This window comes from Alexandromys fortis, unplaced genomic scaffold (assembly GCF_014885135.2).
Source record: "Alexandromys fortis isolate MF-2015 unplaced genomic scaffold, M_Fortis_MF-2015_v1.1 scaffold_291, whole genome shotgun sequence".
NCBI lineage: Eukaryota > Metazoa > Chordata > Mammalia > Rodentia > Cricetidae > Alexandromys > Alexandromys fortis.
In genome coordinates this window covers 193,772-263,630 of record NW_026068163.1, presented here as the reverse complement: position 1 = coordinate 263,630, position 69,859 = coordinate 193,772, and the positions used below count along the sequence as shown (strand labels likewise).

The 69,859-nt window shown below is 50.5% G+C and overlaps 3 protein-coding genes and 1 long non-coding RNA gene across 11 annotated transcripts in view; 3 read left to right on the top strand and 1 right to left on the bottom strand.

Moving 5' to 3' along the window:
• The window catches only part of Sh2b2 (SH2B adaptor protein 2), a 40,549-nt gene extending 33,075 nt beyond the window's left edge, over nt 1-7,474 (top strand). For 7 of the 8 annotated variants that reach the window (XM_050127913.1, XM_050127912.1, XM_050127906.1 and 4 more), the window contains 6 exons: nt 1,312-1,403; nt 2,558-2,649; nt 2,747-2,917; nt 4,124-4,332; nt 5,869-6,040; nt 6,526-7,474. In XM_050127913.1, coding sequence (XP_049983870.1) covers nt 1,312-1,403; nt 2,558-2,649; nt 2,747-2,917; nt 4,124-4,332; nt 5,869-6,040; nt 6,526-6,848 — 1,059 coding nt within the window. In that variant the 3' untranslated portion in view covers nt 6,849-7,474. The remainder of the gene's footprint in view (nt 1-1,311; nt 1,404-2,557; nt 2,650-2,746; nt 2,918-4,123; nt 4,333-5,868; nt 6,041-6,525) is intronic. The other variant, XM_050127909.1, reaches the window with a different exon arrangement.
• Nucleotides 7,475-24,666: 17,192 nt separating this feature from the next.
• On the top strand, nt 24,667-39,045 carry Prkrip1 (PRKR interacting protein 1). The gene is made up of 6 exons (XM_050127902.1): nt 24,667-24,851; nt 25,747-25,825; nt 27,621-27,721; nt 28,091-28,176; nt 30,212-30,279; nt 38,641-39,045. The coding sequence occupies exons 1-6, from the start codon at nt 24,726-24,728 to the stop codon at nt 38,745-38,747; spliced, it is 567 nt and encodes a 188-aa protein (XP_049983859.1). The 5' UTR covers nt 24,667-24,725; the 3' UTR covers nt 38,748-39,045.
• LOC126491925 (uncharacterized) lies at nt 35,641-38,632 on the bottom strand. Its single transcript, XR_007589495.1, has 2 exons — nt 36,328-38,632; nt 35,641-36,293 (listed from the first exon to the last, which is right to left on the bottom strand). It is a non-coding gene; the product is annotated as an uncharacterized lncRNA (long non-coding RNA).
• A 9,698-nt stretch (nt 39,046-48,743) lies between the features above and the next one.
• Nucleotides 48,744-69,213, top strand: Orai2 (ORAI calcium release-activated calcium modulator 2). The gene is given in 5 exon segments (XM_050127901.1): nt 48,744-48,841; nt 48,843-48,917; nt 48,919-48,939; nt 59,846-60,083; nt 65,286-69,213. Coding segments are annotated over 5 exon segments (945 nt in total). The 5' UTR covers nt 48,744-48,758; the 3' UTR covers nt 65,814-69,213.
• Nucleotides 69,214-69,859: the final 646 nt, after the last annotated feature.

Here is a 69,859-nt window from a genome sequence, read left to right as displayed (position 1 = left end):
CAACTTTCAGGGGTCAAGTACAAGAACTGTCCCCTTCTGCCAGTGGACTCCTCCCGTGGGAATCAAACCCAGCTTGTCAAGCCTGGCGACAGGCACCTTCACCCACCGAACCATCTCACCAGCCCAGCCCTGTTCGCCATTCCTTCCTGGGTCTGAGTAAATGTCATTGAGTTTCCTTCCTCTCCCCCGCCTCTGGAGCCAGACACACCCACCTCAGGGCTACCGGTGACCAGCTTGTTGAAGTTATGCAAATGTCCACAGGCAGAAGGAAGTGGAGTGTGGGAACCAGCCCTAGTCCCTGCAGAGAGCACACAGACAGGAGGGTGGGTGGGAGGCACCCCAGTGGGTCTGGGAGCCGCCTGCTCTTTCTCCCGGCCTGCAGCACTGGAATGGCCTGCGGGAGCTGCTGAGGACATGGGTCCAGGCTGCTAGAGCTGTGGTCAGGGCTTCCTGGAAGGAGTTAGACTATTAAACGAAGTCCCTCCGGGAGGCCGGTTCCTTCCCTTGAAGCTGCGCAGAGCGCCCACCCTCTCTGGCAAGCTCCCATTGAGCTTGTGTTTATACCAGCCATGGATTCTTTTATTCATTGGGTAGATGTGTGCTAACTCCATGTCCTGAGTTGTCCCCTCAAGACTGGTCACTGGGGACACAGCCGCTGTCCATCTGGTACTCTCAGCTGCTGGGTGGTCCTCGGGCACCCCTGAGGCAGGAGGACTCCTCTGCCAGCCCCATTGTGGGCCATCTCCCCACTGAATGAGGAAGGCTGTCAGGATCTTACCCAATACTACGTTACAACAGTAAGAGGACAGGGGACCAAGAACAGGAAGACCTGGTGGCCCCGGGCCCAGGTCTCAGCAGCTGCTGGCTGCTGTGGGACTTCTGAGCAAGTTTCTCCCTCCCTGAACACAAGGCTTCTTGTCTATAGAATAAGTATTACACTTAGCCTCCATCCCAGGGCTGTCGGGAACTCAACGGACAAGGCACAAAGAGCATCGGCCGCCACAGCAATAGTGCCACAGTCGCTAGGCCTGGGAGCACCCCGACTCTGTGCCAAGGCCCCTGGCCCTCCCACACGACTTGAACCCTATCTGGGATACCAGGACATAGGTTGAGCATGCTGGGTCTCCCACACTCAGGGCCTCCAGAGCCTGGCATCTCCTCCCCTGACTTGGGTGATTCCCCCCCACACTGTCCTTCTTTCTGTTCATATCCACGGGACCTAACATAGGGGCGAGCAAAGGCTCGCTGGTCCTGGGGCACCGAGCCCCCCCCTGCAATGGAGGAAGCTTTACCAGGGCTGCTGTCATCCAGGTGGAGAACGGAGCAGAGTACATTCTTGAGACCATAGACTCCCTGCAGAAGCACTCATGGGTGGCGGACATCCAGGGCTGCGTGGATCCGGGGTGAGTATTCCAGCCCTGAGGATGGGGGGTGGAGCTGGGGGTGTGCCTCGTCCCCTCCTTCCAAGTGACCCAGCTACTAGACGGGGTAAGTACTAACGTAGAGCCAGCATTAGCTATTCCCAAAATGGGCGGGAGGATCAAGAGCCTAGGGGCATCTTCAGCTACATAGCTCGCTCAAGGCTAGCTTGGGCTACATGAACCCCTATCTCAAAAACAAAACAACAAAAAAAAAAAAGGCAAAACAATCCCCCTAAAAAAATAACAACAAACTGACTAGGCCAGAGCCAGACAGATGGAGGGTGTCAAGGCCTCCGTGGCATCTAACCCAGGGCCTTGTGTATGCTACACGTGTATTCTACGACACCTCTCATCACAAGTAGGACTTGGAGGCTGGATAGATGGCCTGGCAGTACTGCCTTTCCAGGGCATGAGTTCAATCCCTGGCACGCACGTCAGGCAGTTCATAATCACCTGTGACTCGAGTTCCAGGGGACCAGATGCCACATGTGCCTATCCACTCGCGGGCATGCACACACACACGCTCACACACATTATTGTTATAGAAAACAGTTGGATTTTGATGAGAGATCTGGTAGGCTGAGGGCACTATGGAGCCATGGTTGGTGACATGGGGGGCACTTCCGGTCAGTTATGTGCAGGAAGAGGATGGCTCCACTGTTCAGAAGAGATGCCCAGGGCGAGGATGCAGCGCGGTGCCACCGGCTGAGCACTTGGCAGCTGTTTCTCTGGCTAATAGGATGGGGGGTGCTTTCTAATTAACAGATTCATTTCAATAAAGCTCAGTTAGAGTCCCGAGTGCCTCGCAGCCCTCAGCCCCAAAGTGCTTGCCAATCACCCTCCTATTACTCTGATGGCCATCTGCCCCAGAGACTTCCCCATGGGGTCAGACCTTTATTAGAGCTGGGATGGCCTCAAAGGGGCTGCCCAGGCCCCACTGATCACACTGTCCCCCACTGGAAGGTATCCAGGGGACCCCAGGAATGAGCCACAACTTCAGGGAACACTATGTTCCTGGTGGCCTCAGGGATGGGTCACTCACCCAGAGGGTGAGGGAGTGGGAAGGACTTGGTGTTCTGTGAGCAGTCCAGGGTCCCAGCCCAGGCCCTGTGGCAAGATGTGCTGTGCTTTCTCAGGGACAGTGAGGAGGACACGGGGCTCTCCTGTGCTCGGGGAGGCTGTCTGGCCAGCCGGGTGACTTCCTGCAGCTGTGAGTTCCTGGCAGAAGGTAGGTGGGGCGGAGCTGGCTGGAGTCAGGGGGACAGTGTGGGAGGGTGGAGGGCAGATAAGAGACGTGCGTGCATCTGCCCCTATTTCCCCTGCAGCGGACACGTCCCGGCCCCCAGAGACCACGACAGCGGTGGGTGCCGTGGTGACAGCCCCACACAGCAGAGCTCGCGACACCGTGGGAGAGTCCCTGGCCCATGTCCCTCTGGAGACTTTCCTTCAAACCCTGGAGTCTTCGGGTGGCGCTGTCAGTGATAACACCAATACAGGTGCGGTGCCACTGGGGTCCCCGCCCCCTCTACAGGGACCCACGTGGATCTCACCAGCTGTGTCTACAGTGCTTCTGGCTTTTGCAAGCCAGTATGGGCACCTGGCTTTTCCCTCAGCCGTGGGGGTGGTGGCACACACCTGTCATCCCAGCACTCAGGAGGCTGAAGCAAGGAGAGCCACATAGGTTCGGGGCTAGCCTAGGCTACATAGTGGGACCTAGCAAAAAAGAAGAAAGAGAAAGACAGACAGGAAAGGGAGGGAGCTAAGTTGTTCATATAGAGAGACACAAAAGGTAAGTTTGGTGGCATAGCCTGTACCCAGCAGTTTGGCTGTAGAGGCCAGAGCTAAATGTCTGGTTCATTAGTTCACTGGTTAATAGTGGTTGCTGCTCTTTCAGAGAATTCGTGTTGTGGAATATTAATTTAACTACGTAAAGGTGTGTTACATCTGTTCATGGTGCATTTGTTTAACTATGTAAAGATGTGTTGCTGTTTCACCTTGCCTGCCTAAGGCACCTGATTGGTCTAATAAAAAGCTGAACAGCCAGTAGCTACACAGAGGAGGGATAGGCAGGGCTGGTGGGCAGAGAGAATAAATAGGAGGAGGAATCTAGGCTGGAGAGAAAGGGAGAAGAGAATGAGGGAGACCTGGGGCCAGGCAGCCAGGCAGATATGGAGGTAGACATACAGAAGGAAAGAAAGGTAAAAAGCTCCAAGACAAAACATAAGTGTAGGAAAACAGGTTAATATAAGTTATAAGAACTGGCAAGGAACGAGCATAAGCTAAGGCTGAGCGTTCATAACTAATAATAAGTCTCCGTGTAGTGATTTGGGAGCTGGTTGGTGGTGGCCCAAGAGAAAGCTTGGTTCCCAGCACCATGTAGGGCAGCTCACACCTGCCTGTGATCCAGCTCCAGGGGATCTGACGCCCTCTTCTGGCCTCTCCCGGCACCCACATGCACACACCGACACCTATACACGTAAACAGAAGGACATAATGGAACCAGGGTGGAGAGAAGGCTTGGCTTCTTCTCAGGTTTGTTGCTGACTTGCAAATGCTCCCTCCCTGTGCCTCAGTTTACCTGAAGACTAACTAGATGTAGTCAGCTCTTTGTGTAGTTCTGATATTCAAATGGCAGTTTACCCAAAAAAAGAAGATATGGCTCCCCATCTCTCGTTGACTTATTTGTCTTCCTTCTGCCCCAGGGGATGAAGGAGCTGAGCTGGACACTGAAGCCGAGACCGAGCTGGAACTCTCCGACTACCCCTGGTTCCACGGAACACTGTCCCGAGTGAAGGCCGCTCAGCTGGTGCTGGCCGGTGGGCCCCGGAGCCACGGCCTCTTTGTGATTCGCCAAAGTGAGACTCGGCCTGGGGAATGTGTGCTGACCTTCAACTTCCAGGGAAAGGCCAAGGCAAGTGTGTTGGGGGTGGGGGTGATGGGGAGAGCAGCCTGTTCTGGAGAAGGTGGACTGAGGTGGCCCAGGTCCTAAGGCTCATCATTTGCTGGTGACCAACCCCACTCAAAAAGCAAGTCTCTCTGAGAGGTTAGCTTTGCAGCCAGATGTGCATGCCTATCGTCCCAGCACTTCAGAAGCTGAGGCAGGAGGATTGCTGGGAGTGAGAAACCAGCTTGGGCTACATAGCAAGTCTCTTTCTCAAAAATCTCCCATGAGCCACTGCACCTACCCTTGGTATCTTACTTTGTTCTGCGGCATCATTTTCTCCCAATCCTGACGCTTCCAACCTATGTAAAACATCTGTACCAGCAGCAAATTCCACATCTGGGGCCTGGTGGTGCACACCTGGAATCCCAGCACCAGGTGGTAGAGACAGGATATCAGGAGTTTAAGGTCATCCTTGGCTACATATTGAATTCAAGGCCAGCCTGTGCTACATGAGTTTCTTTCTCAATAAATAAATGAATATATAGAAAGATAGATAGATAGATAGATAGATAGATGATTGATAGATAGATAGATAGATAGATAGATAGATAGATAGATAGATAGATGCTATTTTAAAAACTAGTGAAAAAGAGAAAGAGGACAAAAGTCAAGCGGTTTGGGGCCTGACCATGTGGTGGGAGTGGGTAGGAGTCACTGTGCCCCCCACACCAATCAGACCCAGCCTTAGATCCGCCCAGGGTACCACTTCCAAGCAGCCCCCATAGCATCCCAGGTTCCCTGCCCCTGGCCTGCAGCTAAGGTCATGGCCACCTTCACTTCTAACTCCAGCAGTCCAGCAGCCCTCACGCTACTCTCGGCAGTGCTGGCCAGCTGTGTATGTGTGGAGGAGGCGGAGTCTCCCTAGGGACACTAGCTTGTCAGTTCCTGTGACAACGAGGCTGGTAATTGACATCTTGGCCGGCACTACTAAACCTTGATCTCACTCCTGCGTGCCCAGTGTTGGACAAGATGGTGCCCTGTCCACCGAGGCCCATGGAGGGAGAGGCAGGGCAGGCATGAGATGACCTTTAACCTGGACTCTTCTAGCCGGGCTGCTATTGTCACAGAGTGGGCAAAGAAGGGCTGACACCAGAGACCTGTGGCCCAGAGACAAGTCTGTGACTCCTGACACTGAGCCGCCTGCCTCAGGGAAACTCAGGAGACCTTGAGAGGAGCCAGTCATTGCTAAGAGGCGCGTGCTACCGTCCATACCTCTGGGTCACCTGAGGTGCCCAAGACAAACAAATGTTCAAAAAGACAGATGGATTCCGGTGCAAGGAAAGACGTCTGCACCCCCAGCCCCCGCCTAGTTCTGTTGTGCCATTTCCTATACCTACCATGAGAATGACCTGCCCCAAACAGGACTCAGTGTGAGCGCCCCCAGCATGGCACAGTACCATATGGTCCCAATGGGACCAATGCGTAGTCTTCCAACAACCCCCAACGTGCCAAACAGGTAGCTAGCCCGGGACCCCCCGCTGACCATCCCATCTGCACCCTCAGCATCTTCGTCTATCTCTGAATGGTCACGGCCAGTGCCACGTCCAGCATCTGTGGTTCCAGTCTGTGTTTGATATGCTTCGACACTTCCACACCCACCCCATCCCCCTGGAGTCGGGGGGATCCGCTGATATCACCCTCAGAAGCTATGTGCGCGCCCAGGGCCCGCCTCCTGGTAAGATGCCACCGCCCAGAGCCTGATAGATGGCCCGGTTGATAGACGGTTTGCCTAGTATGCTCGAGGCCTGGGTTTGATCCCCAGCACCTCATAAACTAGGTCCAGTTACTCCTGTAATCCCAGCCTCTGAAGGCGAAGGCAGGAGGATCGGGAGTTCAAGGCCATCCTATGCAACACAGTGACTTAAAGGCCATAGGATATGTTAGACCCAGACTTGAAACCCTTCACCTGGACACCCAAAGACAGCTGGGGTGGGTTCTGGAAGTCCTGCAAGGTTAGAGTTCGGCACCCATCTTTTGAGGGTTGCACTGGTGGGGTGCCCAGTCTACGCTGGAAATGCCTGTGTGTTTGCATACTGTCTCCAGACTCCCGAATGGTTTAGACTACGTCATCCCTCCCTGGGGTCTGACACTGGCTGGCTTTAGAGGATGAAGTTCAGGTGCCCAGGTCGGGATGCTGACTAACACGGCTTCTCATTGCAGACCCAGGACCAGCGCCTAGCGCTGCGGCCCCGGTCCCTGCCTGCTGGGCCGAGCCAGCTAGCCAACACTACTTCTCTAGCCTGGCCTCGGCCGCCTGCCCTCCCACCTCACCTTCCAATGGCGCTGGAGCATCGTCGTCATCTGGCTCGTCATCCTCGGCCACGTCCATGCCTCCGCGCCTGGTCGAGGGGCCACTCAGTGCACGCAGCCGCAGCAACAGCGCAGAACACCTGCTGGAGGCTGCGTCCGGAGCCACAGAGGAGCCCACGGAGGCCACACTGGGCCGTGCTCGCGCAGTGGAGAACCAATACTCCTTTTACTAGCTGCCACGCCTATTACCTGTGGTGCCACGCACATCACAGCAGGCCAAGAACACCTGGGATCTGTCCCGCCCATCAGCAGCCTGGTCAGCCCATGATGGTCAGCAACACCTAACAATGGCTGGGGACGGCTATCCATGGTCTATCAAGCCCAGGACAGCTGGCCAGCTAGCCACATCTGGCGTCTTCAGCCCCCAAGGGCTCACTAAAACCATCTATGGCAGGCCAAGGGCTAACTAAGCATGGTCGAGCAAACCCATGAATTCAAGCCCCTCCCACTGGTGGTTGGCCACGCCCACCACTGCTATCTACCGCTATGAGGGGGACCAAATCCAGGGCAGGCAACTCACTGACAACTAACCGCATTTGACAGTGGCAGCGATTGACAGCCGGCCTTGCCCACGAAGGCTACCCACTGGTTCCTAACAGCCTCAGGCCCAGTCCACCTGTGTTGGACCGCTTGCACCAACAGCCTGACTGGTCAGAGATGGTCAGCCGTTCCCATCCAGCCAGGACTGCCAGTGGTCCGCCTGGACAAGCCTGCCACGCCCACCAGCCCCAGCCCAGTGCTGGGGGGAAAGTCAAACTCTTCAGTGAAGACGAGCGTTATTAAAGAGCCTGTTTTAGGGACTACACCCTGCTCTCCTGTTGTCTTTTTGCTGGGCTGTCCTCATGGGGAAGGAAGTGGTCTCCGGAGGTCTGGAATTGCTACCTTGCCACGGGCTTACCCAGGCAGAGCTTAGCAGAGGCAGCTGGAACAATGAGCAGGGCTCAGGGAGTCAGCAGGGGTGCAGGGAGTCAGCCAGGGAGCAGGGCACGCACTCGGGAGGGGTCTTAAGTGGAGAGAAAGAGATAATTTGAAGAATGAAACCAGATATGGAGATGCCGCTCAGGGGGTAGAGCACTTGCCTAGCATGCGGGATTTCAGGGTTCCATCCCCAGCACCCCATGTGGTAGTGCATGCCTGGAACTCCAGCACTTCCAAGGTAGGTAGAAGTAGGAGGATCAGAAGTTCAAGGCCATCCTCAGCCAAAGAGCAAATCTGAGGCCACCCAGAGCTACATGAGGCCCTGTCTCAAAAATGAAGGGCAGGGAGAGGAGAGGAGGCACCCACAGTTGTGGTTATAGATGATTTGAGTGCCAATGAATAGCGATTGAATAGCAATTGAGTGGCTAGAAGTCAGGTCCTGCTTAGGACAGTAAGGATGTCACTGGACAGGTCAAGAAAGGCCTTCCAGGGTGGACTGGGTGCTGGGGTAGGAATTTCCCACCCTAGCTTGTTGGGGGGATTGAGCAAGAGGAGGCACTGGGTGCCCCAGCTCTGATGCAGATGATTGAGAAATGGCTTAGCGTGACCTCACAGGCAGAGCCACAGCTGACACCCCCAGCTTGCTCACATAGTCCCCTCAGAGGAAGACCCTTGTCCTACAGAGCCGAGGCTTCTTCCCCAGTCAGACCCACAGCCTTGCAGGGCCCAAGCCAGCCATGTCCATCACATATCTCAAATGGCAAAAGACTCCAGAGTGGCAGCTGAGGCGCCCGCAGTTGCTTCCCCATAAGGGGTGTGTGAGTACCCTGGGGTGGTTCCAAGGGCTTTGCTGGTGCAGCTGCCAGGAAATGACAGAGCATACTGCTAAGCCCAGGCAAGGAAGGCAACCACAACGCTGAGTCAGCTTTCAGTGCCACCATTTGGCTGTGGCTGAAGCCCCATGGCGCTAAGGCAACTGCAAGGCTCCATCTTGCCTTGAGAGAAGACGGGGTCTAGAGCAAATGTATGGAGAACTGTCATCTTTCTAGAATTGAGACCTGAAATATAAGAGTGAGAGAGGGTGTCTACCTTAAATACAGCAGTAAAAGACTAGGGCTATAGCTCAGTGGGAGAGCACCTGCCTAGAATCCCCTAGTGAGGAGCTGGGTGTGGCTCAGTGGTAGAGCCCCTGCCTAGAATCCCCCAGTGAGGGGCTGGGGTGTGGTTCAGTAGCACACTACCATGTACCCCAGCCCTGCAAAAAAGGCGAGGCTGAGGAAGGCACAAGTCTTTCTTATGACCTTCTTTTTCTCCAAGATTTATTTTTATTTAAGTGTATGTGAAGGGGGTGGGGGCATGTTCATATACCCAGGACTGGAAGATGGCATCAGATCCCCTGTGCTGAAAACTGAACTCAGATCCTCCTCAAGAACTGGAAGGCCTCAGCATCTCTGCAGCCCCCTGTGGCGTCCTCAGCTCTCCCCGAGGTCACAGCAGGAACAAAGGACTGTGGCGCGTCATCAAGGCAAGGCAGACCCTCATACCCGTCACTCACAGTGCTGCTTTCAGAGAAAACAGCGGTGGCACAGCTGGCAGTAACATCTCAAAGGTGTCTTCACTTGTCCCTCAATGAACATTTCAGATCTTTGGCTGTGTGCCAGGAAAGGCTCATGGGACAGCCAGGCAGACAGCCAGACCAAGCCATTGCAGCTTGGTGGTCAACCACAGAGGGCTGAGCTGAGCCCTGAGACCACATGGGCTCTGTCTAATGGTACTGGGGCTGGGGGGCGGGGGCTGCGGGTTCAAGGGGCAGCAGATGGAGAGGGCTCTGATGCCAGGCCAGAGAGTTTGTTTGAAAGAGAAGGCAATCAGAAGAAGGTCTGTGCCAATTAGAAACAGGAGCTGATATCTGGGGATGTAGCTCAGTTGGTAGAGGGCTTTGCCTATCACAAACTAAGCCTTAGCACTGTGTACACTGGATGTGGTGGCAAATGCCTGTAATCTCAGCACTCAGAACTGAAGTCAATCAGCTGGGCAGTGGTGGCACACGCCTTTAATCCCAGCACTCAAGAGGCAGAGGCAGGCGGATCTCTGTGAGTTCGAGGCCAGCCTGGTCTACAAAGGGAGTTCCAGGACAGGCTCCAAAGCTACAGAGAAACCCTCTCTCGAAAAACAAAAAAAAGAACTGAAGTCAATCTCAATACTTGGAACTGGAGGGAGGAAGATCAGAAGTTCAGGGATAACCTCAGCTACATAGTGAGTTTGAGGCCAGGCTGGAGTTACCTTAGATATATCGTGGAAAGGGGAGAGTGAGCGAGCAAATGAGAGCAAGAGTAAGGAAGAGAGAGAGAAAGGGAGGGAGAGAGAAATGAGAGAGTGAAAGGGAGAGAGAGAATGATAAAGGTATGCTTGTAATTGCAAAACTCAGGAGCCAAAAAGATCAAGGCCAGCCTGGGCTACTTATCTAGATGATGTCTCAGAAAGAGGGGGGGGGTTTGCTGGAGAGATGCCAAGTGCTCAAGAGCACCCGTGGTTTTCCCAGAAGACCCAGGTGTGATTCCCAGCACCACCCCCCAACGTTGGGTCACAACCCTGGAGGACCTGATGCTCTCTTCTGGCCTCCTCAGGCACTGCACACACATGGTAGACAGACATATACCAGGAAAATACACATAAAATAAATTAATATTTTTTAAGAAAGGGGGGGCTCTGTCAGATTGACACAGGCCTGAGAGTCCAGCACTTGGTTGGGGAATGAAGACTAAAGGGTCAGAGGTTCAAAGTCACCCTTGGCCACACAGCAACTGGAGACCATGGGATACAGGAGACCCTAAGTTAAACAGTAAAACAAAAAGAACTGTCTCCTGCAAAAAAGAAAACACAAATGACCAACAACTTTTTTTTTTTTTTGAGACAGGGTTTCTCTGTGTAACCCTGGCTGTCCTGGAACTCATTCTGTAGATCAAATTGGCCTCAAGCTCACAGAAATCCACCTGCCTCTGCCTCCTGAGTGCTGGAATTAAAAGCGTGCTCCACCACCACTCGGCCCAATAACTATTTTTAAATGCAAATTCACACTGGTTTGAGATACTACCTCAGTCCAGTCAGAATGGCTACGATCAAAACTCTGTCAGCAAATGTTAGAAAGGATGGGGAAAGAGAGGAACCCTTACTCACCGCTGACGAAGGTGCCAATTCATCAGCCATTGTGGAAATCAGTTTGGAGATGCCTCAGGAGATTAAAAATGGAACTACCATATGACCCAGCTATTTCACTCTTGGGCATGTCCCCAGAGACCCCCAGAGCTGTCCACAGAGACACCTGCAACCCCATGCTAGCTGTTGCTCTGTAACAAAGAACAGGACCCAGCCAGCTGCCCACTCATTAACAGGAGGATTGCTATGACCACCTGATGCACATGGAACGTGGGACTATGACTCATCTCTTTAAAAAAAAAAAATGGGCCGGGCGGTGGTGGTGCACGCATTTAATCCCAGCACTCGGGAGGCAGAGGCAGACGGATCTCTGTGAGTTCGAGACCAGCCTGGTCTACAGAGCTAGTTCCAGGACAGGCTCCAAAACCACAGAGAAACCCTGTCTCGAAAAACGAAAAACAAAACAAAAAAAAAGTGGAAAACTAAAATTAACATGTGTATAAATGGATCTAATGTTCAGATCCATGAGTAAGGACAAGCCACACTTAAGTGCCACAGTTTCATAGAATGTATACTGCCTCCTAGATTTGGCCCCTTCTCTCTGTGACATAAAATATACAAGGCCATAAGTCATTTGTTATCATCTTGCTTATAGATTTGTAGTTCCCTTGTTAGTTCTGCTACCTCAATTTGGAGGTAGGAGATTAAAGCCATTCTAGATTGGTTGCATACCCTAATGGTTATTGATATATTAGTGGGTCTATNAAAAAAAAAAAAAAAAAAAAGGATGGATTTAGAGTGTATAATACTAAGCGAGGACACCCAAGACCGGAAAGAAAAAAAAGACATGCATCATATATGGGTTCTAGCCTGTCATGGGTCCACGTGAACAAGCACACGTGTGAGTAGAGACTAGCACACGGTAAGGCGAACGAGAGAATGGGATCAGGTAGTAAAAGGGATGAGTCACCGAGGGAGGATTCGTGAGTCAAGAAAGAGGGCGGAAAGCTCATCGCTCTTCTGGGTTTCATTCTGTCCCGGAGTTTCTCGGGTTTTTGTGTGTGCTGGATAAAGGCATTAAGGGTGGCTATCGGTGAAAGTGTCCAGTGTGCAGCTCCACGGCTTCGAAATGGCTCTTTTGGTTTGAGACAGAGTCAGTCTCACTGTGTGGCTCTGACTGGCCTGGAGCTCACAGAGATCTCCCTGCATCTGCCTCCACGACCTGATGGAAGGTGTGAGTCATACGCCCAGCTGCAGAACGGCTGTTCTAACTGCACAGAAGTTCAATGAGACGTGTAGACTCTGGGTCCAGGCCAGAGTCTGCAAGCTGCGTGATATATTTTATTTTCAAGTTCTTTACAATAAAGTGATTTTTATACATAAAAAAGCAAACAAATGAAAGAAAAAGAAAATCGGTGAGAGGTTACGTGGCTCTGGGGGAGGTAGCTATTGCTTAATGGTTCCTGCACTCCTGCCCGGAGAGATGGAAGCGTTTTGGAATGGCCAACAGGGGCTGTTACACAACATCATGAATGTCACTAATGTCACTGGCTGTACTGTCCTCCCCGTCTCTGGGGACATGTGCCGAGACCCCTGGTCGATGTCCGAGAACCTCCTGAACCTCTGATATAGCACACATTTCCTCTTCCTACATATGACAAAGTTTAACTTACAAATTACGGATAATGAGGGCAAACAGGATGGCTCAGTGGGTAAAGGCGCTTGCTGCCAAACCCAGCGGCCTGAGTTCTATTCCTGGGACCCACATGGTGGGAGGGGAGAACTTACTCCTTTTATCCTTTGTCCTCTACAAATTTCCTGCGGCAAAAGGGCATCCTTCACTCACACATAGATGCACACAAACTAAATAAATTAAATGTAATAAAATTTTAATTAGGCATAATGAAAGATAAGCAGTAATAAAATAATATTATAAAATAGAAAAATAGCATAATGCTATAACAAAAGTTATTCTTTGTGTCTGTCTCTGTCTGTCTGTCTGTCTGTCTCTCTCTCTCTCTCCCCAAGACCAGGTTAGCCTTGAACTCACAGAGATCCACCCGACACTGCCTTTCAAATGCTGGGCTTAAAGGCCTGGCTGGACTCTTCTCTTCTTATGATTTCATTTTATTTATGTGTGTATACACATGGGTGCTTGCGTCTGTGTAAGTGTGTGTCTCTAAGTGTCTTCAGATGACGGCAGAGGCCAGAGGAGACTAACATGACAGATCGCTTGGCGCTATAGTTATAAGATTTCTGAGTCATGAGATGCTCATGGCAGGATCTGAACTCAGGTCCTCGTGACTGAGCAGCAAGAGCTCTTAGCCCTGAGTCATCCTTACTACATCCCTTTCCATGACTAACGTGGAAAGTAGGAACCATTAGACACTGCAGTCCCAGCTGCTGTGGAAAGGCTGAGGCAGGAAACCTCAGGGTCAGGGGTTTGGAAGGAGTTAAGGTCATCCTCAGCTACGTGGTGAGTTTGAGGCCAGCCTGGACTCCATGAGAACTGCTCTCAAATAAGCAAACATCAGAGGGCTAGTTGGGGACAAAGATAAGGGAGATTTTCATAATAATTAATGCAGTCAAGAAGACAGTTTAAAATGCACGCATTGGGCCAATCGGTACTCATATGAGGCTAGACTGAAGGATGTCATGTTCCAGGCTAGCCTGAGCTATATACCAAGATCTTGTCTCAAAGAGAGCAGGGACAGAAATGGAGAGAAAAATACTTTACCATGACAAGTTACAGAGCCAGTCAACAAGTGTAGGACTTGTCAGGAAGGATCTAGGCTGATCTGGCATCCCCAGCAACCACCCCACTTCCTTTAGTACATAAGAGAGTGAAACAAAGCAAAGACTAGGCATGTATCTCAGCAGTAGAGCCCTGCCTAGAAAGAATCCCCCAGTGAGGGGCTGGGGTGTGGCTCAGGGGTAGAGCCCCTGCCTAGAATCCCCTAGTGAGGGGCTGGGGTATGGCTCAGTGGTAGAGCCTCTGCCTAGAATCCCCCAGTGAGGGGCTGGGGTGTGGCTCAGGGGTAGAGCACCTGCCTAGAATCCCCCAGGGAGTAGCTGTGGTTGTGGCTTTCCTTAAGAGCCCTGACTACCACGTATAAGCCTCTGGGCTCCACATCCAACGCCATACAACAGACAGATGAGCACTCGCAGCAGAGGAAGAAAGACTGTGGTCAGGCTGAACCACTTCAGTATGGCAGGCAGAGCTCCTGTGCTGTGTTGGAGATCAAGACACACTCCTGCAGCCAAGGAAGAGGGGCTGCTCTCTGTCGCATGTCTGAAAAAGCCACGGTCACCTGTAAACTCGGCATAGGAAGAGCTGCATTAGAAGATGCTATCTTGAGGGTTCTCTGTGGGTCCCACCACCAGAAGTTCCTCAGAAAGACCTAGCATGGCATCCCTAACAGATAGACGAAGTCAAGAGAGGAAGGAAGTCAGCTCTACCGTTTAGCGGGACCAAGGGAGCAATGGAGGTACCACCTCACACCTCCTCCTGCACCCTCCCTTCTGCCCCTACTGCAGCCGGGAAGGAAGAGAGGTGAAGAAAAGTCTTAGCCCTTGTAAAGAAAGTGGTTCCCTGGCCACCATGCTGGTCTCTACAATATCCTTTGCAGCCGGTACTTAAACATGGCAGGCCTGAGGCTAGGCCGAGAGCCCTGACTTTTCCAGAAGGCAGAAAACCTCCCAGGGTTTTCCTTTCTTCCAGGAAGGCTAAGGGTAACTCCCACGCTAATTCTCCTCCTTAGCTTTCCCCCCCTCTTTCTCTCTCTCTCTCTCTCTCTCTCTCTCTCTCTCTCTCTCTCTCTCTCTCCCCCCCTCTCTCTCTCTCTCTCTCTCTCTCTCTCTCTCTCTCTCTCTCTCTCTCTCTCTCATCCACCCACGCATGCATGCAGGCACACAGGCACACACACACCTCATCTCATTTTGACAGGATGCTTAGACTGACCTTGACCTCACTATGTCTCTGGGCATGACCTTGAACTTCTGAGTTCTGTTCTACCTCCCCAGTGCCAGCCTTACAGGCCTGGCCCCTTGTGCAGGTTCTCCCTCTTCCTGTTCACCCTCCCGTTGCATCTTACTTGTGCCCTTATTTAAATAACAAACAGCCCACAGCTAAAAGAAGCTGTTTATCTCCCCAGCAGGCAAATCTGTGGGGCCTGTGGACGCTCTCAGAATGAGTCTGAACTGCTAGCGAACCTCAGGGCTGGGTCTGGTGGCACACCCACCCCCGTAACTCCAGCACTTGGAGGCTGAGACAATAGCATCAGGAGTTCCAGGCCAGCCTGAGCTACACTTGAAAAACAATGACAGAAGACACAAATTCCCCACATCTTGTGACATTGTGTCCACCTTGGGGTAAGATCAACATGAAAGTCATCGTCAGTAGGGGCTTCTCAACCTCCCAATCCCTCAACTATGAAGTCAAATGAACCCTCTTCCTCCTCCTATCCTCTCTCTCTTTAATATAGAGTGTCATATAGATTGGCCTTCAACTTCCTGTGCAGCACAAAGATCTTAAACTACTGAGCCTCCTGCCTATATATCCTAAGGGCTTGGATTATAGTGCGTGCCACCATGTCTGGGGAATCGAAACCAGGACCCTAGGCATACTAGACCAGTATGTCACCAACTGAGCTACGTCTCCAGCCTTTTATTTATTTGGCTGGGTGTTTGTTTGTTTGGGGGTGGTTCTTGGGCTTTTGGGTTTTGTTTTGCTTTTGCTTTTTAAAGACAAGGTCTCACGATGTACCCTTAGCTGTCCTGAAACTCAGGACAAACTCACAGAGCTATGCCTACTTCTGCCTCTTCGGTGATGGAGTTAAAGGCTTCTGGCTTGTCACCACACCCAGCTTGCTTGCCTTTGCGAAGAGGTCTCACATAGCTGAGGCTGGTTTCAAACTGCTGATCTTCCTGTTTTGGTCTTTCCAGGGCTAGGATTATAATAACATGCCACTTCTGACACTGTTCTATATTTCTTTTCTTCTTTTTTTCTTTTTTTGAGGCAGGGTTTCCTAGTAGCTATGAAAACAGTCCTGGAACTTTTTTGTAGACCAGGCTGGCCTTGAACTCACAGAGATCCATCTGCCTCTGCCTCCTGAGTGCTGGGATTAAAAGCATGCACCACCACCACCTGGTTCTTTTTTTTTTTAATTTTTAAAATTACATTTAATGTGCATGGGTGTGTGCATGCGTGTGAGTGGGTGTGTCACTGCACTAGGAGACAACTTTTAGAAGTCCCGTCACTCCTCCCACAGTGTAAAGCCTGGGATCAAACTTAGTTGAACAGTCTTGGCACCAAGTCCTTTAGCCATTAAGCTATCTTGCCGGCTCCTCCTTTTTTTTTAAGCTGTTTTGGTTGTTGGTTTAGTTTGGTTTGGTATTTTGTTTTGTGAGACAGGGTCTCTCCATATAGGCTTGGCTCTCCTGGAATTCTCTCTGTAGACCAGGGTGGCTTTGAACTTAACAGAGATCCGCTTGCCTCTGCCTCCCAAGTGTTGTGATTAAAGGCATGCGCCACCACCACCCAGGGTTTTTTTATTTATTTTATTTTATTTATTACATATACAATACAGTGTTCTGCCTCCATGTATGCCTGCATTCCAGAAGAGAGCACCAGATCTCATTTTAAATGGTTGTGAGCCACCATGTGGTTGCTGGGAATTGAACTCATGACCCCTGGAGGAACAGTCAGTGTCTTTAACCTCTGAGCCACCTCTCCAGCCCCACTGCCCAGCTTTTTTGCCTGTTTGTTTTTTAAGGGGACAATGGTCTGTTTGAAAGGCTCCTACCAGCCAAAACTGCAATAGTCTGGACTCCGATGGAATAATGACAGCCGTAGATGAAAACGTCAAATGTGCTAGAGTCTAATGAAAAGAAAGCATTCAGACAGACCCTAGGGATGCACTGCGAACCTCCGGCCAGCATTGCTCAGCGCTGTCCAAGACATCACGATCGGAGAGAGGCTGAGAAACCACCACAGCTAAGAAGACCAAAGGCTACTGCAATGAACTGTCAGGCGGCATCCTGATGTCACGTCAGGTCAGAATATGCCTGCCAGAGTGCACTAGAAGAGAGAGCACACGAAGTGGTTCGTCCACGGGGTTCACGTATAAACTCTATGATTTGACTCTTTATCACCCACTAGAGTCTGTTTTCTTTGCAATGCTGGGAATGGAACCCAGGGCCTTGCATGTGGTATACAAGTGCTCTACATCTGAGCCATGCGCCCAGCCCCTCACCTGGGGACTCTAGGCAAGGGCTCTACCACTGAGCCACACCCTTTGCCTCTACCTAAACCTATCCCCCAGTGAGGGGCTGGGGTGTGGCTCAGTGGTAGAGCACCTGCCTAGAATCCCCCAGTGAGGTGCTGGGGTGTTGCTCAGTGGTAGAGCACCTGCCTAGAATACCACAGTGAGGGGCTGGGGTGTGGCTCAGTGGTAGAGCCCCTGCCTAGAATCCCCCAGTGAGGGGCTGGGGTGTGGCTCAGTGGTAGAGTTCTTGAATAACAAGTGTTAGGTTCTGGATTCAACCCTGGTACTAACGAAAACAAAAAAGAAATACACACACACACACACACACACGCCCTCATAGCTCCAACAATAGAGCAGAGAAGATGCCCCACCCTGGCCCCATCTCACAGTGCTCCAACGGCACATAACTTCTGCTTTCCGCAGTTTGCCCTATCCCGGGGAGAGACCTGAATGTCAAGAGGGCGATGGAAGAGGCGCAAATGGTTTGTGTTTGTCCCAGGACACTGAGAAAGGGGAGATGAAGGCAACTACCGTGGAGGAAGTAGAACCTGAGGCATAAGCTTCCGGTAAGGCATGGGATTACCCTGTGCTATTAGAACGCAGTGACTAAGAACAGAGCCGGGGGATAGGGAGATGACTTAGCAGGGAAGCTCATGGACTGCTCTTGGGGAGGACCCGAGTCAGGAGGCGCACAGCTGCCGGCAACTCCAGCTGCAGGAGATCTGACACCTGCGACCTCCCTTGGAATCTGCACTGATGTGTATACACCCACACAGACACACAGAGAGGCACATAATGAGAACAATAAATGTCTATTTTTAAAGTTTTATGTGTATAGATGTTTTGCCTGCGTATATGTTTATGGGTCAGAAAAGGGTCAGATACCCTGGAACTAGATTGTGAGTTGACATATAGATGTAGATTCATGGGAACGTGTGTGTGTGTGTGTGTGTGTGTGTGTGTGTGTGCGCGCGTGTATTGCTTGGGATCAAAGTTAGAACTTTGCACATGCTAACTAAGTGACTTATAACTGAATGACATTTCCACCACATGCCTCAAACTCATGATCCTCCTGCCTCAGCCTCCATAGCAGCAGAGATTATAGCTCTGAACCACCAAGTCCTACTCTATGGTCCTTGTTAATTTTTTTTTTTTTTTTGGTATTAGACTTATTTTTACTACTCCTAGAGATGCCTGGCCATTTGGAAGGGGCTGATGAGAAGGTTGGACCAGGGAACTGGGGCTATAGCGCAGATGCCAGAGTGCTTGCCAGGCACGCACAGGTAGGCACAGACCAGGCTGGTAGCTCAAGCTTGTCGTCCCAGCACTTTGGGGGTAGAAGGCAAGAGGATTGGGAGTTCAAGGTCATCCTTGGCTACAAAGGGTGTTCCAGAACAGCTTGAGCCACGTGAAACCTTGGATCTAAAAATAAAAAAGCCCCCCTTCGGGGGTGGGGGTGAGGCTAAGAAAGAAACCACACGTGGTGGTCAGAGGCCAGGTTATTGCACTCAGGCCCTCAGGCTTGGCAGCAAGCACCTTTACCCTCTGTGCCTCTTGCTGGCCCAGAGAGCATTTTTTTAAGTGTCTACAGATGTTTTTGTCTGCATACACGTCCATCTGCATGCCATGTGCGTGCCTTGTACCTTCCGAGGCCAGAGAGGGAGTAAGGGGGCTGGAAAGATGGCTCAGCAATTTAAAGCATTGTTGCACAGGACCTGGGTTCAATTCCAAGCACCAACAGGACGGCTTGCAAGCATCCAATTCCAAGGCTTCCAACCTCTTTTCAAACCATTATGCACACCCATACATGTAGGGCAACATTCACACACACATTTTTTTTTTTGAAAAATACTCTTTTATTTTTTTTGAATTTTTTGAGACAGGGTTTCTCCATAGCTTTTGGTTCTAGCTCTTGTAGACCAGGCTGGCCTCAAACTCACAGAGATCCGACTGCCTGTGCCTCCCAAGTGCTGGGATTAAAGGCGTGCACCACCACTGCCTGGCTGAAAAATACTCTTTTTTTAAAAGGAACCAGATTCCCTGGAACTGGAGTTACAGTGTGAGCTACCATGTGGTGCTGGGAACCATGATCTTAACCACCACGAATCTCTACAGCCCAGTATCTGGTCAGCTTTAAATACTTTTTCCTGCCGGGCAGTCGGGGCACACACCTTTAGTCCAAGCACTCAGGAGGCAGAGGCAGGAGGATCTCTGTGAGTTTGAGGCCAGCCTGATCTACAGAGAGAGTTCCAGGACAGCCAGGACTCTTATAAAAAGAAACCTTGTCTCAGAAAACCAGAAAGAAAAAAAAACAAAACAAAACAAAACTTTTTCTTGCTGGCTGGTGGTGTTACATGCCCTTAATCCCAGCAGAGGAAGATGCAAAAGTTGGATCTCAGAGTTCTAGGCCAGTCTGGTCTACAGAGTAAGTTCTCGGACAGCCAGGACTACACAGAGAAACCCTGTCTCAAAAATACAAGAACAAAAACAAAACAAAAGAATAAAACAAGCCACAACTCTTTCCATTGATTGTTCCAAAGCTACCTCTTCCGGTTTTGGTGTCCAGCGCAGATCTCATATTTCTCTAGTAGGGACATGGCATAGTCCCTGCTCGGTAACAGGCACCACCGATGCTTCTTATGGCCCCTTCATAGCTGGGCAGTCTCAGAGTGGAAAGCCCTGGAAGGGAGGGAGGGCCCGAAGACATAGGAACCTTGCAGTCCAGCACATGCGAACTGCTCACTGCCTGGCACCTCCATCCACCACGAGCCTCCCTTCCAGGCCTGAACAGGACTCCCTCTACTCCACTGCCTTTTAGTTTGAGACAGCATCTCTGTAGTACATTCTGGTCTGAAGCTCACTTTGTAGCTGAGGTTGGCCTTCAATTCCTGATCCCTCTGCCTCTACTTCCCAAGTGCTGGGATTACAAGTGTGCACCAACAGGCCTTGGTGTCCTGGGGTGTAGACCTTGCTCCCTGGGATCGAGGTCTCTGTTTCCTGCCAGGAAGACAAAGCAGCATTGTGAGTGGATGTCCAGGGCCAGTGGGGTCTGGTGGCACTTTGTCGCCCTCTGGTGGCAGTATGTGGTCCGGGTTCAAATCCTGTGAGGAGAATCAGAGGTGAAAAAAAGATGGGTTCACACCAAGGACCAGAATCTCAAATCTAGCTTCAGCCTTGAGGAGACACCTTGTAAGCAGGCTGCACCGCCCGCCTGTACTACGTGACAGTGCGGTACTACTTCTGTATTGCGGCGCCTGCACTACAGGACCATTCGCGAGCCGCAGGCAAGGGCCTGGAGATTTAAACACATAAAGACACACAGACAGAGACACGGGTCATCCTTGAATTCCCCGAAAATGCCCCCTTTATTGTGTTCCAGGGCAGCTTATATAGGGATACTTAACTGATAGCCACGCCCCAGCCAAACCCACCAGAAGCCCTTCCCCTGCCATCGGGAACTCTTGCTGGTCTCCTGCTCAGAGCAGCTGCAAGCATTACAAGTTGTTTACAAGAAATTCAGGATCTGGGGGGTTCACAGCTCCCAACAACAGACCATCCAGGATCTTTTCCCATCCGCCATGACGCCTGTCATGACTCAGGCCCTCAAAGATCAAGGGGCAGACAACTGGGTTTGACTCTGTGTTACCCTGACCCAAGCAGCCTTCCCATGGACATTAGTCTTTGCTCTGTCTGATCAGCATTGAAGAAGAAGAGGAGGAGCTGGGTGGTGGCGCACGCGTTTAATTACAGCACTCGGGAGGCAGAAGCAGGCAGATCTTTGTGAGTTCGAGACCAGCCTGGTCTACAAATCAAGTTCCAGATTAGCCAGGACTGTTACACAGAGAAACCCTGTCTCAAAAACCAAAACCAAAACCAAAACCAAAACCAAACAAAACAAAAAGAGCCATAACCACCAAGTGCACACCCTACACCTGTGGTTGAGCATTGGGATTACGGCTGTTTTCAGGAAGAGGGTTCAAGAAGGATTGTTAAGGGGTTTGGGCTTCTGAATGGTGATTTGGGGAGAATTTAGGTAAGGATACTTTTCTTAGAACTATATTATTAGGGAGTGGGGTCAATTCACTGATTACATTTTTTCTTTCTTTCTCCCCCCCCCCCCCCCCCCCATAGGGTTTCTCTGTGTAGCCTTGGCTGTCCCGGAACTCACTCTGTAGACCAGGCCGGCCTTGAATTCATAGAGATCCACCTGCCTCTGCCTCACAAACTCTGGGATTAAAGGCGTGCGCTGCCACCACCTGGTTGCTGCTTACATTTTTTTTTAAAGAATCAAAACATTTATTGGAGAAGAATTCAAGTATTCTTGTACACACCATGAATGCAAACACACACATATACAAATTTGGTTACTCTCAAAGTGACTGACAGAGTTGACAGGACTTGAGTGATGCTTATAAACTCAAAAACTTTACATCTATAACTTTGTAATTCAATTCTTACTAAAACTCCAAGACACATATATGAAGCTGTATTAGAAAAATGCCAAACTAATCCCATAGCTTGTAGGTACATATCAATTGAACCGAGTCTTTCCCTATGTGGAGACTGAGTTAAGATATACTTCACAGAACTAGAGTGAGTAGTTTTAACTTTTTTTATTTTTATTTTTTATTAAATCCTTCTCATTTTAATTAAGTAAAGATGTGCTATACATTTTTCTCCATTCCTCTTTCATCCTCCTCCCTACCCTCTCAGCCTCCCCCTTGCCCTCCACGGTCCCAATTTACTCAGGAATTCTTGTTTTCCCCCCTTCCTAGACAAACCCATGTCTGTCTGTCTTAGGTTCCTCTTTGTTACCTAGGTTCTCTGGGGTTGTGGCCTGCAGGCTGGTTGTCCTTTGCTTTATGTCTATTAATTACTTAAGAGTGGGTACATATTATTTTTGTCTTCCTGGGTCTGGGTTCCCTCACTCAGGATGGCTTTTTCTAGTACTTAAATTTGCCTGCAAATTTCAAGGTGTCATTGATTTTTACCGCTGAGCATCCATCCTTCGGTTGAGGGGCAGCTAGGTTGTTTCTAGGCTCTGGCTACTGTGAACACAGCTGAGCAAATGTCCTTGCGGTGTGAGTCCGCATTCTTTGGTAAATGCCAATAAGACAAACCGGCAGCCTACAGAATGGGAGAAGATCAGAGCCTGTTAGGGATCGGGAAGAAGCCAAGAAAGGTTTGTTCTATCTGCTTGGGAAGATGCATTTGGCTAGAAGGAGCCTAGAAGCCTGAGCCATTTCAGGGGTCCCCATCCTTCCTTCAGGAACAGAAGCTCCAGAGGCACCTGCAGTTCCTTTTCCTCTGCTTCCCCTCCCCTAGGGCAGAGCGCCGCCAGCAACCTGATTACATTTTTAAACGGTATTATTATTTACAGTACAGGGATTGGGATTGGACACTGGGAGTTGTGCTTGCTAGACAAGCATGCTCACTATAAATGATGCCCCCTGGCCCCCCACACCGGTGGATTCTAGCCAAGTGCTCTACCACTGAGCTTGATATATAGAGATGGTTGGCCTTGAACTCATAGACATCTGCTTGTCTCTGCCACCTGAGTGCTGGGATTAAAGGTGTCTGCCATCGTGACCATTCTCCTTAATTTTTGAGACAGAGCCTGGCTGGTCTATCCTCCTGCCTCTGCCTCCTAAATATAAGATTACAGGTGTGTGCTACTGTCCTCGGCTGGATATTTTGATTTGGGGTTTTATTTTATTTTTTTGCACTGAGGAGTGTTAGAATATAGGCCTGCACCTTTAGGCCATAACCCATAGCCTGAGTCAGGCAGGCCTCCAGCAGCTCGCTCTGGGATAGATTTCAGGATCAGTTGGTGCTGTGACTTGGCAGCTCCTAATTTATGGTACCTTGCTCCTCTGTGACTTTTGTCACGTTCACTGTCCTGAGCTAAATCACATGCTGCTAAGCATTCTGCTGCCCCTGAAAGGTTATGGAGAATGAGAAGATCCTTCCTTTGTTCTGGGAATTTGGTTACTCCTCAGGGGGACTTGCTGGGAAAGATGACTCTGAGCATCCATGGAAAATAAAATCCATGTTATTTTCGAAAGAGATTCCTCTGCTCTGCAGTCCTGCGCACGCACACACACACACACACACACACACACACACACACACACACATCTTTCTCTTATTCCCAGTTTTAGTGATTCTCCAGACTCCAAAGGGAACCTTCTCATTCCCTCTAAGGTTCCACCATGTTCAGAGCTGCATACATTGTATCGACTCTGTCTAACACTCTCGAGGTCCTTTCACTATAATAAGTCTCTCTAAAGGACTTGTTTCAGTTTCCTTTAGAAACCAACTGTTGCCTTTATTGTCTCAGCTTTTATTATCTGGAGCTAATACAGTGCCTCACGGATGGCCTGCAAAACACTCTGCCCCTGAACAGCCCCAGCCCGGTCATTTCCCATTACCTTAGACGCTATGTAAAATTAGGTATGGTCACCTTCCCGTGAAAACTTTGAAGTGAATTGCTGGCCAACTCCTAGACTGGAGTGGCAGCTTCTTTATTCTAAGAAAAACTCACAGACTCAGCCTCACCTGGTAGTGCTGTGCTTTCAGAATGGCCAAGGCGGTCAGATCTGTCTCTGGAGTTATGTTTTAGTGTGGTGTTATGAAAAAAGATTCTAAGAAATGGGGTGTGAGGCTAGACACAGAGGCTAATACTTCTAACCCCAGAATTCTGGAGGCAACCGTGGCAAACATGGTTCTGGCAGGCCTTGCCCTTTGCCCCCATTCCCTCTGCCATGCTAAAACCCACTAGATTGCATTTCTAAAGCTGCCCACCAAGGTCTAGTCCCTTATTTGGCCTCTTCTTTCTCCTGAGACTGACTATCAAAGTATTACATACAATCCAGCAGTCAGAAGTCCCCTTTGGCTCACCTACTTAACACGCCCAGTTAAAATTAAAACACCCCATCCTAACACGGGTTTCTCTTTTTCCTTTAGAAACCACCATTTGCCTATGGGCCACATCAGTCTCCTCTCTATCTAGAAACAGTCTTTTGTGGTTGCGGTGGCCCCCAAATACCCCTCTCCCCTTTCCTTCATTTCTTTCCCCTTCTCCCTCTCTGCCTCCTGTCTTTGTTTCTTATTCCCTGCCCTCTGTCCCTCAGGGGCAAATATTATCCTCTTTGTGCTGAGAACTTGGTTTTGGGGTGTCCTGTACCAGATCTGGTTCGAGGCCAACCTGAGCTACCTATAAACACTATCTCAAGAAGGGGAAAAGAAAAAAAAAAAGATGCGAGGAGCTAAATCAAATAGCTCTCCAAGACAAAGCCCAGGGACAAGCAAAACCGGGAGGGAAGTGCTGAGAGCCCCGAGAAGGCAGCGCGAAGCCCTAGGGGACCTGAGAGGTCGCCTGAGGCCGGGCCACTCATCACGAAAGGCCGCCTCTTCCCCTAGGGACGCGAGAGTCACGCAGCCTTGATTTGTTTTGAAACAGGAAATGAAATTACGCTGCTAGGGTCAAAATTAAGCTACTCTGGCCTCGCGCTCATGAATATTCAGCAAGCCGGCGAGGCTCACGACACCACCTCCTCCCCCCCCCCCCCCCCCCGTAGAGAGAGTGCGCACGCGCCGCCGGAGAGCGTCCCCCAGGTCTGGGAGTGCGCGTGCGCAGCTGGCGCGCCCTTCTGTCGTCATCAAGACGAGCGGGAGCCGGCGGCGCCTGCGAGGAAGTAGAAAGCTGCTATGGCGAGTCCTACAGCCACCGCCGTGAGACCGCCCAGGCCCAAGAAAGAGCCGCAGACGCTCGTCATCCCCAAGAATGCGGCCGAGGAGCAGAAGCTCAAGCTGGAGCGGCTCATGAAGAACCCGGTGAGTCGGAGTGGGCTCTGCGGCCCGGCCGAGGCCCAGCCCCCTCGCCCCGCCAGGCTCGGGAACCTTCGTACCCCCTGGAGGAGGCCAGGCAAGGGGAAGGCTGCCCCGTCGAGAGTGAGCTTCGTGGCTGTCCTTGTCCTACAGCGCAGCTGCATGGAGGGCGAGCTTCAGCCCTCCATACCTTCCTTTTTTAGATTTTCTTTTTGAGGTACTGTGGAATTGCGCGTTTATTCACGCTCCAACTGCATCGGCTCTGTAGCATAGGCAGTCCTCAAGTTTGGGGCTCCCCTGCCTTGGGTCCCCAACTACTCCTGCACCGAGATTCCAGGTTGCTTCACAGCTCTTTCTGTTTTAACTTCAATGAGAACAAAAGCGGCAGAAGCTGGGTGTGATTGGACACACCTGTATAATCCCAGCACTCTGGTGGCTGACAACGAAGACTGCTACAAATTCCAGGCTAGCCTGGTCTACATAGTGAGTTTCAGGCCAGCTATATAGTGAGATCTATCTCGAAAACCAAGAATCTATGCCTTAGGAAAAGTGCTCAGCCCCTCTAAATAGCACCCGTTATTGAAGAGGCATTGGCTAACAAATTTGGAACACATCACTCTTTACCTTCCAACCCAACTTCAGAAAAACAGCTGAGAAGGCCTCATATCTTCGCCAAGAAGAAGTTGGCTTTCCTCTCAGTGACTTAGATTCTCAACGTCTGTAGTGTGGGAGAGCTTTTGCCCATCTTAGACTCCATGGTTTACAGGATGAAGTAAGCTCAGGACAGAGGATAAGCAGTCAACTCCAGGTTTGAGAAGCATGCTCATCTGTTAGGTCCCAAGAGAGGGAACTTCCTCCGCAAGTGTATGCTTACAAATGCGATTCTGTTTAACTGTTGCAGGACAAAGCAGTTCCAATTCCAGAGAAGATGAACGAGTGGGCTCCTCGGCCTCCTCCAGAGTTTGTCCGCGATGTCATGGGTACTGTCTTTTGTCTGTGTTGGGGGGGGGGGTAATTTTTAAGGGGAATAGGGAACACTGTTGTTACTTGTCAGCTAGATCTTTGGTAGGAGGTTGTTTTTGTCTTTACGGTGAAGGAGTGCTGTGTTTGACACTAGATAATGGTTGCCCAATTATTCTTTGGTATTTTTTGTTTCTTGTGGTTAAACATTTTATTCAAAGTCCTTAAAGAGTTGGTAAAGGCTGAAGGGGTCCACAAGATCAGACAAACTAGTCAAGGAAGATCTTCAGGCTTGCTTTGTGCTAAAGGTGCTTGTTTATTTTTTGAGATAGAGTCTCACTATGTAGCCCAGGCTGTGTCTGAACTCAGAAGCCGCCTTTGACTCCTTGACCTCCTAAGGACTGGCAGGCATTACAGGCTTTCGTCAGTGTCCTAGAGTTTCTGTTGCTGTGATGAAACACCATGACCATAAGCAAGTTGGCGAGAAAAGGGTTTGGCTTACACTTCTACATTGTAGTCCATCACTGAAGGAAGTCAGCACAGGAGCTCAGGTAGGGTAGGAACCTGGAAGCAGGAGCTGATGCAGAGGCCATGGAGGGGCGCTGCTTACTGGGTTCATCCTACCAGTATGGTTGCCCAGCCTGCTTTCTTAGAGAACCGAAGACCACCAGCCCAGAGATCACACTACCCACAACCAGATTTTATGGAGGCATTTTCTCAATTAAGGTCCCCTCCTTTCAGATGACTAGCTTGTGTCAAGTTGACATAAATCTAGCCAGCACAATGATCGGCCCTCTTCTGGCCTCTCCTGGCACCCACATGCATACACAGGCACCTACTATACACATAAACAGAAGGACATACTGGAACCAAGGTGGAGAGAAGGCTTGGCTTCTCAGGTTTGTTGCTGACTTGCAAGTGCTCCCTCCCTGTGCCTCAGTTTACCTCAAGGCTCTTTGCATAGGTCTGATAAATAATCAAGATGTGGCTCCCTGTCTCTCAATGACCCATTTGTCTCCCTTTGTCCCTCATGCCGTCATGCTTAAACCATAAGTCTAAGATAGACGATTTCTATGTAGTTGTTCATATGTTTTTGTATCCTACTTCTTTTTTTAGTCATTTATTTATTATGTATACAATATTCTGTCTGTGTGTATGTCTGCAGGCCAGCAGAGGGCACCAGACCTCGTTACAGATGGTTGTGAGCCACCATGTGGTTGCTGGGAATTGAATTCAGGACCTTTGGAAGAGCAGGCAATGCTCTTAACCTCTGAGTCATCTCTCCAGCCCTGTATCCTACTTCTTATCGGAAGCACTTTTCCAGCTGTTAGGGATCTAGCTGTCACTTATGAAATCATGGAGGGAACGCTGTAAGTCTTTCTGGATGGCCAGTTGTTGAGCCGCAGTCTGTTTCTCCTCTTACTGTCATATAGAAGTTTTCTTTTGAACCGAGGGTTTGATGTGGAGCTTAAGTTGACCCTGAACTCTGGGTCCTCCTGCCTCAGCCTCTGAGTACGAGATTACAGACGTGTGCCACCACTGCTGTTTTAGAGTGGGATTTCCAGTGACCTCATACACGTCGTTAATAAAACCTACGATGTGCCACACCCTGTCCTTGTTGGAATACAAGTAGAAATTCCCAGTACATTAGTACCTTCAGTTTGAGTTCTTGTCCTTAGTCTCAGGGTTAAGTGCAGCTTATGTTGGTGAGTGGATTCCGCCTCTCCTTTTGCCAGGCAAATGCTCTGCTATGGTATTCTGTCCCTAGGCCTGGTTAACTGATTTTATCTACAACTCTGACTGTTCTGGCCCTAGGTTCCAGTGCCGGGGCTGGCAGTGGAGAGTTCCACGTTTATAGGCACCTACGGCGGAGAGAGTACCAGCGGCAGGACTACATGGATGCCATGGCTGAGAAGGTTAGTGAGCCAAGGAATCTGGTGACTCTGGATCAGACTCGACAAGCTGTTCACACTAGGGAGGGGTGTGTAGGAGTCTTCCCTGTATATGAAAGGGCTCCAGAGTCCCCTTCCTGCCCTCCACAGGCCGTTATGTAGTGGAGCAGCAGGTCAGGGCTTCCACACCATTGTCCTCCTTCCTCTCTTTCCTCCCTGCTGGGCTGAGTGTCTCATATGGTTCATTGTGGTCGGTGTAATTAGTGGTTTGTGTTCAATGCCGGGTTCTCAGGATTTTAGTTTTCTTAGTTCTTACATTTCCTCATGGTAGGTAATAAAGTCTGTGCAGCCCAGGTAGGTCTGAGTGAAGACATGTTTTGTTTTGTTTTTCAGCAAAAACTGGATGCAGAGTTTCAGAAGAGACTGGAAAAGAATAAGATTGCCGCCGAGGAGCAGACCGCAAAGCGCCGGAAAAAGCGGTAAGAGCTTTCGATCATTGTGGTCTGCAGACGGGAGGTGGGGAAGTGGGTGCTGGAGAGTGAGACAAGGCCTTAGAGGCTCAGGCCAGGGCAGGAGTTCAAGACCAGCCCGAAACAAATAGACACTGTCACGAAACAAATCAAAAGGGTTGGTGATATGGCTTAGCAGGTACAGATGCTTGCTGCCAAGCCTAAAGTTTAGGCCCTAGAACCTACATGGTGGTTCTTAAGTTATCCTCAAGCTGGGCATAGTGGCTCACACCTTTAACCCCTGCACTCCAGTGGCAGAGTCTAGTGGGTCTCTGAGTTTGAGAACAGACCAATCCTCAGAGCAAGTGCCAGGACAGCCAGGGCTACACAGAGAGACCCTGTCTGAGGATGGGGGCCCGAAAAACATAAAATTGTCTTCTGACCTCCACGCATATGCCAGTCACACACACATCATTCACAACACCTCATGCAAATGTTTGACTAGATGGCTCCCTAAGCTTGCAGCACCTGCTGCTCTTCCAAAGGTCTGGAGTTCAGCTCCCATGCCTGTGATGTTGATGTTGGGTAGCTCACAACCACCTATGACTCTAACCCTAGAGGATCTGATGCCCTCTTCTGGCCTCCATAGACACTGCACTTATGTGCATATACCCACAATCAGACACACATGAAAAATGGTTTTTTTTTTTTTTGGGTTTTTCGAGACAGGGTTTCTCTGTGGCTTTGGAGCCTGTCCTGGAACTAGCTCTGTAGACCAGGCTGGTCTTGAACTCAGAGATCCACCTGCCTCTGCCTCCCGAGTGCTGGGATTAAAGGCGTGCGCCACCGCCCGGCTTTCACACGTGATAAATGAATTGTTGTTGTTGTTTGCTTTTTTCAAGGCAGGGTTTCTCTGTGTAGCTCTGGCTGTCCTAGAACTCATTCTGTAGACCACACTGGCCTCAAACTCACAAAGATCCACCTGCCTCTGCCTCTCAAGTGCTGAGATTAAAGGTGTGCACCACCACTGCCCAGTTGATAAAATGAATCTTTAAAAAAATAAACCCTCTCTGGGTGGGTAGTGCACACCTTTATTCCCAGTACTCAAAGAGAGTACTCAAGACACAGAAACAGACAGATCTTTGAATTCAAGGGTAGCCTGGTCTACAGAATGAGCTCCAGGGACAGCCAGCAATACACAGAGAAATCTTTTGTCTCTAAAATCAAAAACAAAAGTAAGGAATAAAAATAAAATATAAAGAAGAAACCCTCAAAACAGGTAACAGAGGTTGACTTGTATAACCTCTAGGGGTTCTGGGCAGGCCAGCCCTGAGATAGCAGCACTAAGAGGAATGGTTTCTTATAAGACCTTGGGAACCACACGTCCTTTATGGTCCTTCAGCCTGTTACAGATCTCCCAAAGATACTGTCGGAACTTTAGTGACTGTGTGGGTTTCTATGTCTCCCAACATTTCTGCATTTTGGTTTTGTTTGCCTTTTGAGATAGTCTTGCTGTGTTGCTTAGGCTGGCTTCAACACTGATCCCCTGCCTCAGTTTCCTTTCTACATTTGAACATTTTGTTTTTGAGACTCTTTTAACCAATCTTCCCATGTGATTGGGGGGGGGGGGGCTGTCAGGTTTTTTGAGACACTTTTACTATGTACCCCAGGCCAGCCTTGAACTCTTGTTTTTTATGCTTGGCCCCACCAAAATTCTGGGACTACTTTTATAAGCCACTACACTCAGCCTACTCTCAAAGTTTGATCTCTACTTCAGTGAAAACAGTTGACAGTGACAGGCTAGCAGAATCACGTTTTTTTAAAGCGCACGTGTGTCTATGTGGGTTTGTGCATGTAAATATGAGTGCTCATGGGGCCAGAAGAGAAGCTGGAGTTGCGGGCAGTCGTGAGTTGCCTGACATGGATGCTGGAAGCTGAGCTCCGGTCCTAGCTGTCGAGCCGTCTCCAGCCGTGACTGACATTTGCACTGCTATAAAGGTAGCTTCATCACGGGCTTTTCCAAAACACCACCAAGGTAACCACCATGTGTGTCTTCCATGTGTAGCCAGAAGTTAAAAGAGAAGAAGTTAATGGCAAAGAAGATGAAGCGTGAGCAGAAGAACCAGAAGGAAGGTGAGCTGTGTCCACATTTCTCTCAGTGCTGGTCACCATCGCTGATGGCAGTGGCCGCTAAACTGTGAAGACTCATGGTTAGCTGTGTGTGTCATGTCAGAAAGCCACAGACTAAGCTAGGCATAGTGGCGCACGCCTTTAATCCCAGCACTCAGGAGCCAGAGGCAGGCAGATCTTTGTGAGTTCGAGGCCAGCCTGGTCTACTTAGTGAATTCCAGGACAGCCAGGGCTCTGTAGAAAGACCCTGTCTTAAAAACCTAAAAGAAAGAAAGAGAGGGAGGGAGGGAGGGAGGGAGGGAGAGAGAGAGAGAGAGAGAGAGAGAGAGAGAGAGAGAGAGAGAGAGAAAGAAAGAAAGAAAGAAAGAAAGAAAGAAAGAAAGAAAGAAAGAAAGAAAGAAAGAAAGCAAGCCAGACTGACTTAAGCAAAAAGGAAAGCTCACAGTAGGATTTTGGGGCAACTTACTGGATTCCTGGTTACTAGGGTCACCCCCTCTGTCTCTGTCCTCACACTTCCTTGCTCCTCAGGTACCTCCAGCTGTCCACCAACTGTCTTCCAGTAGTTCTCCAACTTGCCTCATTTTTTTTTCCCCAGGAGGAAGGATTGAAGGGCTGTCTCAGCATTTGGAACCCTTTTGTTTTGTAGTTACGTGTACATACATATATACACACATCTGTGTTTGTACATGTGTGCACATGGAAGCCAGAGACCAATGTCAGGTTCCTCTTCAGTTGCTCTGTACCTGAATTGTTGTGACACAGTCTCACTAAAGCTGGAGTTCACTGATTTCCCTGGGCTGGCTGCCTGACAAGTCCCAGGGATTGTCCTTCTCTGTCTCCCTAGAGCTGGGATTCCAAGCACACACTCCCATGCCTACCCTTTCCATTGGTGCTGGGTCCAGACTCAGGTCCTCATGCTAGCAAGGCAGGCACCTGTACTGACTGACCCTTCGCCTAGTCTCCCTTGTAGCCAAGGCTGATTCTGAACTGAGACTCCTGGTTCCCACCCTTCTACCATGTGAGTCCAGGGATCAAACTGAGGTTGTCCAACTTGACAGCAAGAACCTTCACCACGGAGCCTTCTTACCAGCACTCTCTCTCTCTCTCTCATGGTTTGGGTTTAGCGTCTCATGTAGCCCAGGTTGGCCTTGCACTCTGACCCTCTTTACCTTTGCCTCCCAAGTTCTGTGATTACACCTGTCCTGTTCTGTGCAGGTTGTGTTTTTAATTCCCTGCATTTCATAGACTTTCAGCTGCTGTTCTAGGGATTCCTGTGTGGCTGCTTTCACGGTCTGCTTAGTGTCTTAAACAGGACGTGGGAATGCCCCACCGTAGGTGTTTCTTCACGCTTGCATGTTTTTTGTCAAACTGGGTAGGGAAAAAAAACCAACTTAACTTGTTCTGTTCATTTGGATAGTTCCTAATCGTCCACCCACAGGTTGTCTTCCCCGTGACATCTCCGTTTTGTGGTTGATCCTGTCATGTGAATTTTGTCTCAGTGATGTGGTAACAGGGAAGCTGTAAAAGCTTTCATTAGATTCCGATTCATGTTTTCCTTTCTTTGTTGCAGTTTTACCATCCCATTCATTTTTTAAATTTTTGTTTTGTTATTTTTTAGGCAGGGTCTCTCTGTAGCCCTGACTTTCCTGGAACTCATTATATAGACCAGGCTGGCTTTCAGCTCACAGCGATCCTGAGTGTTAGGATTAAAGAGTGTGCCAGTGCCACCATGCCTGACTGCCTTCCTGTTCATTTCAGGACTCAGCCACTCTTACATTCTAGAAAAGGTTTAAACCAGATGCTGTCTTGGTTTGCTTTCTACAGCTGTATAAACACCATGAGCAGTGGCAGCTCGGGTTTTCTCCAGCGTGAGGAAGTCGGAGCTGACGCAGGGGTTGTGGAGGAGCCTTTCTTCCTGGCTCACTCTCCGTACTTGCTCAGCCTGCTTTCTTACAGAACCCAGGACTGCCTGCCCAGGGGTGACGCTGCCCACAGTGGGCTCCACCCTTCCACATCAATCGTTAGTCAAGAAAATACCCCCCAGACTTGACTATGGGCCAATTTAATGAAGTTCCCTCTTCCCAGATGACTCTGACTTGTGTCAAGATGATGAGAACACTAGTCCACATAGCTGCTCACTTCCTGTGCCTGGTCTGTCTGGGCCTTGGCCCCTGGTCAGTCTGGGCCTTGATCCCAGGTCTGCATGGGTCTTGGTCCCTAATCTTTTTGGGTCTTTGTCTCTAGTCTGTTAGGCCTTGTCTTTTGTTGATTTTCTTATACCAGTTGAGCTTCCTGCCTCTTGAGAAGCCAAGTCATCTTCTTGTGTATCCCGAGCTTTTCGAGTGACATCTCTGTAAATGGAAGTTTCTGTCCTGCCTGGTTCCACAGCCATTCAGCCCCAGATCATCACATTTCTCAAGGCTGTGGTCTTGTTTCTATCTCTAGAGGGTCAGTAACCTGGCTATGTTCAGCAAACAGGTTCTGGCCCTCCCGTGCATTGTGGTTCCTAGAGTCTATGCTGTGTTCTCCAGGTATGGCCCAAGAGTGCCATCCAGTGGCCAATCTTGGTTAGTTTTTTTTTTTGAGTTCAGTGGCTAAAATAAAGGACCTCACTGTTAAAACTGCACAGTCATGGTAAAGCATGCATACTGATGTCTATCCTTTTGGTAAAACTGTGAAGTGCCAGGGTGATACAAGTCTGACTGTTGTAGTTGTTGTAGTGGTGGTGTGTTGTTGTTACTGCTGTTGCTGTGTGTGCTAGTCAGGGTCTTACTTTGAACCTAGTAGCCTGAACTGTATAGCACATGGCTACTTTGTTTTTATTTATTCTGGTGTGTGTGTGTGTGTGTGTGTGTGTGTGTGTGTGTGTGTACTCACAGGCTCCCTCCCCATGGTGGTCAGAAGGAGCTGGTTCTTGTCTGTCAATCTTTGCGCCGTACAGCATCAAGGCCAGTGTGAACTATAGTGAGGCCCTGGTATACACACAGACAAAAGGAGGGAAACTCCACTGTGTGAGGTTCTCAGAGTACCACATTTAGAGCACAGTGATGGTTGCACAGATTTGGGAGGCTGACTATGGGGAGTTGTCAATGGGTTCTTTGTAGTGTGGACATGGTTGTGGTGACCGTAGGGCAGTAAAGAGAGCACTTAGGTGAGGCATGGTGGCACACACCATTAACCTGAGCACTCAGGAGACAAAGGCAAGCCCACCTCTGTGAGTTCAAGGGCAGCCTGGTCTACATAGTAAATTTTGGTCCAGCCAGAGGTGCATAGTGAGACCTTGCCTCAGAAAAATAAGTAAATTAAAAGTAAAGCTCGGAATGGCTGTAATATCACATGTCTTTATTCCTAGCACTTGAGGGACAGGATGGGACGAGGGGGGGTGATGGGGGTATGGGGGGTGGTGAGCCAGCATGTCTCTGGCCAGCTAGAGCTACATAGGAAGACCTTGTCTGTAAAAAAAGCCATGCTTGGACTCGGGGTACACTGAGTTGGTTAGTGTTTACCTGGCTTCCATCCCAGCACTGCACAAAAACTTGGCTTGGTTTTGGGCATCTCTGACCCTACGAGATCTTTACCCCTCAGGAGGTAGAAGCAGGAGGCTCAGAAGTTCTAGGGCTTCCTCAGCTGGACTGAACAGGTGTTATCATTGGTATGGTGTGTGGCCCGCCCGTGCATATCAGAACATATCTGCTTGTGTGCACTTTGTGTTGAACAGCATAGACATGGTCTGGGGACGTCAGCAGTGGCCTCCATGCCTCTCCCCTCACTTTGACTATTTCCCCATTTCTCATTTTGTGAAAGAGTGAGATTTTCTAGTTGCCTGGTTGAAATGAATAGAATTTAATGTAGTGTGCCAACTGTGCCACAAGGTGGCCCCAGCACACCATGAGGCTCCTGCTGGGTTGGCAGCAGGAAGGGCAGCTGGCTAGGGTTGCGGCCTGTGCTGTGTAGTAGCTCAGCCATCGCCCTGCGGTGTGGGACCTGTGTCTGAGTGAGAGCAGCTGGTTGGCCGTGAGCCAGTTTGGACCCTTCTGAGACCCTGAGCTCTGCAGTGCTGTGTCCTAACCAGGGTTTCCCTTCCCTACCACACTGCCCTTGAAGAGAATCTGAAGTGACCTTAAGGCCCCTGTTACTGGACACAGCTAGAGCTCTTTCCCAGCCTCAGTGGTGGGGGCAGGGGGAGTTTCTCTTTGTCTGAAGGGCTCATCCACTGCCCAGTACATCAGAAGCAGCTGCTTCCTCCTGATCATTGCATTAAAAGTATCTCCTGGCACTGCCAGATGGCCCCTAATCAGCAGGGCACAGCATTCCCTTTGAGGTAGAGACATTCACTAGAGGCACTGCGTCCAGATGGCACCTAGTGTGTGCTTTGGACCAACCTACAGAGCCACAGACTTAGTGTAATGGACTGGAAAGCTGCCTGGTTCTTTGTGCCCTTTGATCATGAAGCCGTTGTATTTCCTGCTTGGGAAGTTAGGGTACATTGAATAGGACAAAGTGAAAAACGATAGTGACTATAATCCTTACTAAAAACAATAGCTTACGTTAGTGTTTTTATTTTCCGCTTTCAGTTTTTCATACATGTGCCCTGTTCATGTTAACGCCAGGCTGTTCTAATGTTACCACAGAACTTCGTGTCATAGGCAGTTTCCCATGGCCTTGCAGTTCCATAGTGCTAGGGTTGGGGGTGGAGGTTTTTGTTTTTGTTCCCCCCCCCCCCTCCTTATCCTGTCTAATCCATCTGGGGGAAAGAAACCCAAAACCCTGTCGTCTTCAGTTTCACCCAGTGGTATGTCTATAAGCGGAATAAAATCTCCGAATAGAGCTGGACAGTGGTGGTGCACACCTTTAATCCCAGCACTCGGAGGCAGAGGTAGGTAGACCTTGAGTTTGAGGCCAGCCTGGTCTACAGAGTGAGTTCCAGGACAGCCAGAACTTTGTTTTGTAGAACTACCAGCTCCCCAGTATATATAGAGACTTAATAGTAACTATGAAAGCTTGACCTTAGCTTGGGCTTTTTTTCCCAACTAGCTCTTATAACTTAAATTAAGCTGTCTCTATTAATCTACATTCTGCCACGTGGCTTAATTATCTCTGTGCTGTATATATGTCCAACTTCTTCAGTCTCCTGGCATCCCACCTCTCTTCTTCCCAGATCCCCCCCCCCAACACCAGAAATCCAGTTTATTCTCTCCTGCCTAGCTATTGGCCATTCAGCTCGGTATTAAACCAATCACAGTGACACATCTTCACACAGTGTAGAGGAATATTCCACATCAGGTGCTGAGCACTGAATTCAGACCGTTTGGAAGAGTAGTAAATGCTCTTAGCTGCTGGATCATCTCTCTGGTCCCTCCAGCCTTCTTTCTTTTCTCTTTTTTTTTTTTTTTTTTTTTTTTTTTTTTTTTTTTTTTTTTTTTTTTTTTTTTTTTTTTTTTTTTTTTGTGTGTGTGTGACAGGGTTTGTCTTTGTAGCCCTGGCTGTCCTGGAACTCACTCTGTAGACTTCTGCTTCCCGAATGCTGAGATTAAAGGCATGCACCACTACTGCCACCCAGCTTTTCAGCTTTCTCTAAATATGCTTTGTTTTATGTGTTAATAGGCTTGAACCCAGGGACTTGTGCATACCAATCCAGCACTGTCCTCTGAGCTGCACCTACAGCCTAGATTCACTGAAAGTTAGGGGCCTCGTGTACCCTGTTTAACACCCTGGTCTGCCTACTGTTGGTAGCTAGCTTTCCTCCTCTCTCGGGGTCCTCGCCTTCTATTCCCTCCCTTCTTCCTGTTGAGAGTTCAGCACAGAGCCCCACAGCGTGTTCAGTCATCATGTGGCCTTGGCCTCCATTGACTGAGAGTTTCTCAGACTTTACTTGGCTTGGCACCTGTATGAGATCTCACAGTTGAGATTTGACTGGTGTTCTTTATGTGATTGGACTGGAGCTGCTGGACGGTGTCCAGGCTGGACAGTGCAGACAACTGACCTGGCTCTCTGCTGCTACAGTGCAGACAACTGACCTGGCTCTCTGCTGCTACAGTGCAGACAACTGACCTGGCTCTCTGCTGCTACAGTGCGGACAACTGACCTGGCTCTCTGCTGCTATTCAGAGTTGTGGCAGTGGTTGTTGGAGTCTTGTTTGTTTTTGTGGTGCTGGGGATGGAAGCGTGGCCTCTTATGCTAGGCAAGCCCTGCCACATTCCAGCTTACAGCTGTTAATGTTGCTGTTGGCCACACCACAGAGGTAGTGTTTATCAGCTTTTCCCACTATAAATTTGCTGCTCTTCCCCCGAATAATTTACTTTTTGGAAGGAAATTGCCACGTGCAGCCCATATCTAAGGATTGAGGTGCAGTCAGCCCCCTCCAGTCTGAAGGCAGAGATCTACAGACATCCACTTAGGAGATGGTCTCTGTCTACAGAAAGAAGTGTTTGTCTGTGAGGACAAACCTGTGTGATCCAGTCTTTCTGTACCTTGTTGCTGGGACCGACTGTTGTCCTGCTGATGCGGTCCTATCACAAGTTCTCAGCACCCCCTTGCTTTCTGGTGCTGTGAAGTACTCCAGGCTCATCTGGAGGGTGTCCTGCTCTCAACCCTCGGGTGTTGCTCCAAGACATCTGCTTCCTTTTGTTGGCTTAGTGTTAGAAAGCAAGATCATGGGGGTGGGGTGGAAGGAGTCGTTCATCTTTGCCTGGTAGACAAAGCAGTGGAGGGCAGTTCTGCTCTGCAAGTGTCCTAGACTGTATGCCCGTTGGTGCCTGTGACACTAAGTGATGCTGTCTGGTGGGCCTCCATCACACCATGTAGTCTGTCAGTTGGTAGAGATCGCTGTGCAGCATGGGGGGGGGGGTCCTGAGCAATGCCTGAACACGACCATCTGTCCCCAGTAAGTTCAGCATGAGTCCTGACATGCCCAGCTTTTCTCCATCGTCAGCGGTCATTCCAGCTTTGCCCACCTACTATCCCTTATTCGTCACCCTGTCCACTTCCGCACGTGGAGAGTTACTGCTTCCCTGTGGGTCATAGCTACTTACACCAGAGCACAGGGCCTGTGCCTGTAGCTGTAGACTCCACGTGTTTCCAGCGGTGCTGCTCAGCACCACCCACCCTCTAGAGATGCATTTATAAGTCAGTTGGACTCTGCATTCCATCTTAACCCCTGACCTAAGTGACTTTAAAGATGTATGTTTTAATTTATATATATCTGCATTATGTATATGCAAGTATGTATAGCTCCCATAAAGGCCAGGGGAAACCATCAGATATACTGGATTTGGAGTTAATTTTTTTCTTTTTTTAGAGTTTTTAATTTTATGTGTGTTTTGCCTGTGTTTATATATGTGTATCACATGTGTGCCTGGTGCCTGCAGAGGTCTAAAGAGTGTGTCAGGTCCCCTGGAACTAGAGTTACTGATGATTATGAGCCACCATGTGAATGCTGGAAACCCAACCTCCGTTCTCTGCAACAGCATCCAGGGCTTTGGACAATACCCTCTCTCCAGCCCCAGTGCATATATTCTCTCCAGTGCATAGTATTGTGAGTCTGCCAGAAAATATACAAAATAGTTTCACTGCCTGAAAAGTCCCTGGTGAGTCAGCTGGGCCCTGTGCTGAGACCTCCCCCGCCTCTTTGCAGCCAGCTCCCGCCCACTCCCCTGCTCTCAGGACAGGAGGGGGGCTGGGGACAAGATGTCTCTGTGCTTAGCTGTGCCACAGTGCTAAAGCAGTATTAGAATCTGCCATAGGGCAACAGGAGAGGGGTCCCTGGGCAGTGTTTGAGGAGAGCCAGGAGGCTGGCATGGCTGTTGTGGGCACAGGCCCTAGTTTCAATGGGCTTTTGTTTGTATTGGTTTTTAAGATCCTCTTGCGGTCTTCATTGAGAACCGAGGCTCAGGCAGGGGAGTTTGGTAGCCCAGTAGGAGATGTGAAACACCTGGGTATCTCTCAGGGTACCCTATTTTGGTGGTGATGTAGACAGTGGGGGCCATATACTCAGCAGGCCTGACTTGGGGTGTCAGGTTCTAGTGTGTACAGCCAGATCTTTTTGGTGAGGCTGAGGTGCCGCTCTCAGAGCAATGCAGATTGCTTTTGTGGTAGACCTTCCACACAGTGGCCACCTCTGACTCCCAGCTGTTTCTGCCTGGGAACAAGTATACCCTCAGCTGCTCTCCTCTTTTTGAGACAGGGTTTGCTACCCAGGCTAACCTCAAACTCACTATGTAGCTGAGGATGTCCTTGAACTTTTATCTGCCTCCACGTTTGAAGAGCTGGGGTTAGAAGTGCAACTTCTGTGCCGAGACATTCCCTTACTTAACCCCGCATCCATCAGATCTGTCTGCTTATGGTTTCAATGTTGTGTTGGTACAGAACCCAATCAGTGCCAAGAACAGCGTGCCAGCAGCTCTGAGGAGGCATCTGGGACAGAGGAGGAGGAGGAGGAGGAAGAGGAACCCAGCGTCATCATGGGGCGATGAGGACGTGAGCCCAGCTCATTCTCTGACCAGCCTCAGAAAGGAGAGAGGTTGTGGCCCATCTGCCAGACTGGCTGTGTTGGGAGAAGACAGGAGCCTCCTGCACCGCTGCTTGCCTAGGGAGCAAAGGAACCATCCCCTAGACGTGTGAAGATTGCCTGCTGCGTCCCGCCCTGCTCTTGCTGAAGGGGAGTGCCTCACCTTCCCCCTGGTGCCTGTTTCTTTCTGCTTGAACAGTGATGAGCTCTGGGCTGGTTTCTGTGAAGGGAATATTTATTTAGTAAAGAGCAGAGCACCTGTAGGTTTTGTCCACGTGTTTGGGATGTTAATTACCAGAGCCTCAGAGAAACTGAAGTAATGCAGAGACTGGACCTTGGGATTTGGTGGGTTCTCTTTTGCAGGCTCCCTTCCACACCTACCCTTTGAGTGCTCAGCCCTGTCCCTAATGGAATAGCAGACTTCAGCACTGAAGAACTGTGCCCGCCCAGCAGCTCTCAGAACATGTATGAGCTAACCAGGGCTCTCAGGAGGCTGGGCAGGAGAGAGGCTCCAGGAAGACGACAGGTGATTAAAGAAAGCAGGGGGTGACCAGAGACATGGGAGACAGGACAGGTACTGGCCAAAGCCTTCCTCCCACCCCAGGTCAGGAGATCTAAACCCAGAGGGACTGGAGAGGGAGCTCTTCGGGATGGAAAACCCTCCTGTCAGTCTTCCCGCTGAGTGTCCTTGAGTGGCTGTGGTCCCAGACCTGCTGTGTGTACGGGTCCAGAATGCAACCAACACCATGTCAGGGAGGGGGGAGGTAACCCAGGACCACCTTGGTCCTCAGCCATTATCAGGCCAGTGGGGTGATGGGCAGTTTCTAGTAGAGCGTGGCTCTGTGTCTGGAGTGTCTCCAGTTCCCCAGTGTGCCGTGTGCCTTCTGTGGATGTTAGTAGCATGTTGAGTGAAAGGGAAACGAAGAATGTCTTCTACTTTTGACTTTTGTTGCTGTTCTTTGATAGCTCCTACATGTTTGTGATGTACTTTGATCGTGTTTACTCCGTTCTCTTAGCCTACCCCCACGGGGTCCTTTCCCCAGCAGATGTGACTCCCCTCCTGCTTTCGTGTCTTGTTTTTGGCATGGCACGCTTTAAGGTCGCCTGAATGAGCTTGGGTGGTCGGTTATTTACCAAAACATGGGAACCTTCCCAGTGGCTGTGCCACTGAAGGAAATGACCCCTCTTCCCTTCTTTTACTGCTGTGGCACAGATGCCCTGTGCCCACTCTGAGCCATGTGACGTCTGGCCCCTGTCCCTCCAGCACGTTGAGTCACAGGCGATGTTCAGGTGTGTCAGGACTAGCTTTGTGGGTTTGTGATTTGCTTTTAATTCTCCCTTTGCCCATCTGTGTCAGGCTCTTGCTTTGAACCTGCAGCCTAGACCTCATGGGCTTTGCTCTGCTGGATGAGGGCTGCTGAGTGAGGAGTAGGGCTGGGCCTAAAAGTCTTTCCATCTGCTGCCTCAGAGCCGGGGACAAGTCCCTTCCTGCCTCTGCCGGTTTGCCTGGCCTCGAGCTGCACTTAGCACCTGTGTCCGGCAGCTTGGGATGACTAAACAAAAGGACTGCAGGCTGTCTGCTGAGGAGGAAGCGTCTGCGGAGACCTTTCTGGCTAAGGGGTTATCAGTTCTCTAGGTTAGCTGACTCTCTGTCTATCTTAGGACTGTTGTTTGGGGAGATGGCGTCACTGAGGCGGGTGGCTGATACTGTCAGCTGCCCCCAAAGCCACAGAGAGGAGGATTGTACTGTCATGTGCTTGTTGAGGGCTCATGGATGGAGAGAAGCCTGGCAGTGAACCCCAGGCCGTATATAACATAACTGTCTCAGAAAGCCTGGTGAGTGTGGCCATCTCACCCCAAACACCTATCTCTTCTGCTGTGGGAAGCTAAGCCCTCTTGTCCTGGTCTCTGGAGGAGCAAACCTTGTCTCTTAAGATCCTGATTTACCTACACTCTGATGACAGATGTGCTGAGCACTCTGTGTGACAGCCTAGTCATTTAGAATAGAATGTTCTTTACCCTTCTTCCATTAGATTTCTCATGGAACTTCCCAAATACAGTTTCTCTTGTTACAAATGGTGGAGCTGGGGTTGAGCCAGCCGGCGTGACTGGGACTGTTGTTGATGTGCAGCCCTGGGGAGTGTCATCTGCAGCACCACTTTAGAAGGGGAGGGTGCCTGGTACTGCCAGGGCCGAGGATGTACAGCCCTCCTTTGTATGAGTGATGGCATGTGGTTCATGAACCTGTGCGCACTCCAGAGACCAAAGAGCATCCCTGTCATGTTACCCTTGTTCCCCTGAGACGGGGGTCTCTAAGCCTGGAATGAGGCCGGTGGCTGACAGGCCCCAGCAGTCCTCTTCTCTGACCTCCACAGCGCTAGGGTTACAGCTTTTTAGTGGGTGTGGGGATTTGAACTCAGGTCCTCATGCTTGCACAGCAAGCACTCTTACTCATTGAGCCATCTCCTCAGCCCTCATAGAACAGAATTGAGTAAGGGGCTGGAGAGAGGGCTTAGCAGTTAATATTAATAGCACTAATTGCTCTTGCAGAGGACCTGCCTTTGGCCCCCTGCACCCAAACAGTAGCTTGCAACCATGCATTAACTCCAGTTCCTGAGGATCTGGCAGCGCCTTCTGACCTCGATGAGCACTTGATGTGCATGCGATACTCATACATACATAAAAAGATTTGAGTGGGGCCGACGCTCTTTATTCATGAGTCCCTTTTGTGAATTGCCTATTCATTAAAATCTGTAACACAAATCCATCCTCGCAGTGCTTTTACAGTCATTTCCATCCAGTGTCAGAAAGTTCTAGTGGCCTGTCACCACGTTCCCAGATGAGGCTGAAGGACTCGGCCCCGTTCCTTCTTTCAGCTCGTGTAGTCGGTCTGTCTAGTGGCCAGTGTTCTCTGGGCGAGACTGCGGTTTAAGAGCTCTCCCCAGGTGTCGTATTAGGATGCTGTGTAGTGATCCTAGGAGCCAGCGTCCTGGATTTCACTCTGGAATAGAATGTGTCAACTTGGAAGAGGAGCTGAATTGGGGAACTGCCTCCCTCAGATTGGCCTGGGGACGCATCTGTGGGGCATTTTCTTGACTGAGAATTGACGTGGAAGGGCCTAGTCCACTGTGGGCAACTCTGGGTGATGCCATCCCTGGGCAAGGGGGGCTGTATAAGAAGAGAAGCTGAATGAGCAGTAAGCAGCATCCCTCCTTGGTCTCTGCTTCAATTCCTGCCTCAGTTTCCCTTGATGGACTGTGTGTGAGCTGTGAGCCAAATAAACCCATTCTTCCCCAGGTTGCTTTAAGTCAGGGCTTTAGCACAGCATCAGAGAAGCAAACAAGGACGCGCCTTCCCCTCACCCATGTTGGTGTCCTCTGGCTCTTCCTTGCCAGGTTGTCCACAGTCCTGTACAATCAGCATTGCTGACAGTGCCTGCTTGCTTCCTGTATTGTCTTCCTTGCTCAAGCCCCAGAGAGTAGGGTGACCCTACTGTCCTCTGTCCACACCAGGCCCCAAGAGAGCCTGTCTTGCTTTGAGTGTCAAGTAAACTGGTACATTCTGAGTCTGGGGTCTCATCCCCACTAAGAGCCCCACACACGTGTGTTCAGTGATCACTTAATGGTGTCCCAGGAGTGTGTGACATGTAAACCCTACTGTAAAGAAAAGGATTCTCAGCTTCGGCATGTTCTCCTCTTCCCATGGAGGGAAGCTGCACCGCCATGCACATACTAGCTTGGGGAGCAGGATCACCTGGTCCCTAACCTATGCCTCATGTCCCCACCCACACTCTAGTACCTCAACCCTGATGGGGCTGACATGGCCTCCGACCACCTGCCAGTCCTCCCATCAGAAAGAGCGGTTTCACATACTCAGTCCCCAGTGGCTTCCCTCCGGTCTCAAACCCTTAGCTTTTCAGGTACTGGACTGTGAACCCCTAGCGCTAGCAGGAAGGTCAGCCTATGATAGTAACTGGGAAACAAGGAAATCACAGAGACAAAGCCAGAGGGAACGTCTTCAAGCTTGGTACACGGATGTGTCGGGATGCCTGTCTGTCTGCAGGAAGTGTGTGTGCAGCAAAGATGGAGCTTCCGGATCCATTGCAATGGCTCAGTGGGTAAAGGAGCCTGCTGCCAGACCCCCAAATGCACACAAAGGAAGGTGACCGCTAGCCTCTGCGAGCTTGGAATCCCAGCTCTTGAGAGGTGGAGGCAGGGAAATCGGGAGTTCCAAGTCGGGGCCAGCATGGACTATATGAGACCTTGTCTTAGAAAAAAAGCTAATAAATATGTAGGCTCCCCAGTGATAGCCTCAAATTTTTAATTCATTACCTTTCTAATCATAAGGGCAGGGGAAATGGAGGAGGGTCCGGTAATCAGGAGAATTGGGTTGGCCAGAGAGGGCATTTGAGCAGGAGTCTTGCAAGGTGATTTCTTCCCACCTTGAGAAACGCTGAATTTTAACAAGTATCTTTTTTTCTTTCTTTAAATTTATTTTTATTTTATTTTATTGTGACAGAGTCTGTCTTAGTGTTCTCTTGCTGTGAAGAGACACCATGGCCACAGCAACTCTTAAAAAGAAAACATTTAATGGGGACTGGTGTAGAGTTCAGAGGTTTAGCCCGTTATTGTCATGGCAGGAAGCATGGTGGTGTGCAGACAGACATGGTGTTGAAGAGGGAGCTTTGAGTTCTACATCTGGATCAGCAGGAAGAGACCCTGAGCCACTAGCCCTGACTTGAGTTTCTGAAACCTCAAAGCCCAGCCCCTAGTGACACACTTCCTCCAACAAGGCCACACCTCACCTCCCTGTGAGCCTGTGGAGGCTGTTTCATTCAGACCACCACATGGTCTCACTGTGTACCCCAGACTGGCCTAGAGCTCACTATGTGACCAGGCTGGCCTCAAACTCACAGAAATCCACTGCCTCTGCCTCCCAAATGCTGGGGTTAAAGACATGCTCCACCTACCCTGCAGAGAGCCATGAGTATTTGGAATTTACCTGTTTACAGCCTTAATCTTTTAGACATATTGTCAAATTGATTTAAAGGAGTATTTTAATTTTATTTCTGATACTATGATTTTTTTTTAAAAAGCCTGATTAAAAGACCAACTTAGACATGGAAGTGTTTATTTGGCTTACAATTCTGTTACGGTCCATCCCTGGGGAAGTTAGGGCAGGAACTGCAGAGAGCTATCCCTTCACACTGCAGTCAAGAGCAGAGAGAAACGAATGCCTGCCTCTCTCGTGCTGACTCAGTTTCTCCACTCTTAGCAGTTCGGTGGCCCCTTGCCTAGGGAATGATCCGCTCACAGTGGGCTGGAGCTGCTCACGTCAGTTAACTTAAGACAGTTGGGGCTAGAGAGATGGCTCAACATCCAAGAGCAGTGGCTTCTCTTTCTGAGGACCTGGGTGCAATTTTCCAGCACCTACATGTTGGCTCACAACTGTCTGTGACTGTAGTTGCAGGGAGTCCTACGCCACCTTCTGGTGTCTGACGTATGGCACGCACGTGGTACACAGACACACATACATTCAGGCAAGCATAACACATGGTTTGACCCCCATAGGCTCATGTATTCAAATGTTTGGTTCCTAGCTAATGGGCTGTTCAGGAAGGATTAAGAGGTGTGGCCTTGTTGGAATTGTGTTCCTGGGATGGGCTCTGAGGTTTCAAAGCCCAAACCATTCCCCACGTCTGCTTTCGGTCTGCTTCCATCTTGTGGGTAAGTTGCCTTGGATGCCTTTAACCCTAGCACTTTGGAGACAAAGGCAGGCAGATCTCTGAGTTCGAGGCCAGCCTGGTCTACAGAGTGAGCGCCAGGACAGCCAGTGCTATACAGAGAAACTCTGTCTCAAAAAACAAATAAATTGCCTTGGCCTGGGCAGTAGTAGCGCACGCCTTTAATTCTAGCACTGGGGAGACAGTGGCAGGCGGATCTCTGTGAGTTTGAGGCCAGCCTGGTCTATAGAAGGAGTTCCAGGATAGCCAGGGCTAAAGAAAAAAAGGTTTCCCATATATATGCCCACAAGCCAAACCCAAAGTAGACAGTCCCTCATTGAGACTTCCCTGGTGATTCTAAATTGTGTCAAGCTGGCAAAATTTTTTTAGTTTTTTTTTTTTTAATGTATGTATGTTTCACCTTCATGTATATACGTGCACCACATCCTCTGGTGCCTGTGGAGCCAGAAGAGGGCATTGGGTCCCCTGGAACTGGAGTTACAGATGGTTGTGAGCCACCATGTGGGTGTTGGGAACAGAGTTCATGTCCTCTGGAAGAACAGCAAATGGTCTTAATCGCTGAGCCATCTCTCCAGCCCTCACAGGAGGAACGGCACTTCTGGGACTTGGAGATCCAAGCCTGGCTCTGCAGGACCAGGGCCTTGGCTGCTTCCCAAGGCAGCACAGAAGGAGGTTATGTAGAAACTGCTTTTCCTCCTGGCCCAAGAACCAAGCAGACTCTTTCTTTTTCCCCTTTGGAACTTAATTTCTGTTTACTCTCTGTCGTCCTCCACTAAAGGAGCTGTAATTACCATATATTAGCATGTATTTCCATAAAGAGAACACTCTTAGAAATCAGCCTGGAGGGAGTCCAGAGAGGCCCTTTTCAGCTTCCTCGTTCCATAGAATGTAGTAAATGTTTACTGAAAGCCAAGCAAGTGTTCAACCGGAATTCCAGAGCCAGTGAGAGGCTGGGGTATGGTGGAGACCGGATGCTGGGGGCTTCGAGAGCCTCTCAAGGGGATCTTTCACCATGGAGTGTGGATTGGAAGGAGGTTAGGAGAAGGCCCTGGCAGTGATGCCCCCAGAGGGGTCAGCGTCCTGACTTAGGGGCAGGGCAATTGGGGGAGTCCAGGGACAGAGGCACTGGGGAGGCTGGGGAGGACAAGAGTCCAGAATGATATAAAGTGGGTCTCACAGGGACTGGAGAGACGGCTCAGTGGCTGTGAGCAGTTGCTGCCCTTGTAGAGGCTGGAGTTTGAGTCCTTGCACCACATCAGGCAGCTCACAACCAGACACCTGAAACTCCGGCTCCAGGGATCCAACTTCCTTTTCAGGCACCCTCACACATGCGCTGAGAGAGGGAGAGAGCACACACAAAATTAAAAATAAATCCAAGGCTGGAGAGATGGCTCAGTGGTTAAGAGCACTGACTGTTCTTCCAGAAGTCCTGAGTTCAGTTCCTAGCAACCACCTGGTGACTCACAGCCATCTATAATGGGATTTGATGCCCTCTTCTGACATACAGGTTCACATGCAGATAGAGCACCATATACATAAAATTTAAAAAAATTTAAAGCTGGACGGTGGTGGCACACACCTTTAATCCCAGCATTTGAGAGGCAGAGGCAAGTGGATCTCTGTGACAGTGAGTTCAGGACAGCCAGGACTGTTACACAGAGAAACCTTGTCTTTAAAAAAAAAAAAAAGGCGAGAACAATAATGGATCTTAGGGGTGATTTATTTGGTAGAATGCTTGCCTACTTGAAGCCCAGGGTTCCGCCTGACCCTTGAGAAGTAGAAGGGTAGAAGGGGAGGCAATCAAAATCAAATACTTTAACTACATAGCAAGTTTGAGGCTAGCCTGGGCTACATGAGAGACCTTGTCTCAAAAAGCAAAAACCCCAAGTGATACCACTGAGATACCTTATCATTCTATTCTGAACGACCTGCTGGGGGAGAAGGTTGGACCGTCTCTAGCCAGGAGGGAAGGCAGAAGGGTGAGTCTTAGGAAGACCCAGGAAGGGGGTTGGTGGGACTGTAAAGTGAGTAAGAAAGGTCAGAGTCGGTAGTATGATTTGCTGCCGGCCCCCCCCCCCATCTAAGCAGTCTAACCCCCCAAATCCTAATAGCATTATGAGGGCGGGAACTTAACTACCTGTGTTCAGGGGTGGGGCCTTTGAACCCTGGTGGCTTTATGAGAAGAGAGACCACCGTGTGATATGATGGGTACACACCTCTACCACACGAGGCAGTCCAGGGGGCTCCCACCATGCTGCTGGAGCCTCTGTCTCCACAAGTGTAAACCAGAATAAACAGCTTGTCTTTATAACGTAGCCCCAGGCGTTTTCCTAAAATGCAGAAGTCTGACCACTGCATTAGGATGTTTGGTAGTAAATTTTTACAGTAGACCGTGATAGAGGGGCACATCAGGTAGGCCATGAGTGCCGGGGACAGAGAGAGGGGCCAGTGCTGGTCACACAAACGCTGAGACCATGCTGTGTGACAAGATCTAGGAGTCATAGAAAAGGAACAGGATTCATTGACTGAGAGAGAATATGCTGTATACCTTCATTGTATGTGTCCAAGAATCGGTGTTCAAAGACAGGCTGGCTAAGGCTTTAGAAAAAGTATAGGAGCCAGCAGGATGACTCAGTGGGTAAACAAACAGCACCGGCTGGCAGGCCTGACCCCTGAGTTCAAATGTAAAAGGAGAGAACTGACTCCCACAGCTGTTCTCTGACCTCCACGTGTGCCTCGTGGAGCACACCACCACCCCTAAATAAATAAAATGTAATTACATTTCTTTTAAGTAAAGGAAGTAAACTTGCCAAGACAAACCGACAGTTTGCAGACAGCCCAGATAGCAACGCAACGCCCTGAGAAGAGCCCCTGCATCCGGACCTGAACCTCCTTCCTTTTGTGTAACCTCCGTCAGCTCCCCGGGGACCCTGAAATGGGGAACCCTTCAACTGCCAGGGCTTTCCTTTCATAATGACAGCGTGGCTTCCTTCATTCGAGGGACAAAGTAAACCAAACAACTTTAAGGGCTGTTGCCCGTGTTTGGTTAGTAGAATGGCTCCTAGGAGGACTGGTAATTACAGTGATTACGTTTCAGTTTTGCCCAGGCATGCCAGATGATTGTGCTGGCGGTGGAGGAGCCCTGCTGCCTGGCACCGAAAAGCCCTACTCCAAAGCCAGGGTTCCCAATAACCGCAATGAGCAAAAACCCCTTGTCAAAAGAATGTCATCCATGATGCAATGGCTGGAGCTTACCAAATGTCTCCTTCCTGTTTTCATTTGCTCAAACTTCAGGTCTGCAAGTCGCCTGGCAATTGCCTTGAGAAAACAAGCGGAGCTGGGGCAGTAGCAGAGCGCATGCGGTGGCGTGCCGCCAGGTGGGTCGGCACCAGGAGGGAGGCATCGGTTTTCCCGTCCTAAGTGCCTGGGCTCTGGGACTCGAGTTGAAACTGATGTCAACAACATCTCAACTCTCTCAGTAGTCAGGAAACTTGGACACGAGTGGAATTTTTCGTTCCTCTGGGTAAATGTGTCACAGTCCAGTGCTATTGCGGCAGATGGAAAAGTCCTATGTAGAGCGCGCAGCAGCAGCCTACCAGGCAAATAGGAAGCGCTCTGAGGGGCCACGAGGCACCCACTGCGGCGCTGGTGTTTCTTCTTGTTTCTCAGTTACCTACTGTGCACTTCCTGCTGAGACCGTTTCTGTTAAGTTTCTCGGTTGTAAAACCCCAGACTTCACCAGCAAAGGGGGGGGGGGGGCTGCAGCAGGGCGTGGAAGGGCGTGCCCTTCCGCAGCGTCCAAATGACCCGTCTCTACCATCCACGCAACGCCTGAGCTTAGCAATAGTGCGTGTGCCTTACAGGGACACTGTATGGTTCTCACGGTCTTGCTGGAACCCAGAGCCACATGAGTGACCACAGTAGCTCCCTGTGCTTGGTGTCACTGCACAACCTGGATAAACCAGGATGTCGCCGAGCTGAGCCTGTTGCACCCCTCTTCCCACTCTGCAGTGCTCTCGCCCTGTCCCCACCTCTCCATGCTGCCAAAGACAGATGCTGGGCATCCCCTAGTGATACTCTGCTAGGAGCGGCGCTCTCCCACGCTCAGATCCACCCACCTGGGTCCCACGGGGATGACTGCACTTTGCTGGGGCGAGGACCCCATGGATCTTGGACGAGAGGTAGGTCCCCACCCAGCTCTTCAGGTCACATGGTCCGCGGCGGGACCCACGGATGGGTCACATGACGGCGGCGGCGCAACGTTGCCTAGGCAGCGGCTGCGGGCGGAAAGAAGGAGGGGGCCAATCCTCCGCCCTGGCCTGGCCACGGGGCCAGCCGGCCGGCGGAGACACAGACGCCAGCCACAAGCGGGAGCTGGGAGCTGGAGCCAAGTACTGAGGGCTGGGGAGCCAGGGTGAGTGCTTGGGGTGAGGGTGGGAACGTTCATCCTTCTTTTGTCTCGGAAGGGTCTGAAGAGGACAGGAGAAGGTTCCCTCCCAGCTAGGGGGCGCAGAGAGGAATTGGATTAGGGACACTGAACGGGAGAGGAGAGAGAGCTTCTTCGTGGGCAGGTATGGGATGGAGAGAAAGGGACAGAATGACCGAAGGGCAGAGTGGTGGTCCCGTGACCCCAATCCCTTGGTACCCTTCGTAGGGTGCCGTGTCAGAGGACTCAGAGCTTGGGGCTACCAGCTGATTCCCAGGTCCAGCAGTTGCAGGGAATTCCCTAAAGTAAGGGACAGAAGTGCAGGTGGCTGATTCTGGCTGGCCGCTGCACCTCTCCTGTGCGTGGGTGACAGGAGACATTTCCCGTGCCCCAGATATTTAGAGGAAGTTAAAACAAGCAGACTCCATAACCTGCTGCCTGGACTGCTTAAAACAAACCTGACAAGACAAGAGAACGGCTTGTCTAGCAGTCTCGCCGGTTTATGGTTTCTTTTCCCCCTACAAGACCTCATCTTCTGCTCTTTATTTAAAAAAAAAAAAAGGTTCAGTTTGCCTAGCAATTCTTAGAGCTGATGCTGTCTGACAGACGTGGGCTCCATCTTTGTCTCAGCGCTCCCCCTCCAGCCTGAGCGTGGAGTGTGTAGTGGGCCAGACTCTGTTCCTCCCCCTGGGGCAGGGGTTGAACCAAGATAGGTCCTAGGAGTATAAGGAATGGGCTTGAGGAGGGGCTGATGGCAAATACCTATAAACCCAGTACTCGGAGATGGAGCGGGACAGTCCCAAGTTCCAAGTCAGCCTGGGCTACACAGCAAGACCCTGCCTCAGAACAAAACCAGCAGTAGGAAGAGGGCCAGGTGGGGGCTGCAGATGTGGCTCAGTTAGCAAAACATTTGGCTAGCATGCAGGAAACCCTGGGTCCAGTCCCCAGCACCATGTAAGCCAGGCATGTAATTGCAGCACTTGGAGCTGGGAGCATCCAGAGTTCAAGGCTATCCTTGGTTATGTTTTGGGTTGGTGGCCAACCTGGGCTACATAAGACCCTATCTCAGAAAGAAAAAAAAAAAGGAAAGGAAAGGGAAAAGAAAGTAAAGTGGATTTGAACCTCTGGACTAATCACAGTGGAGGGTGGCACGTGTTGGACCTGCAGGCCTGTCTCAAGACTCAGAGGCACACAGCTCTTCAAGCCCACCCCAGCCACTCTGGGGCTCTCTGCATAGCCTAGCTCAGCCAGGCTCTCAGACTGGAGCCGCGGGGGTCTTCCTCATCTGTGGTCCCCTGGGTAGCCGTCTCCCTTATGTCATGAGTCCTTTCCGTCCTTTGAGCCCCTGAACTGGAGTCACAGATGGTGATGAACTGCTAGATGGTGCCGGGACTCGAACCCGGGTCCTCGGGAAGAGCAGCCAGTGCTCTTGATGGCTGAGCCAGCTCTCCAGCCCCTCCACAAGCCATCTCCCAACACGCTCCCAGGTCCTAGCATTGTTGGAGAAAGTCCACAATAGCCCTACTCTTGTGTCTGCACCTAGCTCCAGGCTGCTGCCCCAGGCCCCAAGAGTCTTCCGTCTCCTTGTCTGTCAACCAGTCTTCCTGCCCACCTTCTGGAGGAGGGTAGCATTCCTAAACTTGGCTTCATTTTCTTGCCTCTCAGAACCCTCCATGTGAGCAACATCTTGTCTTGGATTGAGGGCCAGCTTTTGTTTTTTGTTTGCTTGAGATTTTATTTTTATTTTTGCTTATATAGGTGTGTCTTGGGGGGGGTATGTGCACATGAGTGCAGGTGCCTATGGAGGCCCCTAGAGGGCATCAAACCTCCTGGAGCAAGACTTAAGGTCTGACTTGAGTACTGGGAAGTTAAGTCTGGTCTTCTGCAAGAGTCGTACATGCTTCTACCTCCAGTGTCCAAAGGGTCTGTGTATGCTACATTGCCTCTCTACCCACGTCTGTATGCCCTAATGTGGTATGCATGTGACAGACAGACAGCCCTTCAGCCCCCCCCCCCTACCCCCAACCGCTGAAGCAGGTAGCTAACTGGATAAGAGTGTTTCCCGCTTGTCTGGCTCCCCTTTGGGGCATGAGTTCTTTGAAGATAGAGTTTCATTCTCTTGTGGGGTTTTTGTTTGGTTTTTCACCCCATCCTGCTTGGGTTGGTCCTGGAAACCTGAGTGGAGCAACAAGGGGATGACGAGGGGACACACAGATCCAGGTACAGAAAAGCTGGGATCAGGCGGGCCATGCTCACTCTGATATACAACAGCCTGGTCCTCGGTGAGTTTATTATGTATAGCACAAGGAGAGGATGGCTCTGAGTGCAGCCACGTGTATCTCTGTCCCCTACCTCAGCCTCCGAGTCCTCTGACACTGCACCCTACCAAAGGTGTCAAAGGATTGGGGTCACGGCCCCTCCCAGGCTGCAGTCCTCCTGGAGGAAGAAGCTGCAGTTGCCTGGCTTTGCACACTGGTCAATCATTTATAAACACCTGCTTGGTCCAGAGGAAGGCGTTGCCTCTGAACTCACCTGGAGGAAGGCTCTGCCAGTTCCCACGGGTCTGAGGCCTTGGCCCTTGTCAATACAATGTGTTCGCTCAGGACTTCACCTCCCTGCACATCCACACAAGGCTTCCTTGGTTCCCCACAATTTTTGTTTGTTTGAGTTTTGTTTTGCTTTGTTTTTTATTTTGAGAAAGGGTCTCCTATAGCCCAGACTGGGTTTGACTTTATAGCAGAAGATGGCCTTGAACTCCTAATTTCCCTGCCTCGCCTTCCCAGTGCTGGGATTTCAGGTGTGCACCACCATCCCACCCAGTTTTCTGCCATGCTGGAGATTCAGCCTAAAGCTAGGTAGTCCTTTTACCACTGAGCCACACCCCAGCCCCTCACTGGGGTATGCCAGCAGGTGCTTCACCACTAAGCTAGCCCTCAGGCCCTCCGGCCCTCTTTCTTTGATGTATAACAACAGTTGTGTGAGTACCCATGGGGTCTTGGGGAGTGAGGATTGCTTTTCACAACTCTGCTGTTTTCTCCAGACTTCAGGCTTCATTCTGTGTTATGCGGTGGGGGGGTTCATGCTTGTTTCCAAACTGTGACGTGTTCAGTCACTGGACCTAACCATGGAGTGGTGAGAAATATTTGTCTGAATCTCCTCCCAGGGAGGAAGCATCCTTGAGGAGGTAATTATCCCAGGTGCTGCTAGCTGCAGGTGTGGTGACATGTGACCATAGTCCTCAAATTGTCATTCCTGTAAACAGACCCGGAGGCCAGGTGTGGTGGCACTCAGGGACAGAGATGGCAGACCTTGTGGTCTACATAGCAAGGTCTAGGCTAGGCTAGCCAGAGAGAGTCTCCTACACACATGCACAAAAACAAGTGAAGATATTGTTGCCACTGGCTGTTCCCTAGAGGGACCACAGATCTGTTCCCTGGGGACCCTTTGGCCAATAATAGCTGAGGATCTTCAGCTTGCCTTAGAACAAGGAGGAAGGCAAGACAAAGGACCCTTACCACCTCCTCTCTTCCCTTTTGGTCCTCTTAGGGAGTGACATGAAGAGGTTCTTCCTTCACTGCTAATCCTCAGACGCCCTGATGCCCTGATGTTCTCTCTCTCTCTCTCTCCCTCCCTCCCTCCCTCCCTCCCTCCCCCCCCCCTCTCTCTCTCTCTCTGTCTCACTGTTTTCTTTCTTTTAAATTGCATTTTACTTATTTTGGTGTATGCCACAGTGCCCCTGTCAGGATCCGAAGACAATGGCGGGAGTCAGCTCTCTCCTTCCACTGTGAGGGCCCCAGGGATGGAACTCTGATCCTGGGCTCGGTGACAAGCACCTTTCCCCACTGAGCCATCTCACTGGTGTGTGTTCTTTCTCTTCCTGCCCCCTTCTCCTCCCCTCCCTCCCTCACATACATGCATGCACGCACACACACACATACACACACACACACACACACACACACACGCACGCACAACCTCACCCTGCAGCCCACACTGGCCTGAGGTTCTCACTCCTCCTGACTCAGCCTCCACAGTGGTGGCACAGTGGCGGGGATGACAGGCCTGCACCACAGCCCACCTGCCTGTGCTCTAAGCCTTAGGTAGGCTTTTCCTGGGGCCTGGGAGCTCTGAACACAGGAGTTATTGTCTGATGCCAAGCCAGCTGCAAGGTGCCTTTGCCCTCGGGCTTGTCCCGAAGAGATTACCCAGCTGGATCCACCCGGAGTGTGCTGCCGCAGGCTACCCTGAGTAAAAGGGACTGGATGCCAATGCTTAGTTAAACAGTGGGGATCATCTTTTTTGAAGATTGATTTTTATTTTTTTTAATTGTGTATGTGGAAGGTGTACACATGAATACAAGTGCCCACAGAGATCAGATTCCCCTGGATTTACAGGCCGTTGTAAGCTGCCTGTTGTGGGTGCTGGGGGTCGGACTCAGGTCTCCAGGAAGAGCAGTTATTTGCTCTTAACCACTGCGCCATCTCTGGCCCGAGTCATACACCTTAACACATCACCCCTGAGCTTCATTCCACGCCATTGCCAGACCCAAAGTCCACTAGGAGGGAGCCCAGAGATCTTTGATCTGTGTGTCTCTTTAAAGCGTGCGGTGTGGGGGTGCACACCCTTAATCCCAGCACCCGGGAGACAGAGGCAGGTGGATCCCTGTGAGTTTGGAGCGAGCCTGGTCTACATAGTGAGTTTCAGGACAGCTGGGAACATAGAAAGACCCTGCCTCAAAATAAAGCATGCTGATGTCAGTTGATGGATCCTCTCTCTCCCACTCCCTTTTCTTCCATCCCTCCTTCCCTTTGTACAGTGAGACAGGGCCTCACTGTGTAGCCCTGGCCGGGCTCTTTCACATGTTCTCTCCTCCCACAGTGTAGGTTCCAGCCATCAGGGTTGGTGGCAAGGCTGCAGAGCTGTCTCTCTGGCCCTCACGCTGTCACGTTGATACAGGGTCTCCCATGCAGCCCAGTTCAGAAGCGAAAGAGATGGTTCAGAAAGCAAGGGGACCTGAGTTCAGATATCCAGGGCCTGGGTAAAAGCTGGACATGCGCATCTGTCTGTTATCCCAGACTGCAGGGCAGCAGCAGGGGTGGCTGGGAACATGAGAGCCTGTCTCAAAGTAGAAAACAGTAAAGGACAACACCTGATGTCCTCCTGTAGCCACACACATACACATGCACACACACACACAAAACCATAGCTCATAGCATAGCATGGCCATCAACTTTATATCTTCCTGCCTCAACCCACTCTCACTTTCCTTTTGCTAATAAAGGCTTCTCTTGCAGCCTGGGTGTGGCTCAATTTAGAAAGTCACTATAGGTTTTGGAGGTGACTTACCATGTTTAAGATTAGATTTGAGAAGCTAGTAACTGCCGAGAAATACCCCACCCTCACATTGCAAACAGCTTTGGGTCTTCAGGGACATTGTGTTCAAGCATCCAGCAAGTAGCTGGGTCTGGTGGACAGGCCTGCAATTCATGTGTCACAGAAGTTGAGGCAGGAGGATCAACCTGAGTAACTTGCAAAAAGTAAAAAAGAGCAGAAGGGGCTGGAGAGATGGTTCAGTAAAGAGCACTGGCTGCTCTTCCAGAGGACTTGGGTTGACTTTCAACACCCATATTGCAGCTCCTGGCCATCTGACCTCTTCTGGCCTCCATGGGTACCGTGTATGCACACGATACACAGATGCACATGCTAGCAACCGAGGGAAGTAGTGGGGAGAGTTTGAGCAGAAACTTTAACTCATGCTGCCTAGAATTCCCCAGTGAGGAGCTGGGGTGTGGCTCAGAGGTAGAGCCGCCCCTGCCTAGAATCCCCCAGTGAGGGGCTGGGGTGTGGCAGTCGTTGAACAGTACCTAGAGTGCCCCAGTGAGGACAAAGGCATAGCTTAGGGGTAGAGTATTTGTGTAGAATCTACCAGTAAGCGATGCAGACTCAGGCAGCAGCACTACCGCAGAGCCCCTTCCCCACTGCCGACCCCTAGCTCTCTCTCGGTGTGACAGTTCCCCATTCCTTGAAGACAGCAGCAGTCAGGGGAGTCAGTGGGTACTTCCTGCCAAACTTTAAATTCTAGTCACACAAATAGACTCTGTCCTGAGTGTCAGGAGCGAGGTGGATCCAACCTCACAGAGCAGCAGCATGGGCATTGCGTGCTGACCCCCTTCTCTGCAGAGGGCCCTGTGTTCTATCTTGCAGACTCCCTTAGAGTCCAGGGCCCCAAACCCAAGCTACCTTTAGACCCCATGCCTCTGCCTTTGGACTTGGAAACCAAGCTAAGTGGTGTAGGCCTAGAATTCCAACACTCAAGATGCTGAGACAGGGTCATGAGTCTGAGGCCAGCTTATAGCAAGTCATTATCTCAAAACAACACAGGGCTGGGGACACGGCTCAGTCATAACGTGTTTGCCATGTTCATCAAGCATGAAGGCCTGAGTCTAGTCCACCCACGTAAAGCTGTGCAGGCAGATGCACCTGTAAACCCCGTGCTGGGGAGGCAGAGGCAGGAGGATTGCCAAAGAGTGATTGTAGACTCCCAGTGTAAACTCTGGCTTCTGTACACATGTTATCATGCTCGTTCACTCCTACACATGCTAACAAATACACAAACACACACATATGCACACATTGTAGGTTTGAGGTTTTTTGTTTTGTTTTGTGAGACAGTTTTTTTTTTTTTTTTATGTGGTCCTGGCTGTCCTGGAACTCACTCTGTAGACCAGGTTGGCCTTAAACTCAGAGATCCTCCTGCCTCTGCCTCCTAAGTGCTGGGACTAAAGGTGTGCACCCCCACACCTGCCTAGGGTTTGGTATACAGGTGCTGGCGATGCAGCTCAGTTGGTAGGTGTCCACCTGACACACCGGAGGCCCTGGGTTTCCTGCTTGATGCTGCCTAACAGAGCGATGGCACGCAGGCCTTTGATTGGTTGGTGGTGGAAGCAGAGGATCATATCATCTTTGCCTCAGCACTGTCTCAAAAGTATTGTTGTAGGAGGCCACTTGTTTGTTCCTGCAGCTCTGCCCCCAAATAACCACACAGAAACTGTATTAATTGAATTACTGCTTGGCCCATTAGCTCTAGCTTCTTATTGGATAACTCTTACATATTAATTTAACCCATCTCCCTTAATCTGTGCATCACCACAAGGTTGTGGCCTACCAGCAAGGTTTCAGCAAGTCTGTCTCTGGCAATAGCTCCCTGGCTTCTTCTAAACCCCGCCTTCTTCCTCCCAGTATTCAGTTTAGTTTTTCCCCTGCTTAGCTAAGTTCTGCCTTGCTATAGATCCAAAGCAATTTCTTTATTAATCAATGGTATTCCCAGCATACAAAGGGGAATCTCACATCACTTCCCCTTTTCTGTTTAAATAAAAAGGAAGGTTTTAATTTTAACAGTAAGATTACATATAACAAAACAGTTACCAAGCAAGAATTAGTTATAATATTTATATCTATTTTATCATTTATCATAACTAAGTAAAACTATAATTATAATTATAAATTCTTCAACTCCATCAAAGACTCCAGAAGGATATAATATTACCTAAGTAAACAGGAAGTGCATTGTAAATAACTTCCAAAACTCTAGAATTGACAGAGACATCTCGCTGCCTGGACAGTCACCCAAGGTTCTTCTGTACCTTTGGAGGTCCATCTTCAGCCTTCAGGCCCATAGTATCCGCAGACTTTTCCATGAAGCAGGAAATATCAAAGACAGTTCTGCCTATATTGACAGTTTGTCAGTCACTTCTTCTATGTCCTGTAGGATGTCTAGCAGACCCTTTCATGAAGCAGGGACTCCAAAGGATCATCTCGCCTTTAGGCAAGTTCAGCAGTCATCTCTCTGCGGGTTCTTCATGTCCAGTTAGGTAGTCCAGGCAAGAGCAGTTTGTTGCCCAAATGGCTAGCAAACTCCATGAAGAGCCTCTTCGATGCCCATTTTCCTCTTGAAGTAGTTGGTGCTCCCAGGAGCAGATGTGTCTCACTGTCACGAAAAGTTCTAAATTCTTAAAACATTTTAAATGCCATATTCTGTAGTCTTTGAAAGATTTGAAGAATCCTTATCCATCTGAAATACATCTCTGTACATTTAGAAAATCAAACATGACTACAAGCTTGACTATTATAGATAACTATCTATTAACCTATATTTCTTAATTATACATTACATTTTTAAATGAGCTACACAAACATGATTTATTAATCAAGACCAGCAATACATATACACAGTATAACAGAACTGACCATAAATTTGTATCAATAAACCAAGATCTATACCAATGCAAATTATTCGTATCTATATCATATCCCCCTATAAATGTAAAAAATAATTATAAACAATCATTTAGGGAATCTGGGCATAGTTCTCTCTAAACTACTTCCTACTGTTTATTGGGCATAGTATTTTTGGGGGTGTTCACAGTGATCTTCTAGGGGGGCTCTTGGCCCATCAAACCACATTAGTCTGGAAGGATTCTACAGGTTCTCATCTTCTGTGGAAACAAAAGCAGAACCTTAGACCCAATTTTGGAAGTCATGATACCTTTAGAATATATATGCTGGTTTAGCTTAGCAGCCATACAATGAAATGTCTCTCTGTACTTAGCTCCTTCACAGTAAAAAAAGAAAAAGAAAAAGAAAAAAGAAAATACAATAGTGTACATAATCCAGACTCTCTGTGAATTTACCATTTTTACGTGGCTTGTTTTTACTTTTTAATATTTATTTTATTATATTTATTCCTTTATGTCTGTCTGTACTCTGTCTCTTTAAAGACTTTGCCTTTTTTTTAAACCATTTATTCCTTTTTATAACTGTCTATATTCTTTTTCTTCTCTCACCCAAGCCTATGTACATTTATCCAACACTGTGACCCATTTAGAGGTCTTTTCCATCTGAATTTGTCTTTATTGTGCATTTGTAATTATTTTCTGACCAGAAGTGCTTCTTAAAATGCTAAGCCGCCCTTATGAACTTACGTGGCGCCATTGCTAGGGGAAATGGCGCTGTCTGCTTGCCCAGCCAGTCTGTGCTGCCATTAGGCAAGCTGTAGCGCTCTCTTCACCAACCCCATTTAAATGCTCCATAGCCGGACCTCCAGAAAGAGTCAGAGTTTGCGCTGGCAGCACAGCCCAGAAAGCCAGCATTTCAAAACTGTGACTTTTTCTGCTTCCACTGAATCAGGAAAACCTCTCGTAAAGGAGCTGCAGTGTGCCGCCACCTAGCAAAGCCCATTCGGGAAAATAAATTCAGCTAAACTTTGTTTTTTAGTGTCTAGAATTCCTTTCCAAGTCCTCTCAGGTTTTATGTGGATTTAGATAGCACACATTGGAGCGCCAGTTTGTTGTTGAAAGGCCGCTTGGTTTCTGGCTGCTCAACCCTGAAATTATCACAGAGAAACTATATTATTTAAAACACTACTTGGCCCATTAGCTCTAACTTCTTACTGGCTAACACTTATATCTTAATTTAACCCATCTCCATTAATTTGTGTATCGCCACATGGCTGTGGCTTACCAGGAAAAGTTCCGGCACCTATCTCCGGCAGGGCTACGTAGCTTCTCTCTGACTCCGCCCTTTCTCCCGGCATTCAGTTTAGTTTCCCCCACCTAGCTAAGTTCTGCGCTGCTATAGGTCCAAAGCAGCTTCTTTATTCACCAGTGGTATTCACATCATACAGAGGGGAACCCACATCAGAGAATTGAGATTTTGGCTCTTTGCAGGGCTAGCAAGATGCTGGCAATTGTGACGACTGAGGTTTGGTCCCAGAGAGCCACATGGTGGAAGGAAAGAACCAACTCCTGCATGCTGTCCTCTGGCCTCCAGATGCATGCTGTGTCAGGTGAATGTTTGGGTTCGCGACACAATCACAAATTAAAGTATAGCGAAAGCATTTAGACCAGGGTCTAGAGAGAGGGCTCAGGGATTCAGAGCTTTTCCTGCTTGTCCTGAGGACCATTCAGTGCCCTCGCCACACGTGTCTCACAGTCATTTGTTTCTCCAGGTCTGTGGCTCCAGTGTCCTCTGCTGGCACCAGGCACATGTGTGTACACACACATACCTGGAAGGAAACACTCATATAAATAAAATGAAGAAAACAGTTTTTTTTGTTTGTTTGTTGCCTGGTTGGTTTTGGCTTTTTGAGGCAGGGGTCTCTGTGTAGCCCTGGCTGTCCTGGAACTCACTCTGTAGACCAGGCTGGCCTCAAACTCTGCCATCTGTCTGCCTCTGCCTCCCCAGTGCTGGGATTAAAGGTTTGTGACACCACCGCCAAGCTAACAAATAAGTCTTAAACAAAGTCTGGGGCTGCTGAGAGGTTCCAGCCATTAAGAATGCTTGGTGTTCAGCCGTGAGGAATGGAGGCCATGTCCCCACATCAGCCTAACACGCTGGGCATCCTCTGTATGTCTGTAACCATGCATCCTGTGTCTGTCTGAGGAGGGCAGAACCAGAAGGAACACTGGCGCTTGCTGAATTCCAACTTTGCGGAGAGATGGTGACCCCTAAATCAAAAAGAGACCCCCAAAGAATAGGCAGAGTGATAGAGAAGGACACCCACTGCTGTCTGCTGGCTCCACAAGTGTACAGGCACATGTACCCACACACATGTACACATGTGCACATACACTGACAAAGGCATGCACACATGGATAGGAAATAGTACCACATGGCAACTCACAACTGTCTGTAACTCTAGTTCTGGGGTACCCGACACCCTCAATGCGGGCACAATACCTTAAAAATACATTTTAAAAAAAGTGGGTCCTTCCCACTTGGAATAAGAAGTAGTAATATATATTTAAAAAACAAAAACCACAGAAGGCCTCAGACTCTGGGTTTTGCACAAGAACCACCTCAGATGCTCTAACATGACCTGTCTTCCCTCCTCTAGCCTGGTTCCCACCATGAGTGCAGAGCTGAATGTGCCCATGGACCCCTCCACCCCTGCCTGCCCTGAGCCCGGCCACAAGGGCATGGATTACCGCGACTGGGTCCGGCGCAGCTACCTGGAACTGGTCACCTCCAACCACCATTCAGTGCAGGCGCTGTCCTGGAGGAAGCTGTACCTGAGCAGGGCCAAGCTGAAAGCCTCCAGCAGGACCTCCGCCCTCCTCTCTGGCTTCGCCATGGTGAGTGTAAGGGTGGGGGGCTGGGCGAGCATAGTCCCAGCAAATAAGTTTCCTGAGGTCTCGCAGTGCTCCAGGGAGCACTTCTCCTAACCGTGATAGAAACCCAGCTCTGCAAAGAAAGTGGAGGAAAGCATGAGAGCCTGAGTTCATTCCCTAGAACCCACAGCGGAAGGAGAGATCCAAGTTAGGGGAAAGTTGTCTTCTGACCTCCACAGCATATGTGTGCCTGCTCTCTCTCGCGCGCGCGCGCTCTCTCTCTCTCTCTCTCTCTCTCTCTCTCTCTCTCTCTCTCTCTCTCACACACACACACACACACACACACACACACACACATACACACACAGACTAAATACATTAATAAGCAAAGAGCCTGGGAGATGGCTCAGCAGTTGACAGCATTTGTAATACAAGCTTGAGGACAAGGGTTCAGATCTCAGCAGCCCATGGATGGGGGTGAGCCTGGTGGCTTTCAGTAATTCCAGCCTCAGGAGTCAGACACAGAGGAGATCCTCAGAGCAAGCTGACTAGCAGGATCATCCATGCTGCAGAGCTCTGGGCTGACCCTGCTTCCCCATGCATGAGCACCCACACACATGTGCACATACACACAACTATCAGCATACATACACTCACACCATGCACACATGCACACACACACAAAGAGGGGTGGAAAGCACCTGAGAAATAAATCCTGAAGTTTGTGACATACCCATAAACATGCCTATGAGCACACTTGTGCACACTCACACATGAACACACACACACAAAGCAAATAAAATAACTAATACTATAGAGGTAGACTCAGAGTCAGGCAGTGGTGTCGCACACCTTTATTCCCAGCACTCAGGAGGCAGGGGCAGGTGGATCTCTGTGAGTTTGAGGCCAGCCTGGTCTACAGAGTGAGTGCCAGGACAGCCAGGGCTGTTATACCCTGTCTCGGAAAGCAAGCAAACAAACAAACAAAATAGCTTTGGTGAGTAAGGGTTACTGGGAAATTTTATGTTTTGTTGGCCCTATCTCAGGCCTCACGCAGGAGTTTGGGAATCTGAGGAGCTTGAGCAGAGACTGGGGGACTATGGCGGGTGGCCAGCTCCGCTGGAGTTATAGATGCTGATGTGGCCTCCCCCTGGTGACAGTGCGGCAGGCTTCCAGCCTGGCTCCTGGCTGCCGCAGTCTCTGGAGTCGCCCCAGGACAAGATGAGTTACCTCTGCCCCGTACCCGCCCCCCCCCCCCCCCCCCCCCGGGAATTACCCCTGCTGTGTGCTTAAGTCAAATAATAGCTTGTCTCCACAGCCTCTGTTCCCAAACTGGCAGACCAGGATAAAGTAAACATCCTACGTGGAAAGCCACTGCAGCGGAAGAACTCACTTGGCTGTGAGTGGGCCACAGTGGGAGAGGACCAGACCACACAGGGTGGGGCAGAGGCCACCCTCCTCTGAGCAATAACCTCTAGCAATACTTGGGGCTTTTGTTCCTGCTTTTCTCTTTTTCCTTTTCTGTGATGTTTGTGTGTTACTGGAGGTCGAATGTAGACCTCTTTATTTTCTGTTTCCTTCCTTTTGTCGTTCTCTAGGGCACTGTTCAGATTTTCCTTTTTTGTGTCTAGCTTTGACATGGGTGTTGGGACCCAAATAGAAGTCCTCATGATGGCAGGGCAGACACCCTTTAACCACTGCGACATGCCACGTCTCAGTCCCTAGGACCTCCGCTCTGGCACTGGCTACTTCCCCAGTGCCCCCCCCCCGTGACGTCATTGTGCTGATGAGCTCAGCCAGTGCAGTGCTTGCCTGGCTTGCGCAGAGCCCCAGCCCCGCCCTCAGCGGGTGGAGGCAGAGGCAGCAGAAGTTCCAAGCTCCCCTCAGCTACCAGGTGAATTCAGTGCTAGTGTGACCATCAGGGAGGGAAAGTCAGCCATTGTCAGGTGTGGTGCCAGTGCATAGCCTCAAATTCATGATCCTGCCTCAGCTTCCTGATTGCTGCAGCTTAAAGGTCTACGTCACCGTGCTGGGTCCGAAGCTCATTTCATCTTCCCCAGGGCCTGCTGGTTACAGTTCACATAGAGACACGGGGCCCAAACGAGGCTGTGGGAGCCTCTGCAGAAGACGAGGGTCAGCAGCAATACCAGGCACCACCACGGCCACACGGCAAACTGGATCCACCCCTCTCCTGATACTCAGGATGAATCAGTTTGTGTGACTAGAATTTAAAGTTTGGCCGAAAGTACCCCTTGACTCCCCCGGCTGTCGCTGTCTTCAAGGAACAGGAAACTGTCACGGTCAGAAAGAGCTAGGGCTCGGCAGTGGTTGGGGAGGGGGGCTCTGCGGTCCAGCACTGCCCAGCACGCACAGGTAATGGTGTCCCACTCCATCATCCCAGCACTGGCCAGGCAGGAGCAGAAGGGGCGAGAGCTCAAGGCCCTGACCATCTTGGAACTCTGTGTAGACCAGACTGACCCTGAGTTCACAGGGATCCACCTGCCTCTGGCTCCTGAGCGCTGGGATTAAAGGCGTGCGCCACCACAGCAGATGCTGCCCTTAAAGCTGGGACGCGTTCTCTCTCCCGCCGCTGTGCAGAGCTGCAGTTTCTCACCTGCTTCTCGTTTGTTTCAGTTTTGGAGGACAGTTGAGACATTTTACAGGACTTTAATATTTAATTGCCCATTTCCTTTTTCATTTTTTATTTTCAAACAGGGCCTCACTGTGTAGACGGGCTATCTTTGAATTGAACTCACTATGTAGTCCAGGCCGACCTCCAGCTCAGATCCCCTACCTCTGCCTCCCGAGTGTTCGGACTAAAGGGACACACCTCTCAGCTCCTTTTCTCCCCCATCCACCCCCGTGCTTCCCCTCCCCTCCCGTGTGTGTGTGTGTGTGTGTGTGTGTGTGTGTGTGTGTGTGGTGCTGAGGATGGAGCCCGGGGCTGTGGGTGGCTGCCAGGCAAGCAGTGTGCCCCCGAGCCACGCCCCCAGACAGATGGCCCCTTTCTCTGTGCGGCACAGGCTTGGAACTCACTCCCGTCAGCAGCTGTCATTTTTGGACCCAGGCCTTTAGAGCATTTGGCTCCCCAAACTTTGGAAGAATTTATAGCACCTCACCCAACAAAACGCTCACCCAAACGAAAGCTGAAGCCAGTTGTGAGATTTCCAGACAGGTTCTGTGAAGCATCAGACAGGGAGTCTGCATTCTGGAGATGAGAGGGCTGTCTAGACCTCACGGCGGTAGTCTTGAGTGCACCGGCAGGCCCAGATACCGTGTGACCTCAGCGTGGCCAAGGCTGCCGTGCTTTATTGTAACAATTCATTTCTACTGCGTGTGTGCAGTTCCCCCAGTACTGGTAGATGCTCCCAGAAGCAAATTGTAGATACGTTGAAGAACTTTCCTGGTGCCCTTTGCGCCTCTTCTGGGAGTTTCCTCTAGTGGGCTGTTAAAACCCACCACAAAATGCCCCACGGGAGGTAGAAAACAACCCTGGCCAGGTGGTAGTGCAGTGCATGCCTTTAATCTCAGCACTGGGGAGTCAGACAGGCAGATCTCTGTGAGTTCAAGGTCAGCCAGAGGGAGTTCCAAGACAGCAGGACAGGCTCCCAAGCGACAGAAATGCTGTCTCAAAAAAAAAAAAATCAACCAAAATATTCAGACTCTGCAAAAGCAGAGTCCAGGCATTAGGCAAAGACACTTGCTGCCAAGTCTGATGGCCTGAGTTCAGTCCTTGGACCCACATTGTAGAAGGAAGAGAAACTACCTGTGCACCTTTTCCTCTCATCTCCACATGCATGTTGTGGCACACACATGTACGCACACACGCGCACACACACTACATAATTAAATAAAAACTTTTGAAAAGAAGAAAAAACCCACCGAGATGGGCTGTGAGCCTGGGGGCTTCCTTAGTCTACCGCCCTCGAAGCAAACTGTCACTCAGACTTCAGGGCAGCTGGGAGAAGCTGATGACTAAGGCTGAGGCTGAATCAGGTCTTTGTTTGTTTGATTTGAGACAGGGTCTCGTCCTGCAGCCTTGGCTGCCTGGGGAGTCACACTGTAGACCAGGCTGGCCTTGAACTCATAGAGATCCTACCTCTGCCTCCCAAGCACTGCGTTTCTTGTTTTTACAAGACGGATGTGGTGGCATTTGACTATAGCCTGACAGCCTTCTATAACCTTAGAGGGCTGAGGCAGGAGGATTGTAGAAAGTTTGAAGACAGCTGAACAAGGCTGGTCATCTGAGATCCATCCCATGTTTTTAAAGCCAGGTGCCCTGGTGTGTGTCTGTAATCTCAGCTCCGCTATGGCAAGATGGAGGGAGAGAGAGGTGAATTGACTGGGCACCCCCAGGCTGTGCTGGGGCAGGCACGGCAGAAATACGACAGAACTCACCTCTAAACTAGGTGGAGAGAGAGAACCAACCCCTGACGTGGTCCCCTGACCTCCAGGGGGTGTACACATGCACACACACGCATGCATGCACACACACGCATACACACACACACACACACACACACACACACACACACACACACACTTAATCACCGTCATCATCAAGAAGGATAGCTTAGACCTAGGAGGTCCAGGCGGTAGCATGAAGGCCTCCCTTGAGCTTCTGCCTCCCAGGCTCCTTCTTTGACTTGTTTGCTTTCCTGGACCTCTTGCTGGCCCGAATTCCAACTACACCCTCCCTGGAGCAGTCCACAGCGGTAGTGCCCCGGGATGGTGCTACAGGCTGCAGGGGAAGTGTGAGCGGGAAGCACATGGAGGGTGTGCAGGAATGACTGCAGATCCCGGCCACCAGAAAAAGCCGGGGCTTCTGGTCCCCGTGTGTTTGTGTGTCTTTCACTTAGAAGTGGTTCTTTAAAAGCCAGGCATAATGGCACGAGCCTGAGGCTACAGAGTGAGTTCCAGGGTAGGGGGCAGGGGATGGTGGCACATGCTTTTAGTCCCAGCACTCGGGAGGCAGAGGCAGGCAGATCTCTGAGTTTGAGGCCAGCCTGGTCTATTGAACTAGTTCCAGGATAGTGAGGGCTACACAGAGAAGCCCTGTATAGAAAAAACAACAACAAAACAGACAGACTCCCCCACCAAGGGCTGAAGGCGTGTCTCAGCAGCACAGCCCTTGCCTAGCATGTCCAGCGCACCTACTATTCCCCACTGATGGCCACGGTGGGGTACACCCCTGCCCACCTGACACAACCCCTACTGTGCCCACAGGTAGCCATGGTGGAGGTGCAGCTGGAGACGCAGTACCAGTACCCGCAGCCCTTGCTCATTGCCTTCAGCGCTTGCACCACGGTGCTGGTGGCCGTGCACCTGTTCGCTCTGCTCATCAGCACGTGCATCCTGCCCAACGTGGAAGCCGTGAGCAACATCCACAACCTCAACTCCATCAGTGAGTCACCGCACGAGCGCATGCACCCCTACATCGAGCTTGCCTGGGGCTTCTCAACCGTGCTGGGCATCCTGCTCTTCCTGGCCGAGGTGGTACTGCTCTGCTGGATCAAGTTCCTCCCCGTGGATGCCAGGGGCCAGCCAGGCTCCCACAGCCACACAGGCTGGCAGGCCGCACTGGTATCCACCATCATCATGGTGCCCGTGGGTCTCATCTTTGTGGTCTTCACCATCCACTTCTACCGCTCGCTGGTGCGGCACAAGACCGAGCGCCACAACCGTGAGATCGAGGAGCTGCATAAGCTCAAGGTGCAGCTGGATGGGCACGAGAGGAGCCTGCAGGTGGTGTGAGGCCTGTCCGGGATGGCACAGCTTGCAGGAGAGTGACCCTCAGGCGGTATTAGCCACCGTGCCGCCGGCAGGAGTAGCCAAGGGGCTGCCAGACAGACCCTGGCTTCATGAGAACCACCACAGCATCGTAAGCGCCACAGTGGGGTTGCTGAGCAGACTGCACAGATGCTGCCCCGATTCTTCCGTACTCCTCAGATGCACGAGGGTCTAAAGGGGTGAGGATACAACCATCTTATCACACAGGCCAGAGGAGGAAACAGGGTCACATGGCCCTGGGGACTTACTTCCTGGATCAGGGACAAGCTGAAAACACCTTGTCCTGGGAAAGGGGTCCCAGCACACCAGAGGTCACAGCAAATCTCAGACATCTGGGCCTTGTGATTGGCAGGCCAGCTAGAGGACTGGGGTTCAGTCAGCTTGCCTAGTGTGCAGGAAGCTCTGGGTCTGCACCCCAGCACTACGTAGCCAGGTGTGGTCATCCCAGCTTTAGGGAAGTGGAGGAAGGAGGATCGGGAGTTCGACGTCGTCCTCTACTACATGGTGAGTTCGAGGCTATGTGAGACACTGTCAAAGACATGCACGTGCATACATGTGAGCACACGCGTACACACACACACACACATAAAGAACAGGCTGCTGGAGAGGGCAGAGATGAGCCCAAGGCTGACACAAGGGTAACAGGGCTTGCAATGACACACAGGGAAACGGTGACTGGTCTATGTATAGTTTAGCTTGGTGCTTTCCTCCAGCTCTGGAGAGTATCACGAGGTGTCCAGGATCCTGGGGCAGGCACAGCTCAACAAGGGTAACACATACCGTTATTGGAATCCGGGTTGCCTGGTCATAGAGAGATGACCAAGTGTGGGAGGCTTGGCAGGGTTGAGGAGAAACGTCCTAGAGTTCACCACCAGCCGCTCACTGAGGTCAGAGATGGTGACACACCCCCCACACAGCAGGCTCTCCCACCAGGTCCTAGTCACAGAACGGGTTTGAACTGGCCAGCTCTGTGGACTCCGTCAACACAGTGAGCAGCATCTCAGAGACCGGGCAGCTCAGCTACCGTGCTGCCTGTGGTCCCTAGACACTGAGAGGATAAACTGAAGGGGTTTCCTGTTTCAGCACAGCAGTTAGCCTGGTCTGGCCTGTGGGTGGGACAGGGGGCCTGCTCCAGGCTAACATAAGTGGATATTCCTTATGATGGCACGGTTAACTGCAGAGAAGAGGGGAACTCAGCACTGCTGTGGCCCTGCCAGGACTCTCAGTGCAGGTCCCTGCCCCCATGTTTGTGCATGAGTTTGGCATTGTCATTGCAGGCATCTGGCGACCCAGCTGGTGTTGTCCATGTCCTGTGTGGGAACTGCTGGGACACCCTGTTTACCCACATCTGCAGCATCACCCGGACTGGGCTCCTGCAAGGAGTCTATATTTGGTGCTGTGGGAGCCTGGAGACCCGCCTGGGGTTTCTGGAAATGGGTCACACTGTTGAGCATAGGCTTCCGCACACAGAGGGCCCCGGGGAGCCTCTCGGAGAATCTTCCTTGTAAACTGTGACATCTTTGGGGAACTAGGACACCTTGTCCTGTCTTTCAAAGCTGTGTCCTTCAACACCCTCCACCTCTGTAGACAGGTCTTGAGACCCTTGAGGTCTTAGACCTTTGCTTTCCTGGGGTCTTTGGGAAGGGCAGTTAGATTTGTTTTGCTGAAGAATGCTAGTCATCGGCAGGCATGATGGCTCAGTGGGTAAAGGCACTTGCCACCAAGCCTGGAGACCTGAGTTCAGTCCCCATCCTCGGAACTACACACAAGTATAGTAAGGAAAATAATTTACTATTAGAATCACTGTAGTCCCAGCAGGGAAGACAGGATAATCTTTTGGAATGAGCAGCTCCCACTGCTGGGCACCTCTAGGACCGCCATGTTGAAGGCTGAGGATGTCGCTCAGTGGTGGTCTGTTTGCCTGGCATAACAAAGCCCTGGGTCCCATATCTAGCGCCACATAAACCAAACATGGCAGGAAGCCTCCAACGCATCTGCAATCCCTGCAGTCAGGAGGTACAGGCTGGGAGTTCAAGGTCATAATGAGGTCAAGGTCAGCCTGGGCTGGTCAGAGTTTGTGTGGGGCAGGGGTGGGGGGATGGGGTGGGGAGGTGAGCAGACCAGAGTTCAATTCCCAGCATCCACATAGGGCAGCTCACAACTGCCTGTAACTCTGGCCTCTGCAGGCACCCACGTGTGTACATACATACACATACAAAATAAAAGTGGACCCGTCCTTCCCACCCACTTTCTGAGAGCATCCGGTGCTCTCAGATCTATGGCAGTGTAGATCTCCTGTGGTCCCTCATGCTGTCCCTTCCCGTCTTCTCAGTCTTCCAGTGCCGGGGTAGGGGACAGCCGTCTGTGTGAACAGTGGCAGAAGCCAGCAGTGCAGGCTGAAGGCGAGACGTTCACTTTCTGGAGGCATAACCTGATTTCAGACATTGCTCTAACCACAGTGGGCCCCTGGGGCCTGCACAGGCTTGCCCTAATTTCGTCTGTCCAAGATGCAGCCCTTCCTGATGCTCAAGGGACCGGTGTCCTCAGACACACCAAGGCCCTTCCCAACATGGCATATGGTCTCCCAGTACACTTGACCACGAAGTCTCCAAAATCCAAGCATTTCCATTTAAGAAACTTCAAAGGCAGACTGTGATTAGCGTCTTCCGGAAAGGTCTACTGAGAACAAGCTACAGGAGCCCAGAGGGCCCAAGACTTCCTCTGTGCCACTATTTCTGCTGGACACTGTAGGTAAAGCCTGCCCTGTGTGTGGAGTTTTTAGCAGTTGCCCTGGATTGAACTGAATAAATTGATAGAATTTTCAAAATTCTGTGCTTTTGAGAAACGTGTGCCGTGGTTCAGGGGCTCCAGCCCAGCGCCCGTGCCCACTGCACTGCTGCCCCTCAGTCCTGGCATGAGAGCGCCTTACCTGGAGTCTATGCATCGCATCGCCTTTTATTGCTGCATTGACCTCGGGGCAGAGTGAGCGTGGGACCTTCTAGGATGGGCAGGCAGGCTGCTGGGACCCTGGCATACACCGAGTGAGGTCCCTGCCAACTGCACCTCTAGGGAACCTCACCATGGCAATGGGGCCTCCTTCTAGTTCTTTCCGAAAGCAGGGAGGGGAAAGGCAGGCCCGATGTGGGTGGCTGAGCTCACCTGAACGCATCTGGACAAGGTCATCTAGATTTTACAGGCTTCTAGAAGAGGAGCCCCTGGGGTGTTGGCCCCTTGGGTCTCTACGGCCCTGGAGCCATTACCCAGGTCACCTACTGGGCCACCAACAAACACGACACTGTTTGGAAAAGTTGCCCAGACATAGAGGTCCCTCCTAGGAAAATGTTTTTCTTCTTGGGGTGTGCATGTATGCGTGTGTACGTGCGCGCACACGTGTGTTATGTACACATGCACATATACATGTGGAAGCCAAAGGTCAACTCCAGGTGCCGTTCCTTAGACATCATCTTTGGTTGGGACAGCGGCTCACTTGACTGGAAACCTGCCATTAGGCTAGCGTGGGTGGCCAGGCTAGCCCAGGGCTCTTCCTGTCCCGGCCTCCCCAGTGCAAGGACAAGCACGTGCCACCAACTAGTGGCTTTAATGTGGGGATGCAGTTCATGCCCTCAGAAGCTCCTAGGAACGGTCTCTGTGCTTCACTGTTCCTAACAACTTAGACCCTCAGCCCGAGGATCCTGGGAGTCAGGTGTGCCAAGCACAGGCATACAGGGAGTAGCTCCCCAGGCCAAAGGGCCCCCAAATTGTTAGGAATTTTTCCTAACGCGAGCTCTCTGCCGATGCAAAATTCCCAATCAAGCCAAATCAAAACAAGCCAAATTAAGAAGTATCCAGGTTTGGGGGCTGGAGAGATGGCTCAGAGATTAAGAGCATTGCCTGCTCTTCCAAAGGTCCTGAGTTCAATTCCCGGCAACCACATGGTGGCTCACAACCATCTGTAATGAGGTCTGGTGCCCTCTTCTGGCCTACAGATATACACACAGACAGAATATTGT

Excerpts from the sequence above, each read along its gene's own strand:
- Prkrip1 (XM_050127902.1), top strand. The coding sequence starts at position 24,726 with ATGGCGAGTCCTACAGCCACCGCCGTGAGACCGCCCAGGCCCAAGAAA. Across the intron at positions 27,722-28,090 it reads TGGATGCCATGGCTGAGAAG|CAAAAACTGGATGCAGAGTT; the intron begins GTTAGTGAGCCA and ends TTTGTTTTTCAG. Across the intron at positions 30,280-38,640 it reads GCAGAAGAACCAGAAGGAAG|AACCCAATCAGTGCCAAGAA; the intron begins GTGAGCTGTGTC and ends GTGTTGGTACAG.